The sequence below is a fragment of the Cydia pomonella genome, chromosome 4 (assembly GCF_033807575.1).
Source record: "Cydia pomonella isolate Wapato2018A chromosome 4, ilCydPomo1, whole genome shotgun sequence".
Lineage (NCBI taxonomy): Eukaryota > Metazoa > Arthropoda > Insecta > Lepidoptera > Tortricidae > Cydia > Cydia pomonella.
This window is the reverse complement of record NC_084706.1, coordinates 19,724,617-19,788,997: the sequence shown is the minus strand read 5'-3', so window position 1 is coordinate 19,788,997 and position 64,381 is coordinate 19,724,617. Positions and strand designations below refer to the sequence as shown.

The window sequence follows — 64,381 nt, the reverse complement described above, 5'->3', positions numbered from 1 at the left end:
ATATTGTATTATAACAAAATTTAACACAATATAAAAAAGCGGCCAAGTGTGAGTCGGACTCACCCATGAAGGGTTCCGTACCATTTATGACGTATTAAAAAAACTACTTACTAGATCTCGTTCAAACCATTTTTTGGTAGAAGTTTGCATGGTAATGTACCTTATATTTTTTTTTAGTTTTATCATTCTGTTATTTTAGAAGTTACGGGGGGGGGGGGGGGACACATTTTACCACTTTGAAAGTGTCTCTCGTGCAAACTATTCAGTTTAGAAAAAAATGATATTAGAAACCTCAATATAATTTTTGAAGACCTATCCATAGATAGACACGTATGGGTTTGATGAAAAATAAATGTTGAGTTTTAGTTCTAAGTATGGGTCTGTTTTTGTGTGAAAATCTTAATGCGGTTCACATAATACATCTACTTACCAAGTTTCAACAGCATAGTTCTCATAGTTTTGAGAATTTAGAGATAATACATAAAAAATTGGTTGCCCCCTGAGTCAGAAAATATTGTGTTACAACAAAATTTAACACAATATTTTTTTGAATAATACCTAGGCTTTATTAATAATTTGTTGCATTTTCGTGAACCGTTTTCCTTCCGCTACCCTACTACCCCTACCGGCTACCCCCTCCGAGGGGGGGGGGGGAATAAAGAAGTAAAGTCGTCGAACTCGTTAGGGGTAGCTAGGTAGGTAGGTAGAATTTATAACAGACTAAGGCGAGATAAATTTATGGTAAACTTAATATAAAATGTGTGTGTATGTATTAGAAGTATGTCTATTGAATAAACATTAATCATTTTAGTGTAGGCAACCATGCCTTAAGCAGTATGTGCGTTTCTCAATGCACCAGCAACATCAAGGTCCATTTATTTGTGTGTCAAGTACAACCAACTGTCAAATTATATTTAAAGTTGACAATGTGACACCAATATACCATTTGCTCTGCCGTAAATAATAAATTTATAATTTTTACACTTTTCAATTCTGGTTAATATTTTAATTTTATTTTTGACCTTGGCAACTCGAATAAGGGTACTTTGCTGATTAAAAACAGTGAGTAAAATTCGATTTTGTTATGAGACACCGCGACAAAATCATCATAGAAATAGAATGTCATTTTAACATGCGGAGCTAATAGAGAATTCGAAATACTTAAATTCCATTCGATCTGTTATTTTCTCGTAATAAGAGAGAGAGACGGAAAATTATTTCAAGTTCATTTATAACTCTCATAAAAGACTCCAAAAAAGCAGTACTAATTGTTTAGAAACTCGTACGAGTAGGTGAAGTCGTGCATATTATTTGTTTTAACATTTTAATTTGATTTTTGATAAGCATACAATTAATTACTCCAATATTTTACAGAATACACTACTAACAGCCGAACGTTTCCCTGACGGGAATCTGAAGATGTCTTTTAGTGTCTATTGTATGATTCCCAGTGTTTACTTTATTTTATTTATTTATTAAGATTTGCCAAGAGGTGTAAATACAAATACAAATCCACAAAGATCATACCGGAGTATTCATCCAATTATAGGCAAACACAACTTGCTAATACTACGCGCTTACATTTACACATTAATTATTATTTTTTGACATTTCAATGTAAACAATGACTTTTGTTTTAATAAGTTTTTTTTGTATCAAACTAATTAAAAATGAAAAAAAAGTTTCAAATAATAAGATCCTATGTAACTTACATTCCCTAGTAAAATGAACCATTTTACAATTAACAATGCAATCATAAAAGGCCTAAGCGCCATTATACATTTATGGAGTGATATGGGTGATACCCATTTGGTTATTACTACAGAATACAATGGAAATGACTAAAAAACAAAACTAAAATATAAGCAACTATGGGTATCTAATATTTTGGTTTAGCGCTGATAAATAATATGCTCGTTAGGGATATGTGAACACAATATCATTAGTATCAATGTAAATACGTATAACGAGTAGTGATTATTGTTGTGCCTTGTTATACCTTCTTACCAATTAACGAAATTAACGATGTGGAAGGTATATGATGTTTCCATGATATTATTATAAAAGTGAAAAAGAAATCAAATATAAGGAAAGAAATCACATAGTCAATCTTTCTATTGGGTGATGTACGAAATAGGTACTTATCATGTGTAGAATGGAGAATCACATTACAATGTGTATAGACTACCTTCGTCGGATATTAGCCATTCTGAGTCTGTATTTAATAAAAGATGCTAAGATACGAGTTTTTGTTAGCGGGATGACGATGATAGTTTGTGGGGACTGTTATGTATATATATATCGTCGGCTGAGAATACGTTTGTGGCACTTATCCATTTTTTAAGAAAAATTTTTTTTGATAATTTCTAAAATAACAAAAATTATGCTCTAATTGACAATAATCGGTTAAAAAAAATCTTTTTCCAAAATGTTATGCCATTTCCGCATCTTACAATGTCGAATAACGACACTCTTTCATAAGCACAAATATGCACATGCCTTAATGAAGTAAATTCAATATTTCAGAAATATAAAACTTTTTTTTGCTTCTTTTCGCTCTCCTGCAAACCAATGTAAGTGGCGTATGGCATAAACGTATTCTCACCCGTCGATATTAGATTCAACACATGGACACACTGTAAGGATTCTTAACCTTTATCAGTCTTATGACTTGTTACCGCTATTCAACAAGCCTACAAGGATTTACAGCCAGAACGGTGACTTGTTTGAATAATAGAAAAGATTAGAGAAAGTGTTATATCGAAGGTACCACTGATTAAAAGGAAGCAAGATACTGATATGCTAGACAGCTGGAGGCTACACGAGGAGCTGTCGAATGGGATACTTGGCGTACATAAGACTAGCTGTTGCCCGCGACTTCGTACGCTTGTATGTTGGTGGTTATAAACATGAGCATAGAACATTATGCAGCAAAAAGTAGCAGTAGGGACGGTTAATCACTTGTTACTAATTATACAACGCATGAGATTTGTCTGACACAACCTACGAAGTTTCAAGCCCCTAAGTGAAAAAAATGGTTCTCGATATAATCCCTCTCAATCCCTTAAGAAGATTTTCAAGTCCACTATTCCAGTCGAATGCAAACTTTAAACCCTTTTTTCACCAATTTAGGGGATTAATACAAACTTTCAATGAACGCCATTTTAACTCTCTTGGGGAATTAATTTCTAAAAACGCTAAAATTACTTTTCTTGTTTCCTATTATTGTCTTTTTACATTTCAAGATCACTATTTACAAAAAAATTCATTCCTTTATTTACTAATTTACAACCCTTTTTTCCCTAACTTAGGGCATGCATTTTCAAAAAGGTGATATGTATCAGTTTTCGTCTAGATAGAGATTAATGCCCGCTTACCAAGTTTTAAGTTCCTAGTTTAAAAGGAAACTCGTACCACTATAAACTTCTATCCCCTTTTTAACCCCCTTAGGGGTTGAATTATCAAGAACGTTAAAATAACTTTTTTTTAATCTTACATTATGTTTTTCTATGAAGTTTTAAAGTATTTGTAATGGATTCAAACTTTCAACCCCTATTTAATCCTTTTAGGAGAAGTTAGTTTAAAAACGCTGAAATAATTTTTATTTTATTCTAATAATATGCCCATATACAAAGTTTTAAGTCCCGCACACAAAAAAATGTTTGACCTCCATACAAACTTTCAACCCCGTTTTTCACTACCTTGGGGGATGAATTTTCAAAAATGCTTAAAATTGTTTTCCTCTCTTTGAATGAAGTACCAATTTACGAAGTTTGAAGTGCCTAGCTAAGTTTAATTTTAAACCTCATACAAATTATCAACCCCTTTTTAACCCATTTCGGGGATGAATGATTAAAAACGCTGAAATAACTTTTCTTGCATTCTAATAATATGCCATGATACAACGATTCAAGTCCCGCACTCACAAAAAGGTTTGATCTCCATACAAACTTTCAACCCCTTTTTCACCACCTTGAAGAACGAATTTTCAAAAACGCTGAAATTAGTTTTCTTCTTTTATAATCAAATACCTGTTTACGAAGTTTCAAGTTCCTAGGTTAAACTAAATTTTAAACCCCAAACAAACTGTCAACTTCTATTTAACCCTTTTAGGGGATGAATTTTTAAAAACGCTGAAATAACTTCTCTTGAAGTCTTGAATTATGACAATATGCCTTTATATAAAGTTTCAAATCCCGCAATCAAAAATTTTTTTTATCTCACAAACTTTCAAACCCTTTTTCACCACCTTGAGGGATGAGCTTGCAAAAACGCTGAAATTAGTTTTCTTCTATTTTAATCAAATACCTTTTTACAAAGTTTCAAGTTCTTAGCTCAAAATAAAACTTGAACCCAATCCAAACCTTCATACCTTTTTAATCTCCTTAGGGGTTGAATTTTCAAGAACGTTGAAATAACTTTTTATTTGTAATCGGCTATTATGCCTTTATAAGAAGTGTCATAGCATTGGTAATAGATTCAAACTTTCAACCCCTTTTTAACCCTTTTAGGGGATGAATTTTTAAAAACACTGAAATGACTTTTCTTGTGTTTTATTAATATGCCTACGTACAATGTTTCAAATCCCGCACTTAAAAAATATTTGATCTCCATACAATTTTACAACCCCTTTTTCACCGAAATTATTATTTTTTTCCTTTAAATAAAATACCTTTTTACAAAGTATCAAGTTCCTAGCTTAAAATAAAACTTGAATCCCATATAAACTTTCATCCTCTTTTTAACCCCCTCAGGGGTTGAATTTCACAAAATCACACTTTATAAATGCAACCTAGTGTCTAAATTTCAACCTTCTAGCATTTGTAGTTTCGGCTTTGTGTTGATGAGTCAGTCAGGACACGTGCATTTATACATATATATAGATTATTTTAAAACGAAGTCTCTAAAGCAAGGCCCACTAAAAACAAGTTTTAGTGACTGGGTGACAGTGGGCATCCATAAACGCAGAGATTGTATGATCTGTATGAAATGAGGAATTTTAACCATGTCTAAAAATTTGCAGAATCTGTGAGAAAATATTCAAAAGTATTAAAGAAAGTGCGCTGGGGCTTTTTTTTTATACTACGTCGGTGGCAAACAAGCATACGGCCCGCCTGATGGTAAGCAGTCTCCGTAGCCTATGTACGCCTGACACTCCAGTGGAGCTACATGCGCGTTGCCGACCCTAACCCCCCCACCCCCACGTTGAGCTCTGGCAACCTTACTCACCGGCAGGAACACAACACTATGAGTAGGGTCTAGTGTTATTTGGCTGCGGTTTTCTGTAAGGTGGAGGTACTGCCCCAGTTGGGTTCTGCTCTAGATTTGGAATAACATCCGCTGTGCTGTGCCCTACCACACAAAGCGAGATGACATTCACACTGCCCATACCTCTCTTATGGACGTAGTTTAAGGACGTACCCGGGTCCAAAAAAGTCTTAATTTGTCTTTGTTATTATTGTTGTTCTATTTGATACACTAGCAGCTCTTGGAGCTGACGCGTGTATATTTTGCACTTGTGTTTAGTTTGCACTTTTTAAAGTTCGAAAATGTATAGTCTAGTTTATTTTTGAAACAGCACCAAAAGCACTTTATAAGCCAGAAAAAATAATGTTGTATTTATAATTAATTTTATGTTTTTTTTTTGGAACAAAACAAATTAAACATTATAGCAACAGTTCTTGGTAAGTATAAACCTTTATAATCTCACAATAACATTATATTCTATGCAAAAATATGGGAAGTACTTAGTCTATTTATATTTAACATTGCGGAAACAACTAACTGCAAAATTTACTGTCATCAATTTTAAATAGCACTATTTACTACATCCGTCCAACCGACCATCAATTGTGGTAATTTTATTTTTATTTTTTATTCAAACATATTACACAGTATTACAGTGAGACACTAAGGCACTGTGGAATGCATACAATATAATTACTATCCAAAAACGTTAACGTAAAGTTGTGTTATACAATCTCTTTAAAAATATATAAATAATCCTTAGTGCCTCACTCAAGAACATAGTTGCCGCTTTACAAATAAAGTAACGCTCTCAATTTTAAATTATATGATAAATTAACATGAAATTCAACAAAATTTGAAATTTGAGAGCTCAACGAGGGGGGGCGGGGTTACGGTCGGCAACGCGCATGTAACTCCTCTGGAGTTGCAGGCGTACATAGGCTACGGAGACTGCTTACCAACAGGCGGGCCGTATGCTTGTTTGCCACCGACGTAGTATAAAAAAAAAATTGGCAAAAAGTATAGGTCGTGTCATTCACGAAGACGCACGTCATTTCATGTAATGTCATGTTATTAAAGGTTAGATTTGACAAATCTGTGCGTCATTGTGGGTGACACGATCTATACGTGTATTAGTTTTAGTTGCAAAATTTCTACTTCTACTCCTTCTATTATACATTGCAAAAAAAGTATATATTATATATACTTTTTTGCAATGAAAACTAACCCTTTCCGTACCCAAAGGGTAAAACGGGACCCTGTTACTAAAACTCCGTTGTCCGTCCGTCCGTCTGTCACCAGGGTGTATCTCATGAACCGTGATAATTAGACAGTTGAAATTTTCACAGATGATGTATTTCCTTTGCCGCTATAAGAAACAAATACGGAACCCTCAGTGGGCGAATCCGACTTGTCCAATTTTTTAAACTTCTCGAGGTCTTTGTTTCTGCTTTTGTGAAATATGGCTTATTATTGGGAGCGTGCACGACTGTCACGCAACCTAGTGTCCGCAAGTCTAGGGGAAAACGTCAATTCACTACATCTTATAAAACTACTCCAAAACTAAAAACTACTGAACGGATTTTCATACGACTTTCATCTATCAATAGAGTGATTCTTGAGGAAGGCTTAAGTATATAACTTGTTAAAGTTTTGTGTAAATTGTTTGAAATATAACGATGTTTTCGGAAAAAATCACGCTGGCTAGGAGCTTTAATCGAAAACGCTGCCTAATCCGTTTGAGCTATAACAACACAATGTATGGTGGGGTTGTTTCTCATTCATAGGTCTACAAAAAAGTCCACGATGTTAAATGTCTATCTTTTAAGGACTAACTTACTATATCCATTCTTAACTTCTAGAAAAAGATCACGTAATATGTGGCATTTGCAAAGCTATTTACATGGATACATTATAAACAATTATCAAAATAAATACGTTAGTTATATTAAGCATTTCATACAGATTACAATGGTCCCTTACACCATACAATTTAAATGAATATTTCAGGAGTAATCGTAAATCAAAGTTTCATTTCGTGCCATATAATTGTACGAAATGTCAAAGACGCTATCCGCAGTTAGTTTAAATTTTTACCACCTTACGCGCTGGGATCGCTTTACTTACCCCCACCATGCACTTCGCACGGTCCCAATTGATTGTTGCAATAATAAACTATGTCTGGATTGACATGGCAATCGACATAGGCCAGATCCATGCAGTCACTTTCGTAAAAACTAGTGCCTGTACCAAATCTTAGGGTTTTCGAGCGGACCCCAGGCTCCCTAAGTGAACCATTTTAAAAATTCCAGGATAACGCTAGAAAGGAGGAGGCTGGAAACATTTTCAATTAAAAAATAAACACTATATATATCCACATATAGTAAGTAAGTAAGTAAATATTCTTTATTGCACCAACAATTATACATTTTAAATACATGTAAAACTACAAATGAATTTTTAAGGAAAATAGAACCAGGTAACAACAGGCGGTCTTATTGCTAAAAAGCGATCTCTTCCAGACAACCTTTAGGTAGCAGGAAATTTAGAACTCATACAAAAGTCAACAGGTACTGCAAGGAGCTAAATATGGAGAGTATTAAATACAAACACACATACTACTTATATAAGTATTAAAACAATACCTAATATACTAATAAATATACAATATATATACTTACACATATACAATGGTGTTTCTTTTTTAAAGTGTTGTTTTTTAGTGTTTTTTTTAGTAGATATAGTGTTTATTTTTTAATTGAAAATGTTTCCAGCCTCCTCCTGTCAGTTAAATGGCTTTGAAATTAAATTCCGGCGATCTACTCAAACTGAAGCAATCAATCGAAATCAATTGAAAACGAACAGTCAAATTCCGCTTTGAATATTCATTATATTACATTATCTGCATGCGTTACATTATTTTTGCAGCCAACTTGATGCCATTGATGAATACTGAATAAAGCTGTAGTTTATTTATTTACAATGATAAATTGCAGTATAAATTATATTCAATTTAATCTAAATGATCGTCCATAATTTGGCAATTATTTCCAATATCTGTTTTGTATTTGGAAGTCTTTAGGTGTTCGAAACCAGGTTTGAGTTGTTTTTGCCTTATGTGCAGGAGCTGAGTCCTGTTGAAAGACCCATGGCTGGTTTTGAAATAGGGTGTGGCTTAAGCGCTTCACTATTGGTTCGAGAACGTTTTCCTGGTAAACTTTGGCCCCAGTTTTCACACCTTTTTCACAGAAATGAACCTGTGTTAGCCCTGAGTATGACACACCCAGCCCAATCATCACATAAGAGGGATGATGGCCTCGTTGCACTTTCGGAACAGCCGCAATCGCCTCTTGATTGTTTTTGCATGCACTCTGTCATTCTGGCGGTTACAATATTCTTTTTCTAATTTTTTTTTCATCTGTAAATAGTATTTTTCGGTAGCCATTTTGTGCGTACCACTTCAATGGCACGCGACTTCTCTCTAGCCTCATTGTCTTTAATCGTCCATTAAACAAATGACCTTTTTGTCTGCGGTAAGCGTATAGTCCAAGATCTTCATTAATTACTTTAGGGAGCTTCTCTTCACAGACATCTGTATTGCCAACAGCTTTTGCTTTCGGACGGGGTTTCTTGCAATTCTCGCCTTCACTGCCTTTATTAGAGCTGGGGTCCGAACGGTGCGTGGTCTTCCAGACCTCTTGCGGTCATCGAAGCTCTGAGTACTATTGTATCTATTAAATGTGCGATAAACAAATTGTATGTTGATTTTTAGGTTTTCAAGCAACTTCAAAATCATGTTTGGCGGGTGCCCACATTTGTGCTACGCAATTACTGCGATACGATTCTCTTTTAGGCCCCAATTCATTATAGATACGACGAGATAAGCGTTATGTGTGGTATTAATTATAGCTCAAAAATCCACCACATTATGTAATTTTTTTAATTTTTTGGTAGCATTTGTTTTAACGGAAATAAAGAGGTTGCAAATCGAGTAACAGAACTTAGTAACCAACTAGGTACATATCAAAATACACTAAACAATTAACCCCATTATTCATAACACTTTGAAAAGTGCAGATCAATTACCTAGTTGATTTATATTTTTTCCCTTTCTTACAAATACATAAGTCAAAATGACAGATAGAATAAGACAACCGATAGCTAATAGCTATTGACACTTATAGCGCGAATATAAATAATGCTATAAATTATTATATTTATTACGCAAGTCAACAGTGACTATAAATCAATAAACAGATCATCACTCCCCCAAAACGTAAACATAGCGCACATTTATTAAAAAAACTTTTTTCTGCACCATTGCACCGAAAGAGGCCGAACCGGCGGCGATAGCGCGACCTGGCACGTTGGAACGCCGCGATACCAAGCTCGACGGTGTTCAGTGCGACCACGACTTTTGACAAACATGGCTCGCCCTGTTGACAGATCGAAATGGCGGCGAAGAAAATTCATAAAACCACCACCAGACGACGACAATGATTGCGCCAGTCTTGCGTGGCTTCTTAATTTTAGATTAGACGAGTTTGTGAACGTAAAAGTGCCTGATGATGAGCCAGGTGTGGATCCTGAACCTACAGTGGTGAGGAAGCCTCCCTATACGTACCCGGAGCTGATAGAACGGGCGTTGAGAGAGAAAGGAGAGTTGACGGTGTCTGCTATATACCAATGGATCTCGTAAGTGTTTTATGTATTCGCACGTATACAAAAACTTTTTTCATATTAAACAATGTTTGCTTACTTGCAAACATTGTCTTGCGTTCCAAAAAGCTGCCCAAGTCTAATTACTAAGAAGTATTGGGAATAGGTGACTATTATTAGGAATCAAATAAAAAGAGCTGTTTGGTAGAAAACTACTGTTTTCTTATGCCAAGTCATGTGTGGCATAAAATGTGGTATGCAATTTTGAAGAAGTTAATAGTGTCACGGCATTCTAGCAATTTTGAGACCCAATGATAATATACCTCCTCATTTTATTAGTTGATAGCCAGCCTAGCCATAAGGTCGAGATTTAGTCGTATCTTTATACGAATACCTGACAAGGCGTCCTTATGGCAAGCGACAAAGTGGGACGTTTTGCCGGCCGCGGTCACATATAAGATAATCCTTCCTTATTTTCTTTCAGCTTTGTTTTTTCTGCCGTGTTTCTATTTATTGTTTAAAATGCACACGTACACAAACAGCTTATTATTCATATTATATTTTTAGAACTTCCATACATATCTTCCTAAAATTCTAAATGCGATGATTGTATTTTTTTAAATATTTCATGTTCAATCACGCCTAAACGGCTGAACGGATGAATGGAACATAGAACATAGTTAACGAAAAAATACGTATACCTACGATAACTTTTGTTTGCCGGGAAATGATTTCATCCCAAATATAAAGGGATAAAAAAGTGAGCACAAATTTGAAGAGAGACTAAGCTCTCTACAAATTTGTACCCACAACTTCAATGATGAATTGGACGAATTCCATGCAGGTGAACTAATTACCTAGGTATAAGTTAATGAACTTAGCTAAAAATAGGAACTACATCGACATTCACCACGATTTCTGCTTATAAAAATTTAAATTAAATAAAAAACCGGTCAAGTGCGAGTTCGAATTACTCGCGTTCCGAGGGTTCCGTACAAACTTTGAATTATCTTGTGTAAGGTCACAGGTATTTTATACTTACTAGAAGACTCCAACCTTTACAATTGAACCCTGTATCATTAACAAATAAAACATTTTTCATTTTTTTTTTTTTTCATCTTGTGTAACGTGTAACTACATATTAAGGCGAAAGACTTGATCAGAAGTACCTATGCTAAGTATAATTGTGTACAGCGCCATCTATTGGCAAATTGTCTAACCGATTTGCGCGATTTAATGCATGTGTGTTGGTATGGCACAATGGTATTATTTATTTTACATTTTCCATTGTAAACAATGTTTTGGAATGTACAATTTAAGCTCTTTCCAATGATAACCCACTTGACCTAGTCACTAGACTTTGAAGTTCATATTGGGCATTTTGCATAGTTAATAAATAATAATAATAATATTTTCAATGTGTCTGTGTTAGCGTTGCTCATAACTAAAATTTCAAATCGATAGCTTAAGTGGTTCTCGAGATATTTAGCGATGTGACAGACGCAAGGACGGACAGAGTCGCACCATAAGGGTTCCTTTTCTACCTTTTTGATACGGAACCCTAAAAATTAAACTTATCATTGGAAATAGAAATACACTGACAATCCTTCTGCCACTAATGACATTTCCACAAAAATTTAAATATATTGGTATTCCCAAGTAACGAAATAAATTATTGGAATGGTATTTGTCATGATCTGCCTCGAAATTAAATATTAGGTCTAGACTCTACGGGTGTGCTTCAAAATCAATTTCACCGTCTATTATATTAGATGGGAATAGAGCATGACCTACATGTTTAATAGTTTAACAACCTCCGCCAACTATATGGCCGTGGCTATCCAGATGGATTGAATAAATTAAAGTACTTGGGTAAAAGACAACGAAATTAATTTTGACCCACTACCTACCTTTTACGAGTCTGTGTTGATCCTGTGATTACGTTGTCAAAAGCAAATACGGACTCCTCTTGTATACAAGCGGATCTTTTTGGATACAACCGGGTCAAACACATATTAGTATCAGTTAACGTTATGAGTCTTTCTTTCACAGATCACTTTGATTAAATAATTGATTTGAAAGCTTAATTTTCTTGCTGCAAAATTAAAGGCATGTTCCACCATTTTAAATATTTTAATTCTTAAAAGCTGAATGGTTAAAGTCTTAGTAATATGTAACTAAATCGTTAAAATTTGTGTTCGGTGCTCAGGAAGAACGCCAGTTTTCCTGAACGTTGATCTACATAACCGAGTTAGTGGATCTTAGTGCTTTCACTAAGATGCACTAAGATAGTCGTGGGTAGGGTCCACGGATCAAGGTTTTTGTGAAATTAAGCTAATAGGTAATCTTAGCGAACAGGGGAGCTTCAGCGACCATCAAAACCAATTTTTCCTCCATCTTGACATCAAAAGATACCTACAAAATATACCAATTATAAGAATCTCGAATAAATACATCGAACAGGTCGACGGTTTCAATTAACACTGTCGGATCTGCAAATTGGCCATTTTTTTGGTTGCATCATCGAATTTCATAAAAATCCCATTACTTTTAAATTATAATTTTTTTCTTTATATGCGTATTCCAAGAAAACTAGGATAATAAACTTAGATCGTAGAATGTAACAGAACCGACACATTCGTGGGACACAAAGTATGTGCAAAGAAAGCGTCGTAATCAGCCACATCCACATCCTACAAACATACATAGGTACATACAAATGATTTTTCTTGTTTCTTATTGTATGTGTTTTTTATAGATTCCTTTTAGTATCAAGATTAATTTTATCTCTTCATTTTTTAAAAATAATAAGCACATTAAAATTCCTTTAAAAAAAATTGTATGAAAACTTTGATGGATTCTCCTGAAAAGTAGCCGTTTAACAGATCCGGCATTATTACATGGGACCGTCGAGGTATAATATCCAATCTCCTTCATACGTATTCGTCATCGGCACGGTGATTACGTGAAATTAGAATTGTAATCACGGTATAAGTTGATAAGCCTCATATCAGGCTGATTTAATACTCGGATTCAGAAGCTACCGAGCCGTGAAAAAAGGGGACTTTTATTAATATCGACGGGCGCAATATATCTCTATAACTATTATAATCACCTGCAGTAATATTTTACACAATGGAACGTATAGTCAAGGTTTTAAATATCGACACGGACAAAGCGCCAAAATATGTATACACATTCTTATCGTTTCGATATTTCGATAAATAGCTTGATTGTATTATAAAGCGAAATAATGTTGAAGTCTTGGGGATCGTTTTTAATTGATTGGTATACACTACAATTAGTAGCTTTCTCGAATACTGCTCTGAAAGTTTGCTATTGAATCTGTGGCCTTGAAGTTTTAAATCTAAGTCCAAAACTTGAGACTGACTCGGCCCTAGGCAAACGAAAGTTTAAGTTTGGTTAGAAATGGGGGCCAAGCCTGTGTCATTTACGAAAACGCGTGCCTTAACTCGTTTTGTCAGGGTACGGTCACGTCTGAAAATATCGATACGAAAAAAGTGCCAAAAATATGTATCCAAGGTAGTGTATATATATTTTTGGCGCATTTTTCGTACCGATATTTTCAGACCTGACTGTATTAAAGGTTAGATTTGACAATCTGCGCGACACTACATCGACAAACGTCATCGTAAAGTAAAAAATGTTTTTCACACCTATTAAATAAAAAAATAAAACAATTACACTTCTTCGATTATATCTTTTCAAGTGACGACCTTCCCAACGACTGTCCTTAAACTACAAATAAGGTTATTTATCTCTATCTCACTCAATTCCATAGCTTGAAATGACAGTTGTACGGGGCCGTATGCATGCGGCTTTAGTGGTTGGCTGTTTGCATTGATTTTTCATAGTCAAAACCAGTTAATATGAGGTAAAAAAAACAGCTGTGGATTTTCATCCAACTTCCCGTCTGTTAAACTGTACATTAATGATTTTGTTTTTTTGAGTTTGTTTAAAAGAAAATCTTTCCGTACTTGTTTTGCTACAATAAGGTTAACATTTCCAAGTATATTGCAAAATAATATTTTACTTAGATAAGTTTAAGAAGAGACTTTGCCTCCTTGTGTCTGTTCTACCGCTTGTACAATGGGCTGTGCCTTGAAGAGTTGTTTGTTATGATGCGAACGGCCACTTTCTGTCACCGCACCGCTCGCCTTCGGCAGTATGTTCATCCTCACACCCTAGAACCTAAATAGTCGCGTACTGTGCGGTTTAAGAGGAATGTCCTCCCGTGGACGCTCCGGCTGTGAAATGAGCTCCCTGCCGAGGTTTTCCCGAGGGTCTACTGTATCGGCACTACCCGTTCAATGTTGTAAGTTCATAGTTTCCTGCTACCCAAAGGTTATCTGGAAGAGATCGCTTCTTAGCGATAAGACCGCCTGTTGTTACCTAACTTTTAAGTGTTTTTTTCATTTCCTGTCTATTTTTAACTGTATGGTGCACAATAAAGAATATTTACTTACTTACTTCTCTGATTTTATTATACCAGATAGTGGGAAATAAGCATACGGCCCGCCTGATAATTGTATTATTACCAAAATTGATTTCGAGAATTAACTAAAGTCTAAACACCACAAAGTTTGGTACATTGTTTCAAAACGTGACAAACTCTTTGGCAAAGTTAAATGTGTTTTATTTTATTTCAACTTTGATTTGATAATGTCAGTCATTCAATACAGAAGTAATCGTAAGCTATAAAAATGCCTCGTTTAACAACTTTTACTACTCCCGAATTAATGGACATGATTTTAATTTACAGTGAAGCATTACAAAATGTCAATGTTTGAATGTCATTGAAACTTTGCATGTTAAGATTAATATTTGTATTAAATAAAGTGAAAATGAATGATTAATTGATTATGATGGAACCAAGCGAAGAAATCCCAGGGGGATCGTCAGGATCATGTTGCGTCTAGGGAAAATAATGTGCAGAAATTGAAACCCGTGGCGAAAAAGGACTATGGGGAATATATTGTACAGGTAATTTGAATGTATGTGAACGATACGGTTTGGTAAAACATTGCCTACAGCGAAAAATATGATAGGAAATAAAAAAGTGTGAGAAATTATATGCTGGTGATAATGACGTCTGGAAATTAAACAATATGTGGAAAAAGGCGAATAGGAATATAACGATTGGGAAAAAAAAAATAGGTATTGGGTAATTCAAGTCGCTGGTCGTCAGTAGAACAACCTCAGTATTTTTTTTTTCAAAAATCTCATTGAGAATGAACCCGTTTGTTTGTCCTATCTTGTATCTGGTGGCGTGGCACGCTCCGATACGTGCTGGCGAATCGATGCCGTACCTGGCACGAGGGGTATCGCACGTCATGTTGTCATTCCCGGTATTGTGACGTCGCTTTGAGTCTAATTTCTTTATTTCTTTGTTTATAACAGTTTATCTAGACCTTGATACTTCTAAGGAACCTTAATAAATATTGATAAATATTGTAATAGTTTAGTATTAATATAAGTAAGGATGTCTGTTTTAAGTTCCGATTACAACGCTGTCGTAAAATTATTGTCGAAACTCCTAGTGGGAATTGTGTTAGGATGTAGGCTAAATTTATTATTTGAGAATCTTATCCGTATATATTACTGGCCTGTATCTGTTTTTTTCCCCAATAAAGAAAAAAAAAAAATCTAAAACTTTAATTCGGAACTTTTAACCCTTTAACCATTTTTTAAGCAATAATTTATTATTTTTATTTTTTCCTTGTGTTGTAACTTGTAATTTCCAAAAACACAGAATTCGTATCGCTGAAGTCCCTAGAGAATGGCCTCAAGAGTGTTAATTTCCGTTCTCCGAGCCTACTGCACCTTAATTTTTCACTTTTCATAAGCTGGAACGTGGATCCACGTTTAGGTATTGAACTATCCACGATCGTACCCTTAGTGTAAATTTATTCGATAGCGTGACGTATCATACACGTTTGCGTTAAGTTTCATTTTGTATAGGATTTTGAGTTTCCAAAACGTCCCGCTTGGCGCGATGTTTCTAAATCCCGTACAAAATGAGACTTAACGCACGTCACGTCACATTTACACTAGGGGTTCTGGGATACGCGAGGTCAAGGCATCCCTGGAAGAAAACCCTATGTGCTTTTCTATTGCATCTGCTTTTGTTAAGGTTCTATATACATTTTATAAACTAACCAAAAATTTCCATAAATTATTTATTTGCGTGAATAGGGTCAGATTGTGAGGGACAGGTGTTATATGTACAAAAATGTTTCTCTTTAGTCATTTAAGTATATATAACACTTGTAATCTGACCCTATACACGGTCTTCTTTACTTCGGGGTATGGCCAAGTATATTTGTGACCGCGGCCGGCAAAACGTCCCACTTTGCCGCTTGCCATAAGGTCGCGATTTGCTTGTATCTTTATACGAATAACCTGTCAAGGCGTCCTTACAAGCGACAAAGTGGGACTTTTGCCAGCTGCAATCACATTTAAGGAAACTGAATGGCAGAGTTATTTTTAATATTATTCGTAAAAGGTAATTAAGAGCGTTGTTGTAACACGGACATTATATTTAAGGCGCGGTGTATAGTAAAATGCGCTATTTTTAAATCGATATTTACAGGCTTGTACAAGGATTTCATCGATTATTTTCTAGTATGTATAACTTCAGTCTTTGAACTAGCCGTATGCTTGTCAGAAACACGATGGCTCATCTTTTTCTCGATAGATTTTTGCTTTGAAAATATGCTTAAAACTGTATTTATTTCGATATTTTAGAAGTACTATGATGAATATCAATATGAAATTTACTTCATTCAATAGCTTTTAAGTAACTCTAACATTTTGCTTGTCAGTTTATCGATGCGTTAAATTTTTCATTCATAATTATGAATTCAACATTTTGTCTACTAAACGTTACCCTGCGCGGCAATACCGTCAGTACGCCAGTACGCCCGTGACCACTGTCAGCGTCGGACCTGTGCTAGTTTAGCGGACGTTACATAAAATGGATAATCACACTATAAATACACAAATATGTTATACACACAATGTTTTCATCACTCTTACGAAGAAAAAACTAATTTTTAAGCTAATTGATTCTTAAATACGGTGACATTTCAGACATCTATCCGTCATATTATCTTTTTTGACAAGTTTTACACACGCACCTGTCCGGCATACAGCCACGATTAACCAAATGATGAAATGGTGCCTTGCACCCGAGTTAAACACTCTACTTTTCATTTTTAATACGAGGAAGGTAAAATACATGTACATTTTAAAAAACACTGCTAAGTATAAAATTCAGTAGTACTTATTTCGTGAGGGGTACTTTTAATTATCAATTTAGGTAAAATAATATTTTAAATGGCTATTACAGTAATAATCAAATTGAATACCTATTTTTAAACGTAAACAAATAAAATTAATCCACTTGTTTAATTTATATAAGTCATTATATTGGAACAGCTTCATTTTTAACACATACAGGATGCAGGAGATATACTGGATTTAAATATGTGGCAGTTAAATAGTGCTTAGTGAAAGGTACCATTTCACGTTTTTGTGGAAGTGCTCAAATGGCTGTAATAGTTTATGTTATAAGTGTTGAATTTGTTTGGTATTTCTGGTTTATTAACTTTCATATGGTATACACTTAAGACTTTATTTACAACATTTATCAACTATTTTATTTTGTAAGGTGAGCAGGAGAGATATTTACCCTTCAAATTCCATTCAAAATTTTGCAAGTACTCGGTTCGGAAGTTCGTGTATATTTGTACCTCTCGCCAATATTTTTATTTCACTGGTTAATTATTCTGTAAATTCAAGAATGTCACTAAATTCCATTTTTGATAATGTTAAACATAAAGTCCTTTGTAAAAGTATGGTATAATACTTTTATACCATGCTATTTCTGTTTTGTATGAAATGAAAACTGGTGACATTTTATTTCTTTTTTCAAGTATAAATTTCGATGACACTCTGCCGTCAATTTCAGGTCTCAGCCAATTTTACCTTCTTCTTTAAAACCTTGGACCTTGTTATGTCTTTGTGATATGCTTTTACTATTTTTCTGCCAATACAAAATATAAGTGGAAAAATCGATTGAAAGTTTCGCAAAATATATTTTCTTCATTTTTGCATTAGGGTGCTTATGTGTAATATGTATATATTAAAATAGTTTATTTTGAAATGAATCACTAGTCAAGGCCTATAGTATATCCCTTCAAGTGGCAGAAGCCAAAACGTAAAAAGTAGTCACGTGGCGGGGCCCCGTCGGGTGTTCAGCGCGGATTTAGAGAATATTACAAATTCAACTATTTAAGCTTATCTATGTATAAAAGTATATATTGAAGCATATATCGTTATAATAAGCACTAAATACGCTATTCGAATAGAACAATTAAATTATTGTCTTCTTCTTTTTGGTCCCTCAATGCTGAGGATCGTGACATCATGTCCTTCTGTTGAAGTTGTCCTTGTTGTTGTTAAATTATTGTAATGTTTATGCATTTCGCCACATGCACCTAACTAATCAAACCTAGCAACAGTGACAGTTTTCCAGTTTCCTTATTAAAAATGACTAACACCACAAAACAAAGTTATGATTGGAGGTAATTGTTTATTAATTTTCTACGTAGGGCTAAAAATTCAAAGGTTAAGTCATAAAAAGTGCCCGTGAGGAAACGGATTTTTTTTAACCACGTATTCCTGAGGTCATAAGAAGAATTTCATGTACAAGTTTAATATAAATTGGTACATTTTTTTCGTAAAAATTAGTCTATTCAAATGGTACCTTGTGACTTTGATATCTGTCAAGAAGGTAGTCTAGACTAGGTCCCAAAGAGGCGACTGGCGACATAGCCATCAAAAAGGCGTTATGCACTAAAACACAACGAAAAATATTTTTTTTAATTGGTATTAACTCTGAAACTAGGCGAATTAAAAAAGTTTATATGACATTTTTGCCTCTAAATACGATCCGGAATATACTGTTAAAATCTTTCCGTTTCCTCGAGGGTACCGTGTATTTACAAAATAACCTCTTTAAAAATCAAGACAGAACTCGACTTAGGCGTTCGATCCCGGATGAACGGTCCTTAGCAACCAAGCGTTAACAAGCGTGTGTATGTATGTTTTCCTTGTCTAACTTGCTAGCTACTTTTGGGCGCTAGAAGAGCGTAAATATACTTCAAAGCCTTCAATTTTGCCACTAAATATGGCAACACCTCACTAACCACCCTCTGTTGGCCGACAGCTTTCTGGCTATCGCATCGACCCGTGAGTGGTGGGCCACCACTTGAAGGGATAAATAACATAGTTGACGATAAAATAATTTTGTTCATCGGAAAGTTTTGTATGTTAATTAACTTTACGGAACAGGTCTTAACTGTACTTCTTTCCAAAGGAAAATAATACTCATTGAGACAATTCTAACAACCTCAAACGCAATTTGGTTGCGATATTTTGACACAGAGTTCCTATGGCAACCTCCTCTCTCATGCATCAGATCAGCTCGATGGTACCATAATATTTCATTGTCACCCTACTTACATATGTATGCAGATTTTCAACTTCATCTGAAACCTCAGTGGGTCAAATATACTTGTAATATTTGATTACAGACAGAGTAGACAGACAACAGACTGATTCTTTATTAGACATTAATTAAAGTCAGTCAATTATACTCATTACTATATAACTTCGAAGTAGTAGTAGTAGTAGTATAAGTGCATTTTTGCCATTATAAACTTTAAATAATAAATAATAATAGCAGTTTTCTCGACTTTTGCATTTAAAATTTATAATCGTCTTCATTGTCGTCAATTCAAAAAATAATATAGAAATAGTCGTTACAGTTAGAGTCATGGTTCTTTTTTGAGAAGATATCATAATTTATCAACTTTTTGGAGCTACATATGCTTGTGCATACCTTATGCTTATGTTTTCAGTTATCTCAATACCAGCAAAAACATGCTACCTTTTTACGTTCACTTCCACAAATTACTTAGCTTTGCTAGTATTCTTCCTTTTTTCACTACTTGCCCGAAATTGACTTCTATTGCATTTTTAAGGTCAACTAAGTTTTGAATAGGTATCTATATATGATTTAAAGCAGACAGTTGTAACTTTTGTCTGAATTAGTAAGTAATATTATTTCGACACAAAACGATTTGGTATCATTTTACTAGGTTCTCAATTTGCCGCGGTATACTCTAGTATTATATATAATTATCAAATTTTTTATTTCATTAAGTTTAAATCATAATCAATATAAATTTCCGGAAAATATCCCAAAACTAACAAACCAGAATACGGATGGCGTCAGAATAAGGACGTAGGCTTGCTGCGAGCGCGGCGCGCGGGGCGCCCGCCTGCCTGCTTTACCATTTCGTCTGCTTCACCCCCTCAAAAACCTAAAATCTGTCTATAAGAGCGCCTTAAATACACCAAACAATTGAAAACTGTGATATATCAATTACATTTCGAATATCGATCGTCCGAGATAGTACTTGAATTTAGTAGCAAATGTAAAACTCATGCTATACACAGGAATGCTCCGTTGAAATTAAGTGACTTTAAAAAAAGCGGCCAAACCGAGTCGTTGCGGCGAGTCGGGCTCGCCCATAAGGGGTTCCGTACCATTTATGACGTATTAAAAAAACTACTTCCTAGATCTCGTCCAAACCAATTTTTGGTGGAAGTTTGTATGGTAATTTACATCATTTTTTTTTTTAGTTTTATCATTTCTTCATTAGAAGTTACAGAAGGGGGGGGGGGGGACACATTTTACCACTTTGGGAGTGTCTCTCGCGCAAACTATTCAGTTTAGACAAAATTATATAAGAAACCTCAATATCATTTTTGAAGACCTATCCATAGATAATAGATACCCCACACGTATGGGTTTGATGAAAAAAAATTTTTTTTTTAGTTTCTGTTCTATGTATGGGGAACCCCCAAAATTTACTGTTTTTTTTTTCTATTTTTGTGTGAAAATCTTAATGCGGTTCACAGAATACATCTACTTACCAAGTTTCAACAGTATACTTCTTCTTATAGTTTCGGAAAAAAGTGGCTGTGACATACGGACGGACAGACAGACAGGCATGACGAATCCACAAGGGTTCCGTTTTTTGCCATTTGGCTATGGAACCCTAAAAACACCGTATATACTCGTATGCATAAAATGGCTTCTGTACAAATTTCATGTTTTTAAATGAGCGGGATATATCTACTAGGTAAATACGAGTAAATGGGCATATCTTTTCATTTCCTTGGCTTTGATAATTTTTTTCCTAATTAAAACCTCAAAACCTTTACGCGTTATTGAGAAAAAGGGTCTTGACAAACAAACATCCGGTGAAGTGATCAAAAAAGGGCCCCTTTTTTCGTTTTGTGGTATTTAGGTACGTGTGTGGTATAATTCACACGCAGTGCGGGACCAATTTTATTAATGAACAAATACTATCGATCAATTTTACATAGGTACACCGATCTACTTGTATTGTGCGTAATCTTTCTTCTTCTTTGCCATGTGCCGTTATTTGGGGTCGGCCTCCTCGTTCGAAGGCGCCAGGTTTTTCTGTCCTGGGTTGTATAACATGTTGATCTGCGCACGCTTCATGTCTTTTTTAATACCACGTCGGTGGCAAACAAGCATACGGCCCGCCAGATGGTAAGCAGTCACCGTAGCCTATGGATGCCTGCCACTCCAAAGGTGTTACATGCGCGCCGACCGTTTAAAATCTCTACACTCTTTTTAAAAACCTGTACACGTCATCTAATAGATCAAAGGCCAAAGGTATGGCGGCATCGTTTCGAGCGATGGCGCCACAACCTTCGGGCTATGCCCGGTAAGATGGCGCCACTTTTCGATATTTAACAAATTTAACACATTTTAGTGAAATAATAAGGGTTAAAGTCAAATGGCGTTCTAAATGTTTTAATCATGTGTCTAAAGATAGAAGTAAATTTAATGTGGCTACAAAATTTCCACCTGTATTTCAAATTGCCTTTGATATTAATAGTCTGTGCGGAAAGAGAATAGTCGTGGATGTATGGAGTCCAATACATACCAAGACTCTTCCCTTTTTTTTAATACTACGTCGGTGGCAAACAAGCATACGGCCTGCCTGATGGTAAGCAGTCTCCGTAGCCTATGTACACCTGCAACTCCAGAGGAGTTACATGCGCGTTGCCGACCCTAACCCCACCCCCCTCGTTGAGCTCTGGCAACCTTACTCACCGGCAGGAACACAACACTATGAGTAGGGTCAAGTGTTATTTGGCTGCGGTTTTCTGTAAGGTGGAGGTACTTCCCCAGTTGGGCTCTGCTCTAGATCTGGAATTACATCTGCTGTGCTGTGCCCTACCACACAAGGCGAGATGACATTCACATTGCCCATACCTCTCTTTTGGACGTAGTTTAAGGACATACCCGGGTCCGGGTCTTTCCGAACATACTCTTATATATTTAAGTCAGTTTGTAATCCAAATAAATTAAATAAAAATATGTAGGTAGTAAGACCAGCTGGTCCGCCCGATCGGTGAGAGGGGACAAACGATGGTAAATTGAGACGATTAGTAAACTGGCGCAGGTGTAAGTGCCACCGACGCGCGACGCGCAAAGGGTCGTGATACGCATGGCTCAGTCTGCATCAAAAACAGCGTATGAGAGATTTGTGTGATAAACACATATTTGTTCCTGAGCCATAGATGCTTTCTATGTAGGTATATAATCTTTTTTTTTTTCGTTTTAAGCCAATCAAATGGTGCGGGGTATCGTTGGATAGGTCTTTCAAAACGAATAAGGTTCTCCAAAAACATTTTTTGATAAAGTTAATGTTTTTGGAAACAACCGCTCCGCAAGAAAAAAAATATGTGTTCCCCCTCATCTAACTTTTAAACCATGTGTCCAAAAATATGAAGGTAAAAATGTAAAATAAAAGCTTAATACACTTTCAACGAAAACTATAGCAAGCATGATCTATCCAGCCGTTTTTGAGTTATTACAAAAATAAGTCTTAGTAAAAAGACGTACAAAGCGCCGCGAAGGTACTCGATTATGCTTGTAATGTACAATGATACTTATTAATAGACCCCGTTTAACCTATTCCGAGTCAGAATGACAAATTGACAAAACGGTATTTACGAAACCCTACACTGACTTCATGGCCCGACATGCTCTTGGCTAAGCTTTTTATGTCTTTTGCCTAAATGGACTTCCTAATACTTATATAGCTTATTTAAAAAAAAATTGATTTTCCAAGTAGGCCTCAAGGGCTCTTTTGTAAGTCAATACAATATTTATAAATACAACAGCACACAATACCTGGGTAAACATTATAATAATCTCAAAATAAATATTTACTACAATACGATAGAGATGTATAGTCTCTATGGTTAAAAATACATTAAATCTGGAGATGTAAAAGGTCCCCAATGTCAGAGTACTACCTATAATAATAATAAGATTTGGAGGTGTATAGTCTCTCCAAGTGTTAAAATAAAATTTATACTAAATAAATAAATCGCGTCTGGACTGTTAAGCTAGCAGCCTCATAAACGAATGCTACAGAATACATAAATAGTATGTACCAAGTCAAGAATATTATACAATATTACAGAGGCGTATAGTCTCCACGGTTAATACATTAAGTTTAGAGATGTATATGTATTATAACTTCCACTAAAGCTCCATAACTATTTGTAAAATATTGACTCCCTTTTCCGCAGCGATCGCTTCCCCTACTACAAAGCCAACGACGAGCGCTGGAAGAACTCCGTGCGCCACAACCTGTCCATCAACCCCCACTTTAGGAAGGGGGCGCGAGCTCCCCACGGTGCGGGGCACCTCTGGTCCCTCGCCGCCAACGCCATTGACCTCCTACCTTTAAGAAACCAGCGGGTGGACGAGGAAGTCCATGAAGCGCACATAATTGAATGTCCCAAGGTTGGTATATTTATTATTAAACCCCAAACGGGGCGTCTCTGAGGGCCTACCGTGATCCACGTTCGACGGGTTTCCTCTCTGTCGCACTTGTAAATTCGTACGTAAGTGTGACAGGGAGGCCACTGGCTACTTTCCGTTCTACGATTGTAACTAACGGTCCGATTAGAACTTAAAGATACGTCAAATATTAGGTCTAGATACAGATAGTGACGTCTCTTCAAACAAAAACGTCACTTTTGACACTGACATATCCGATCCATATCGTATCTATATAGACCTAATATTTGACGTAAGTATGTTAAAGTTCGAATCGGGCCGTAAGGCGCTTAGCACACTGCATTCGATTCGCACATCATCGCTCCTACGTGCGAGCGGGTTGTCGTTATAATACGTTGTCTCACTCAAACATCGGAGCGGAGTGCGAATCGGATGCAGTTTGCCATGCGCCGTTTATAAAACGGCCATACTATACTGGGTCTAAATCGCATTAACGAAGTTTCTAATGTCAGTTGCATGAAATACAACTACCAATTTAGCTTTCATTGTGGTTCGGTCCCCGAGCACAAAACCACACAAAACTTATTTATTCTCTCGCAATCGGTCTTCTTTATTATAAATGACCAGCACACTTTGCCGCTACTCGAGTAAAGGGGACCACTGATTAACAGTCCGCTGGACGGTATGGGCATGTCAGCTAGAACAAAAAGTTGACAGTTCCGAACCACTGACAGGCCGATACCGTCCGGCGGACTGTTAATCAGTGGGCCCTTAAGAAGAACCGTCGCGTCCTCGCGACTTGATTCTTGAAGGTAGTGCGAGTCGCGCCAAGCTGTATACCTAGCCGTGATAAGTTTTTGACAAAATAATTTTGAATACAAACTTATATCTCTGAGTGACTAAAAGCCCCAAACACAATTAGTTTGCGCTGTTTTATCACAGAGTTCCTAGGCCACGTCCTGTCTCCATCATTAGATCAGCTCAATGGTACCATAATATTGCATTGTCACTCGACTTATATATGTATGCAAATTTTCAGCTTCATTGGAAGTCGGGAAGTGGGTCAAATTTAACTTGCAAGATTAATAAAACAACAAGTTAAATAAGAGCTTGTAAAATAACTGTGGCGGCCGCGGGGGGTTGTGAAAGAAAATAACCTTCGAGTGGCGCTCTACCCGTGAGTGGTAAACTGTCGGCTCACCACTCACGGGTCGATGCGAAAACCAGTAAAATGTCGGCTACCAGTGAGTGTTGCCGTATTTAAAGGTGAAATTGAACGCTTTTAGGTATAGATACGCTCTTCTAGTGCTAGAAATTAGGTAGCAAGTTAGACAAGGATAACATACCGTAAGAAGAACAAAAACATTTGATATAAATTTGTGAGGACCATTCATTCGGGAGCGACCCCCAACTCCGAGTACAGTCTTGATTTTTAAGTGATTATTTTGTAAAATAGACTATGTTAAGTTATTTTTACAGATTTGTTATCTTCAAATTAAATATCTTTCTTTGATAAGTAAATAGCGATTATCATTAAGCATCGATTGGTTTTATAGTCGTAGTCATTTTTAACAAGGAAACTGGCAAACTGGCACTCTTACAGAGTTTGATTAGGTCTGTCCTAATGTAGAACATTACAATCATTTAATTGTTACATTTAAATAGCCTACTCGTATTTAACGCTGATTCCAACGATATATGATTTAATATACTCCGTCTTTTTAGGGTTCCGTAGCCAAATGGCAAAAAACGGAACCCTTATAGATTCGTCATGTCCGTCTGTCTGTCCGATTCTGTCACAGCCACTTTTTTCCGAAACTATAAGAGCTGTACTGTTCAAACTTAGTAAGTGGATGTATTCTATGAACCGCATTAAGATTTTCACACAAAAATAGAAAAAAAACAATATATTTGGGGGTTCCCCATACTTAGAACTGAAACTCAAAAAATCTTTTTTCATCAAACCCATACGTGTGGGGTATCTATGGATAGGTGTTCAAAAATGATATTGAGGTTTCTAATATCATTTTTTTCTAAAATGAATAGTTTGCGCGAGAGACACTTCTAAAGTGGTAAAATGTGTCCCCCCCCCCCCCCCCCCCGTAATTTCTAAAATAACAGAATGAAAAATCTAAAAAAAATATATGATATACATTGCCATGTAAACTTCCACCGAAAATTGGTTTGAACGATATCTAGTAAGTAGTTTTTTTTTAATACGTCATGAAATTAAAAAAAAAAATATTTTTTCAACATACCCATACATGTGGGGTATCTATGGATAGGTCTTCAAAAATGATATTAAGGTTTCTAATATCATTTTTTTCTAAACTGAATAGTTTGCGCGAGAGAACCTCCCAAAGTAAAAAAAAGTGTGTATCCCCCCCTGTAACTTCTAAAATAACAGAATGAAAAATCTAAAAAAAATATATGATATACATTACGATGCAAACTTCTAACGAAAATTGGTTTGAACGAGATCTAGTGAGTAGTTTTTTTTAATACGTCATAAAATTAAAAAAAATTTTTTTTCGTCAAACCCATACGTGTGGGGTATCTATGGATAGGTCTTCAAAAATGATATTTAGGTTCCTAATATAATTTTTTTCTAAAGTGAATAGTTTGCGCGAGAGACACTACCAAAGTGGTAAAATGTGTGTCCAAAGTGGTAAAATGTTGAACGAGATCTAGTAGTTTAAGTAGTTTTTTCTAATACGTCATAAAGGAACCCTTCATGGGCGAGTCCGACTCGCACTTGGCCGCTTTTTATTGAATTCCGTTCGCTACGGGGTATGGGTAAGTACCTTTAAGGAAACTTAATGGCATAGTTATTTTCCAAAAAAAAAAAATTTTTTTTATTAAAAGTAATAAAATGTTACATATATGTAGTGTTATTATAATACGGGGCATTACATTTATTTCTACCAAACAATTGAAATTGTAACGTATCAATGTCATTTCGAACATCGATCGTCTGAGATTTAGCTTTAGTTGCAAATTTATATTATAAACTCGTACTAAACAGTAATTAATATGTAAACAGGCCCTAAGGCAAGTGTACATGCTCATAAGGGCCTTGAGAAAAAAAAAGATTATCTCCGAAATTGAATTAATTAGAATACCGGTGTCTTTGAGAAAGTTGCTTAATTTTAGCTCAGGAATGCACCCTTGAAATTAACGAAAAAAAAAACCCACGGTGTATCGACGATTATGTAAAATCATCGCGCTGACCACTCATCGGGGCCTCGCACTTGCGCAAATCCACGGCGCGACTTGACTACTTTTCGCGTTTTTGCTGGCGCCACATGGCGGGCTACTTGAATACTTGAATTATCATTATTATAAAACATATAATATATACATATAACTTTACATGTTTTAGTAAATTTAAGAAACATAAGCACACAAATTAATTTGAGCCTAATAGTACAACGACGGGGTCGACGAGGGTAAGTGAAATTTTGGCACTGGAATATTCTTACCCCCGGAGTTACACACAATGCTTTTTAACACATTTGTGAAGAAAAAACTAAATTTAAACGAAATAATTCTTAAATGATATATCATATTAAACATTCGTCCACCATATTGTAATTTCTTGGCAGATTAGACCTACTATTCGACATTCAGCCACGATTGAAAATTATGTAAAAAATATTAAATTATAAACGCCAGCATTTTAAAATAAAACTCATTCACGCTACTTGGTTTGTATGAATTAGTGACATAATAATTAAAAAAAATGTATAACTCCCTAGGGAAAGTGGAATATATCCGGCCTAGAGCACTAAGTTACTGCCCTTTTATGCTGTTTGCGAACCAAATAACCATTTTAGTTGCCTCTATTTATTTACCAAATACGTTCGGTTCAGAACCTTTTAAAGTTAAACGAATTTAAACCGGCCTCTGTAAACAGCGCCATGACATGACACTCGTAAATTTTTAAACGCCATTCGATGGAAGATTATACCGTTTCCCACTAGAAATTTTAATGTAAATTGTCCGGTCAATATTGAGCAGACAATGCAACTGAACTGAACGCTATGTTACCAAAGAGAATTTGAAATAGAGGTGTATTGTCAAAGATAACTTTGTAGTGACGGAAAGGGTCTAGCAGGCTAAGGAAGGAGAAGTGGCCCCTGTGACGAATATCGAATTTTTATAATGTCATTTGTTGGCTATCTTATAATATAGAAACACCTTAACTTTCAGCCCCCTATCTTGAATCGTCACCGAGATAATGTCAAAAACGTAATTTTATGGACACATTTTCCAAAGTCGTTTTGCACTCTCTTGACAATAATCATATATTTCTGGTCGGGCTTTAATTGGTGCAACATACTTTAAAAAAATTAAATGTCAACGAAAGCGTTTAGCTATTAAAGGCGTCTTTCATTCTGAAGGAGATTTTCTGATTAAATGAGGTTTGATTTCGTTGCCTAGCAACAGTGACTTTATTTTGAACTTGACGCATGGGTGTCAACAAAGGATGCAAGACTCATTTCTTAAACCTTAAATTTTGTCCGTTATAAAGGACATCTATGCCCATTAATGTTTTTATTTTGATATCTTGTCAATTTTGGACAATAAACTAAGCTTATGAGTTATGATATTCTTGACAATGTCCGTCTCATTATGGGACATTTGAAGGAGTCGACACCCTTAATTACGACCAGTACTTGTGTACATTAAAGATACATATTTACAAAAATTAAGCTTATAGGAGTCTACCGGGGCTATTATAGTTTTCAATGGGATAGAATACATCTCACAATCAGTTGAGTTGCTCGAATCGTAGCCATTTAGAAGTAAAACTGCACCATGTGTACCTACTAACCTCGTGCTCTTTGTCAACGCTTTATAATGCGGTGTTTGTGTAGTCTGTGAAATAAATAAATCAAATTTTAGTTATATGAAACCCAGTGGGGGTAAATTGATTGAAAGTTGTGTGTTTAATGAAATAATAATATATACCTATATTTTAATTTTCCAGGTTATCGTCCTGGACGAGGCGGCGATAGCAGCGGCCAGCATTATTGCTGATCAAGATTTATTCTCAGGCAGTACGAGTGAGTTATTTTTAAGGCTTATTTATTGGCTCCATCAATATTCAGTCTCATCGGGGCAGATGTACCTGGCCGGCATATTTAATTTAAAAATTGCTAGCGAAATTGGGTGGTTTCAAGATGGAGGAAATAGATGTTTATTTACATTTTCATCTTTTTCGTATTTATTTCGAGAGCGTAAAGTCGACAACCAAAAATTGCAACAGTCCCCGACAGCCAAGAAATCCTGTGGTCTGTCACTGACATTTCCATAAATCCTATAACCCAAAATTCACCTTGTCGTTCACTGCTGTCACCCATTTCCGGCGGCAAGGGAAACGTATTAAATTATAAATTTTACAAACTCCTAACGCTATATACCATAACAATTCATTGCCAAAAATGCGTTACATAATTTTGGAAAGGAGCTGATACTGAGTTGAAATATTGCTTAGAACCACCGCAAGGAAACTCGCTTTCACGAAAATAAACGGCATCGAAATCAGCTACGATGCGACAGACAAACACACAGACATAGGCCTCAAACACAACACGACTCTTTTTGCGTCTACTTATGTATACTTGTGTATACTTGAAATTTCGAATTAACTACGCCGCAAATAGACAAGTTAAAGGTTTTGAAATGCATTCTTTATATCTTCTCAGTTACCGAAAATTAGCTAATAAAAAAAAACTACAGCTGAGTTTTTTGCTGAATTAAAGACTATCTAAGAATCATCGCCATTAAAATCTGTTTGCACATAACAGATTGCAGGATAAGAAAGTACTCCGCCGCGTCTGTCTGTGTGTATGTATGTTCGCGATAAACTCAAAAACTTCTTAACGATTTTTATGCGGTTTTCATCAATCAATAGTGATTCTTGAGGAAGGTTTAGGTGTATAATTTTTTCGTGTAACCCGTACAAAGCCGGGACGGGTCGCTAGTACATTTAACGACTGTCGCAATATTAATTAATATGAAATATGTTGTACCTATCCAGTGCCCCCGCCAAGTCGAGCAAAAAAGCGGCACGGCCGTAACATCCCCTTCTCGAAGCAATTCAGACCATTTTCCAAGTGCGATTACCAAGTCAATCTGTTTAAAACATAAAAGATTTTTAATATTGATATTAGTCCCTATAAGATGTTGTTAGGTTAGGTAATTACGTAATAACTTAAAACAGAAGGTCCCTTAAGTAGAGACTGAATAAATAAACTGACTTGGTATTACATGGATCTCACTTCTTTTTACGGTAGAAGAACTGAGTTGCGAGACTGGTTTTTTTTTACAAGTTTATTTTTTGATGGCATACGTACTTTTATAATATGTATATCGAGATTTATCCTCTTCCAGTCATCCTAAGGAAGATTCTTTTGATAAAACAAACTGTAGAACTATACTAAACATACCTTAGTAGGTATATTTAAATATTAAAAGGGTGAGCGATTCCGTATAAATGTAATTTCATTTTTTTTCAGTGTTTCTGAATCCGGTGTCGACAGAACAAGTAGTTCGCGAATGTGGACTCATCACAGTAGACTAATGGATTCAATTCTGCGTAAACCACACTTGAACGCCACGGTCAAACACCAATTTGGTACATTCGTGATTAAAAATATCTGAACGTGACGTATTACTGCAATAATATCTTGCACAAAAACATATAACACGCTGTTATGGTTCTACAAATAAGAATTAGTCAACATATTTTCGGGTGGTCCCCCACGCACATACTTTTACAAACATAGCATTTGGACATCGCGGGCGGTTAGAGTCGCCTGTCGCGGGCGGCGTCTGGTTAAGCAGACCGCAGCCTACGAACCATGAAATCGTAGTCTAATATCATTGGGGACACTAATTTAAAGCTCACAAATTTCGTTGGCTTGTTGGTTATATTAAGAAAATGGAGGAAGATCGGAAAGTAAAAAGAGCATACCGGGGCTGCAGAGCTATCGTTGGAGCAATATGACGAAAACTAGCTCGGAACACAGAACAGTGGCGAAGTCTTGTGCCAGACGCCAAGTCTCGTATTGCGTCGCTAAGCCAACTGAGTATGTAAGTAAATAGGAATCAGATAATTTTAATAACAGGACATAAACAAAACTGTGTCTGTAGTTTTTACAACTGTGTCAATTTAGGATAATAAGTACGTATATAAAATAATTTTTTTTTTTTAATGAGGAGGCCTGTTGGAACCATAAAATGATCTTATTTTGCTCCAAATTTCGGTAAATATGAATATTTTTTAACTGTTATGTAATAAATAGATATAAAAAAGAACATCTTATCTAACACATTTTTATCGGTGTATCAAAATTATGATTTTTTTATTATATGAAGCAATGATTAAGGAGCCAAAATACCCATTAGTTTTACTCCAACTTATAGTTTATTTAGAGGCGCATATTAGTTACCCCATTATGCGCCAAATTACTTCATAGATGCACTTCAAAAAGAGAGATAAGATTAACCAACGTAGCAATTCAAAATAATAATTTAATTTAATTAATTTAATTTTCTTTAGGTAATTGTAGATTTTAATTATTTTTGTTAATTTTATTTTTTTACTGTTTCGATTTTAAGTTAATTTATCCTTGTGTTTTTATTTAATTCAAAATATATATTCATTTACGTTTACCTGCGAATATACATAATAATACAGAAACATATTGTTGAATATATTATAATAATTACCCACAAGGGAGCAAATTAGGACCATTTGCGTAACTTCGAAAAAAAAATGATCCTATATTATTGATTTGTATTCAGGATCGAGATGCACAGATATCAATAACAGATTATTATATCAATAACGGATTAAGTTGGATTTTAAAATGGCCTCTAGTAGTATTTGTTTAATATTCCGCCAATTCGTATAGAAAATATACAACGAGGAATTTGTATGTTACAGCGACAAATTTTGTAAAACATTATTTGATTCTAGTCTATTGAAACTAGTCCTATGGTTAAGAAAGCAGAGCTGAACTAAACAAGGGGTTATTATTTCTTTCCATTAATTATTAAATCTTTCCAGTTGGTGAACACTTTCTGCTGACAGGGACAGGAAAAAGTAGACGTTATTCCCTTCTCGCTCTTAGGCTACGTCAACACAGACAGGTGGCTTGCTCAGCGTCTAGAGCATAGTGGTTTGCATTCTGTGTAGCCGGCAAAATAGTTATTTACGATACAAGTGCAGAAAATAGGAAATACGCAACGAGTGGTGATAAATTAAAATACGACCGAAGGGAGTGATTTAAATCGACACGAGTTGCGAATTACCTATTCGCACGTGTATCGTACAACGTTTTACAGTACATATGGCTCTTTAAAGTTTCGACATATGCACGGAAAGTGCTCAAACAAACCTGTTTTATTTACTCCGATACTCGCTAAGCGACTAGCTAGGAGCCAAGCGCGCACTACGGTCTGTCGCAAAAATACTAGAATGTTCGTTGTACTAAGCTACTCGCTAGGTGAAGGTGACCCGCTAAGCTATAGACGCTAAGCAAGCATGTCTGTGCCTACGTAGCCTTAGCAGCAAGATAGCAGAAAGTGTAGGGTGACCGGACAGAACTATTAACCTCATAAGCACTAGATATTTAAATTATTGCAAACCTATTATTCAGACTCAATTTACTAACATAAAAACTTGTTAACGGCAGCAGTACCTAATTAATGATATTTTTTTGACATAGCAGGTTATAAGTTCGTGTCATCCACGATGACGCGCAAATTAGTCAAATCTACCCTTTCATAACATAACTTGTCCTGTGTGAATGACACGACGACGCCTGCCTTTATACTGAGCATTTACCCGTTTATACGGTTGCTAAGAAAGTGTTCTGTTTAGTGTCGTCCATTAACCTTTTGAACGCCAAGAACACCTAAAGTCGTCGTCACTAGTCGTGCCCACAGCGCCACAACACAGCGGACAAATATAGGTGTTATGGCGGACGCTGTCACCGTAACCTTAACACTTTCGAGTAAGGTTTGCAATGCTCCATTGCGCCCGGGATCTTTTGGCGTTTGAATGATGTTTCTGTTTATGACATAAAGCGTTCAAAGGGTTAAAGTAATTTTGCAATAAGTATCGAATAAATAGTGACGGCCAAGTGACCAAATATAACCGTACACATCCTTATTTTTATGGTAGAAAAGGTGTGTTACGATGCATGTATTTGGCCACATTCGCCGTCGCCTATTTAACTAATGGCTGTCCACAGAATTATCAAGCACTTCAATCACATGATTTGTGTTAACGCCAAATAAAAGACGAGTCGAAGTCTAGTCAAAGGTCTCACTTTGTCGTTTACCATAAGGACGAGATTTGCTTGTATATTTATACGAATAACAAGCGACAAAGTGAGACTTTTTGCTTGGAAACGACGCATATTTTGTCATCTCTTATATTACAACTATTAACTTACAATGAAGACTTGGCACTGGGGCCAAGTGCGCATACCTTAGACTGATTGATAGATATTTTAATTAAAAGAATAGCGCAATCGAAATAGGACAAAGATCGAAATCTGAAGTGACACTAGTCAACTCACCAATTTGCCTATATTATTCAGTAATACCACAGGTTTTAAGAATAAACATTACTTATTTGTTTTTTTTTTCATGCTTAAGTAAAAAATATTCATATTTAGTCACATTCAATACCTACCAGGGTTGTGTCAAATGCTGACCAATTCTGTTATATTTATTTACAATAAGTGTTTATAATTTTTCTGTTCAAATCATAGATGGGATTGCGACTGTATTAATATAAGATTTTTTACAATAAACTAACAACAAGTAGATTATTGTTTTATTAAAAGGTTATCAATAGATAGGATAGAGGAATGTTGGTTCATAAGTACATATAATAATAAAATCAGAAATAAACATTTTCTGGGACCTACCTACTACCTACCTACGGTTCCCACAAGGATATAAAGCTGACTATGATGATTAATTTAACCTTTTATATGTATGTGTAACGACTCCATAGGGCGGCTGGTCGTACCAGGAAGAGTGGAGACTTACTTGACCACCGCGTAGTACCAGACAGTCTACCAACAGGGAGGGATGGCGGGGGATCGTGCGAAGAGCTGTGTCCGCCTCTATTACCGATTCGGGCGCCTCAAGATGGCCACGACCGCTCTGCCAAGAGCGAAACGACAGCGAAGAAGATATATACGTTGTAACACGAGGAAACCGAACGATTTTAACAGTTTATTCCTGCTCACATTTAGAGACTAAAATGTCATATAATCTTTTCTGGATTTCGCCTAGTTTCAGAGTTAATACCAATTCAAAAAAAAAAATCATATTGTAACTTAGTGCAAAACGCATTTTTGATGGCGATGATGCCATTATGGGGCGTAGTTTAAATATCAAACAAGTAACCTTTGCAAAAACTAGGTCTTACAAAAAATAATCGTAAACATTCATTTTTAATGCCAGTTTTACCATAACATCAACTTTTTATGTAATTTATTTAAAGTATTTAAACTCATATAACATTTTTTCGTTCTTCTGACCTCAGAAGTGCGTGGTTAAAATCTTTCGGGTTCCTCGTGTTACACCGTGTATGTGGTGGCCAAAAATCGTTGGGGAGAACCTCGGTTGTTCTGTACCTATACAGCAGAAAAATTGTTCTCGGAAAAAATGCTAAAATATGACTAAAAACTCGGTCAAGATCCTTATCATACTCAAAAAAAAAAAGGTTAATGACATGATTACAGAATACTGCGGTTATCTAAAAAATATAAAACAGTTCCGTTACTTACATATCTTTTGGAATTTTAAAAACATTCCTTCATATATTTTATTGCTCAACTAAGAAAACATTTTTGAAATTTAACACCTAAGACCATTTTCACAATGTCCGATCCGATATCGGATGTCGGATACGAACAAAAATAAGTAAAATAAAAAAGTACCTTCTTAAATTTTTTCTTCCAATAATTCATTATTGTTCTAAATAAAGCGCCAATACAATTATAAAGATCTATGACTACACTATAGGGCACTCTCTAGCGGCTGATTTTTTGCACGAGTTATCAGACAACTGATATTGGGTCGGACGGTGAAACTGTGGTTTGAGGTTTATTACGTCTACGTGGACCAAAAATAAAAAAAACTTTGGATTTTTTTTTGTAAATTATCAGCGCTCGGCAAATGCCGTAAAACGGACGGACGGGACGTACCTACTTATTGTAGTCGGCCAGAGGTTAAGGTTAGATAGGTTTTCTGTCCTTTAGTTTTTTTTGGAAAGCCACTAGTAATAGAATGGGTCAGCTTATTACCCAAAGAAGTTTTCATTATGGACTTTTTCTTTAACGAAAGGGACTGATATCTTTCCAATGATACGAAGTTAAGTTCCGTAATACTGGTAAAGCTATTAGATGCGGGTCAAAGTGCTGACCATGTGGAAACCTGGGCGGAGGGCTTGATAGTTATATAGCGCACGCGCGTATATAGAATCAGATGTTTTTTTTTATACGTTAAAAAAAGCCTCTGTAAAAAAGTAGCTAATCAATTAGCAGGATCTTCCGTGACTTTTGGACAACTAACACCTCACCCTATTGGCATAGTCAACTTTTGAGTTTTCCCAATATTTTTCTGGATATTATCCTCTCAATATTGTCGTAATTCCTGACTCATAAACTCATAAGAGAATTCCAAATCTCACTAAAACCTTCCAAAAACATTTTCAAACTTGGAATCCCACGTGTTTTATGACCGTTAACGCCATTGTCTTGGGGGCGTGGCGCCATCTATTACGCGGGTCGGTAATTTACAGCATAAGTCGTAATGTACCACAGGCTTATGGGTCCCTAAGAGAATTCTATTGTAAGGTGTTATGTGAGGGCAAATTGGGAAGGTATTTGTTGTTAATGTTGAAGGTGTAATGGCTGAATTTCGGGGTAGGTTTTGCCTAAATAATATAATGGGAATGGCGACGTTATAAAAAAACTAAAGGCAAGCAATATCTAGGCTAAAATTATTCAAGAATCAGGATTACAACGAGAATCCATAAATTTCATCATACTTGCTGATAAAGGGTAAAGTATTTTACGTAGGTAGGTTAAGCAGAAGTCTTCTTCTTCTTCCTCGCGTTGTCCCGGCATTTTGCCACGGCTCATGGGAGTCTGGGGTCCGCTTGACAACTAATCCCAAGATTTGGAGTAGGCACTAGTTTTTACGAAAGCGACTGCCATCTGACCTTCCAACCCAGAGGGTAAACTAGGCCTTGTTAGGATTAGTCCGGTTTTTCCTCACGATGTTTTCCTTCACCGAAAAGCGACTGGTAAACATCAAATGATATTTCGTACATAATTAAGTTTCGAAAAACTCATTGTTACGAGCCAGGGTTTGAACCCGCGACCCCCGGATTGCAAGTCGCACGCTCTTACCGCTAGGCTACCAGCGCTATCAAGCTGAAGTAAAAGCTAATAAAAAATTAGTTTTTTTTTTAAATTATGACACCAATTTTTACAGGATGTTTATTTAGTCACCTGCTGCAATAATTTACGGACTGAATATATAGGTTATATTGAGCAACTTTTGCTATGGGACCACCCCCGAAATCGCGAAAAATAATTTACTCTTTACCCATAAAAAATGTCAAGGTCAAGCAGCCAAAATGTATAAAACAGCGAAGTTTTTTTTCTCGATTTCGGGGTTTGTCCTATAGTAAAAGATGACCTATATATCCACCCCGTAAATTATTGCAGGTGACTAAATAAACACCCTGTATGAACATATCCCAAATTTTTGGGTGGATGATGTTTTATACTACCTAAAAAGTGTAAAAAAGAAACTATTTGAACATTTCTAAGCTTGTTTGGAGCTTACTACCTGTACTTCGCCCAGCGGATAAGCATCGCTATCCAGAGGGACAATGCAGCCAGCCTTCTGGGCACCCTGCCAAGCGGTCTTGATCTGGGACAATTTTTTTATTTATAAGTTTTTAATTGTTTTTCCACCCATTTTTTTATTCGTAGTTTAGTAACTATTTTAAAATAAACTAAGTTATAAACACACGAAAGTATATATAGGTAATCATATATTGACAAAAGGTACTGCGTGTCAAAGTATAATTACGTGATTTTATATAATTAATTGTATCCGCTTAGTGTATCAAAGCGGATACAATTAATTATAAAAACTCAAAGTGAACTAAAACTAAAATATGACTAAAATTAAATCTAAGAATGGCCCCTGCGGCACAGTATCGAAGAGGCAGCAAAATAAACAATTAATTATTATATAAAGCTAGTGAAATAAATGATCACGCGCCATATTGCGGAATTTCATTGGAACTAAATTTTTCATACTTAACTGAACTATCACCCTGTCTAAGTAATTCCTGACTTATACACGAGAATTACAGCGCCCTCTTGATAATGATCATATATTTCTGGTCGGGATTTACACCAATAATAGGTTCAAGGCCTTGTGCCCATAGCGCCAAGAAGTAAGCGTAAGTAAAGGCGAAACACAAAGGACCGTGGGCAACTTTGTATGGAGCCTGGTCTAAAAACCAACAGAAATGAGAGTTAATAGGTCATTAGATAAGTATTTCTATGTTCTTCATTTCGTTCTATGGGCACTAAGCGGAATTCCATTGCAGAACTGAGATATTTTTTATTGCTGCAGTGCTGCAGGGTAGATGTTCGCGCACCGCTGCGAGCGCGGCAAAACATTCGCCGTACTCGCACAGCGGTTGGCTCATAAAATGAACCTCAGCTTGATATGCCCCTTCGTTTGACTTTTTCTGATTTTTTGGTTATTATAAGTTAGTGAGAGAGTGAAAAACAAATTACACACATTTTTTAAAAGCTTCTAAACAATAATTTAAAAAAATGTAACAATAATGTGGATAATGTACCTACATCTAATTGTTTAAAATTTTATGTAATATTAAATATCCGGAGAGGATATTGGTACGTTTGTACGGGATGGTGGTTTCCCGAGGTCGTCCACTTTCATCTTAAAAGTCAAACACACCAGCCAATATCAGGAAACAACTTAAAATTTGCATCTAATTTCTTTGTTATTTTGAACTTAATAATGCAGTGGTCGAAAACTAGCTCATAAGTGGACAAAGACTAGCTCATTGGCGGATGGAAACTAAAATATCACTACTTTTGCAAGATAATTTTTTTAAATACCCTAAATATTATTTATGGTCAGAAAATATATTAACCTAAAATAGACAATATAGAGCAATAATTTAAGTAAGTGTACTATCTCCTAATTAGACGAAATCTAACGCACCTATCCTATTTACCTGTTTGGCAAGTAATATATTGAAGTAATACGAATATACTTATAATAGGCAGGACTAATGTTCAGTCGAAATTGGTCTGCAGTGGCCCGAAATTACTGCCCGAGATATCTGACCGCTCCCTTGGTTACAAAAGGATTATTTCACGATCCACTTAACCTCCTAATAGGCTTTTCTCGTGCTGGCTTCAATAAAGACCGGCAATTAATAAGTACTGCTAAATGGTAGAGAACCGTGCCCATAATGAATCAAGTTTGCAACATATGTATCGCTATAATGCTAAATTCACTCATTTTTCGAAAGTTTATGCCAAAAATTCAATATTTGCAGACTTAACCTTTACGGCCCGATTCGAAGAATGATTAAGACACGTTTAAGATCTTTAAAAGATCGATAGCTAATCGACATGTCAACATTGTTTATTTCGATTCCGCTGTGATCCCAGTTAGATCTATCTACGATATTTCTAACTTCAAAGTGACATTGGTTGCCTGAATCGAGCTGCTTCTGTCAATTATACGACATACAAACGATATCTACGTTATCGTATCTCATTCTTCCAATCGGGCCGTTAGTATGCTAGCTAAAAGTATGTCGGGTCATGCTCAGTGTAGGGTTCTGTAGTTACCTTTCCATCACAATAGGCTAAACGGGAGCTATTCAAATGAATAAATATTTGGTGAAACTATAAGGGTTGACTACGACTGAACCAAAAAAATATATTTCCCAAGTAGCACAAAGGTTCTGTATAGCTGCATTTTTACAGTACACCATTTTAACATTGCAGTTGCCGTTGTATATTATATACTAAATCAATGAGCGAGTAAGTGACAAACTCATGTTCCCAAGGGTTAGAACATATTTGTCTACTTCAGATAAATAAAACACTGTTTTCTCAAATATTAATACTTTATTGAAAGATATACAGACATAGACAGAAAATAAATTAAAATAGGTATGTACATTCGCCATAAGTATATCGAAGCGGCCGAGGTACTTAAAAATAACTGAATATGCACTCTAACGCCTTGACTAGAGACCGGTTCAGATATTTATGAACACCTTGGCCGCTCTAATATATCTGATGGCGACTGTACAATACTGCAAAACAAATATGTTAGAGCTAATGTTTTGCCTGAAATACTGGACACAACATGCATAATTAAATGCTCGCGGATGATGTTCTCTTATTTGTATGTTTTACCCATCACGGAACGATGGTGTTCCGGACATTTGGGAGGCTGCGCGGAGGCGAAGCTAACACGTAGATGCCCTTTTGACACTTTTAAGGGTTACTACACAGAACGGATGCTGCCCTTGCCCGTGTCATTATAAAGTTGTACAAACAGTGAAAATAAGCTATTCCAAAAAATATTAAAAACAAGAAATGATTTAGGTATAATGATTACAATGTCGAAATTAATTAAAGGAAAACAATAATACTTAGATATAAACCTCAACAATAAAAAACCTCGCAAATAATACTATAAAGAAAAAAAAATTACTTAACTGTAGTTTAAATATCATACACAAAATTATCTAGAATTACATTATATTATTATGCTCTAAGGGGTCCTCAAAGAAAATACACAATTAGCTTTGCTTGTTTAGCAAATGCGTAGGTACGGGAACTCTATAAAAGATGATTCTTTGATGAATTACAATCAGAATTAGACATTTTTATTAATAATAATATAATATACACATGTTTTTTGGTATTTTCTTCAAACCAAAACGTCACTTTTGACACTGATATCCGATCCATATCGTATCTAGACCTAATATTTGATATATCTTAAAGTTCGAATTGGGCCGTACTTATAACCTTGAAAAACTCGAAAACCGGTGTAATACTGACATCGAGATTGATTTTTAAGGCAAATTTGTAGTGAATTTATATTGTTTACTGTTAAAACTTTTTAACAGACAAAACTTCTCGTGTTAAAAAAGTGATTGGCAAAATGAAATATCGACATATCTGTTATTGATGTTATCTTAAGGTAGATATTTTTAAGATGGTTAAAGAATATAGCTACCTACTGCGAAATACAGAACACGTCTGATAATTATCTTCTTTCAATCAAATCAAATCAAACCAAATCAATATATTAGATTTGCTATAGGTGAGCACAGTTGCAGTCATGCAAATACAGTTTAATTCACTTATAATAGATCACAAAAATAAAAATAGATCAAATAACACAAATAAAACAAACAAAAAATATAGCATACCATTTTAATGTAAATTGAAAAATGTCGAGTTAATTTAATACATTAGCAAAGTATTTCACTTAAATGTTATTTCACTTACATGTCAAATAGTTTCATATCATCACAAATCATAACCACTTAAATCTTTGTTCAACTTATTGCTACTAGATAAAATTTTTAACGCATAGCATGTGCTAGCCAATTTCCTATTAACTTTGTCAATTTGCATATTCCACCGATTACAGGTCAAGATTTGCGCCCAGAAAACATACACAGTTGGATTTAGATATACGAATATTGCACTGGAAGTCAGCGCAAATCCATTAAATTAGTTTTCTTATATTTTGGCACTAACCTACTACAGTTTCCGTTTTTATAATATTTAGGTTCCAAATAGGTGTACGTAAAAATTATGTGCCGATTTGTAATTGATTTGTGATTTGTAACAATTCAATCGTTGTTTTATTTTCTGAACACTTGTTTTTGCTGCGAAAAGTTCTGTCTGCTTGTGAATCATTTGAATAGCATTATATTCAGCATAAGTGTTTGTTGAATTTCTTGATATTTAATGACTTTTAGGACGAAATTTTAAAGGCCAATAAATGAAATTAAATCGCGTTTATTATGGTTAATCCCACCGAATCCCAGATCCTACTACGCATCCATGAGGAAATGATGAAATCTTCGCTAAGTAACCCCCAAATAAGTCTAAATCATGAACGCAACATTAAAAAAAATGTTTTGTCTGATGGCTACCTACGCTCTTGATCTTTCAAAGTTGACGGCAGCTCCTTGTTCTTTGTCTCAGGTAAACAAATAACCAAGAGGCTGCCCAAAAGAGCCAGTACCGCGAACACATAACCCGCAACAATCGGATTCAGAATATTGATCTGCGGAGCAATCATCATACCGGCCCTGGACAGTACAGACAAAACACCAAGCGCCGAATTACGAATCTGAGTCGGGAATAGCTCCACCCCGTAAAGGAACACCACTATAAATGACATGAAAAAGAAACAATTTGAAATGCATGCAAAGAGCACTCTTGGCCATGTTGGATCACAGTTACTAGGCACTATAACAGTAATTAACATAAATGCGCCAGCCAATAAATTAGTAGAAAAAAGAAAAGGTTTCCTTCCAATTTTGTTGAGCAGGTACACACTCAAAAGAGTACCTGGCATCACAAGGATAGCAGAAATTGCTATATTCACATGGATTTTACCACTCATCTTGGATATATACTGTGAAACACCGTAGTATCCCATGCCGCAAACGAGGTACATGTAAGCCATGATAAAAAGGTTGAGGGTATGTCTTCTATATTTGAATATGTGGTAGAGTTGAATTTTCTCTTGCTGAGCGCCTTGGGTACTGTAGTAGTATGCATCTATATCTCCGCTGATAGCTGTATCTGGCTTCTTATTACTGAAGAAAGAAATGGATAAGCAGTTTCGATTAATTACATACGTTTTTTTCAAATTTAGCTATTGAATGAATACGATAAATAATGTTAAAACATTTTTTTTTTGCATAGTGTCAAAAATGTTTACACCGTAAAACCACCGGACTATCCAGACCCATGGCCTCTAACTATGGTCCACACGTTCAATAGTTTCCATACGTAATTAAGAATAAATGCTAAGGTTCTTTTTTTTCCAGTTTTTACTGGCATCGATGCCATGAACTACGCCCGCCGCCTCGCCTACTATCGTGGTATTAAAGAGATTTTCAACTGACCCCAAAAAAATTAAGGATATCAAAGCTCCTTGACGACCAAGGATATTTTTTTATTAGAGTGTTTATTGAACTTTCAGGTCGTAATTTTATGGACTCATTTTATTTTATTATATTTGATAAATTAATTATTGAAACCAAAATACGCATGTTTCTATTACCGTGGTAATTGACAAATTGTGATCCTGTTACCGTGAACCTAGTGTGTAAAAAGGTGTACCCTTGTTTTGTCGACAACCTTTTCATCGAATATTATTTCATCGACAACGATTCATCGAAACTTTAGTACTAGTAATATTGTTTGGCGTTATTTTATTTCAACTACTATTTATTTAAATTTATCTTACTACGTAGAAATACTATTTAACGAATATTACTTAATCGCCGATTTATTCCAAATCATCTTAATTGACACAACTACAAAACATTGCAATTCATTTCTTCAACGTTGCCAGAAGTGGGTTAGGTTAGGTTAGAATTGCGACCCCCAAGAAAACGAACTGTTGCCAGAAGTGGGTTAGGTTAGGTTAGAACTGTGACCCCCAAGAAAACTAACTGTTGCCAGAAGTGGGTTCAGTTAGAACTGCGACCCCCAAGAAAACGAACGATGGCCAGAAAGGCCACACCAAGTAATGTGTATTACATGTAAAAAAATGAATTAAAAAAAAACCGAAATTAAAAGCCATGACATGAATTTTATTGAAATAAGTCAACTACCAATTAAAAGACCTCGATTCAAATTACCTAGTATCGAGTCGTAGACGCAATGACTTGTCGATGAAATGAAAGTACTTAAAACGTTGTCTTTTAAATAAAATTCAATTAAAAAGCAGCTGTGTAAAAAGCAGCCATTTTCTACCATCGGTAATAGGAATCTGACTCACCATTTTACACTTAATATCGAGGGTTAAGAAATAATAAAAATGAGTCATTGTCCCTATCAGCTGATGACTTATTGTACTTAGGTCTTTTGTAATAAATTATTACCTATATGTAACGTACTAATTTCACTCCTCATATAAACATAACAAACAAAGTCTAAATAATACGTTTCAGTATGTAAAACTCATGACAATGCAATGAATGCACAGAGAAGTTTTTAACCGATTAGTAAGTCTCCATTTTATCAAAAATGTCTGTACATACTTACTATATAATCACATACAGGGGTATGTGATTTATTTTAATAGGAAACTAAAATGTCACGTAATAGTGTAGTGTAGTGTAAATGTGTAATACATACTTTTTAAAGAACCTATCACCAACCCACACAAATATTGAATGCGTCGGTAATAGATTCCCATACCCTCTATTACTGAGAGTTATGTGATAGATAGTAAATATATCGAGGATCGGGTTGTTGTTTGAAGAATCGTATTTTGACCTAATATTAGACGTATCTTAAAGTTCGAATTGGGCTAGTATTATAAGAAGTGTCAATTTCGCTGGTGTGGTTGATTAACGATGATAATGAAATATCACATAAATGAATACTCACAACTTCGCAATCGACTGCATCGCCTTCACAGTTCGTGATTTGTACTTTCTAGTTAGAAGCCACAACGGAGATTCGTTTAAAAAGAAAACAGCAAATCCGAACAAGAACATGGGAACAGAAACCGCTAGCTGAAAGTCAAAAGCGTTTCTCAGTCCATACGATACTCCAGCTAGTAACAGATGACTTAAATTAACAGGCAAGTGGTACACCGCTGTGACAGTTTCTCGATATTTCATTCCAGTGTATTCGATTAACAGTACGAAGCTGGTGACGATGGTTCCACCGGCACCGAGGCCTTCGAAGAACCTGAAGGCGTAGAATGCTTTCATGTTTGGTGACTGGCTGACAGCAACTCCAGCGATTCCGGTGAGAACGAAGCTTATGCTGAACATAATTAGTCGACCAAATCTGAAAAAAAAATTACAGGGTTTCAAGGGAATTGTGCCATACAAAGTGTTTTTTTTAGTTATTTTGCTGGAATATTTGACTTCAGAGGATAGTAAACGACCGCTTCTCCATACAAACGTAATCACCATTTTTCTCACTATTAATACATCTTGACATAATGAAAAACATTTTTACATTGAATATGGTGCTACTTTACCGCCCTAATGTGGTGTGCTAGTGCACTATACGAGTACGTGCGTATGTCGAAAATTAAAAGGGCCATACATATGTACTGTAACTGTAACGTTATACAACACACCAAAAAGTAATTCGCAACTCGTGAAGATTTAAAACACTCCCTTTGGTCGTAGTAATTTATCGCCACTCGTTGCGAACTTCCTAGTTTTCGCACTTGTATTGTAATGTACTATTACACTTTTTGATGTATATTACTAACTATAGCTTTAAATCTTGCATTATACAGCATTAAAAGTATGCAGTTATATTGTACATTCACAGTTTCTCTGGGGAGTGGTACATTGGTTTATATTAAAGATACGATAGTTATGTAGAACTGTACAGAAGGTACAATACGTTTATAAATATTGCGTTAACATTTGCCTAGGTAGGTTCACCCGCCATCTTGATGCTCAGGGAGGGTCGATCCCAAAAAATACTAACAGAATAATCAAATCTTGCTAGTCAATTTAGCTATGTTCTAAAATCAGTAATCGATTTGAAATTTTACAAATAAATATACTATGAGAAGCGCTAGAAGGTTAAGTAAACTTAAGTTAGCCTGATGACCTTTTGGGAAAGTCCGAAAATTTAATCAACTTTAATTTGTATTCAGCGTTTTACCGTCACCTTCTTCTTCTTCTCAGCATATTTGCGTCCACTGCTGAACATATGCCTCATTCAGGGATTTCCATGTTCTTATTTATGCGGCGGTTCAGATCGACCTTGCCCTCTTTCTGATATCGTCCGACCATCTGGCTTGTGGTTTTCCGTCACTTCGACTTCCCAGTCTGTGTCGGAGGTCTCCAGGACAGTGCTCGCTGGCCCCATTGGCCATCATCCCTGCGACATATATGGCAGGCCCATTCCCACTTCAGTTGAAGAATTCTTTTGGCGATGTCGGTAACTTTTGTGCGTTGGCGGATGTCCATATTCCGAATTCTGTCTTCCAGGATATCCCGAGCATCGCGCGCTCCGTAGCTCTCTGTGCCACTTTTAGCTGACGGACCCTTCCGACAGTCAACGTCCATATCTCGCATGCGTAGGTCATTACTGGGACCGTCATCTAGATCTGCCAGACACTAGCTGGGTAATACTAGGCGTTGCATCATCATTTCTGACATCACCCAGACAATCTCGGTACACCTTGATGACGGGTAAATGCCGAATACAAATTGAAGTTGATTTAATTTTTGGACTTTTTCCGAAAGGCTTGGGTAATATTAAATACTAGGTAACTATACCCAGGTAAACTTCAGTATACTTAACATTCAAGCATTACCCGAGATTTTCACGTTTCACGCTATGCCTACGAATATTACGATCTGCCTGATCTTACGATCGGCCGCCGACAGATATACATCATATTGTGTCAAAATATTTTCAATAAGTTTAATATCCAGAGAAAACAATGGGGACTACGTTTGTATGTATGAAGGAGGTTTCGGGTGGTCGTCCACTTTCGTCTTAATGATATTCGAGAAATACATTTATCAGTTACCTGTCAGATAATAATCCAAATAAGAAAGCTCCGACTAACATTCCACCATATGCACATGTTTCCGATAAGCTGATTTCTTTTTTTCTATCACATATTAACCCAAATTTAGTCTGTACAGTCTCCGAGAACACGCTCCTGTCCCACGTAGGGCTGGTGCATGGACACTCTTCCTTGCTCACAAGTCGTAGTCGATCAGTACCACCGCCGCCTCCACCACATGTGTACGTTATAGGAGGATTTAAGATCATCAGGTTGAGTATATGCCATATTGCTGGGATTTTGCTTAAAAATACTACAAAGTAAATCAGGCAATGGTATCTGGTGATAACATTAAATCGTGCCTCGATCGGATTCGAAGCTGCAGTTCTGAAAATATATCTGAAGATCGACATCGCTGCTATTCAATTGAATGCTGAAGTTCTAACAATATACAATATAAAACATTTTTTACGAAATTATAACTAAAATTAATCGCCAAGAAAGCGATAAAGCGATGTGTATAAAAAATGACGTTCCAGTAATTGTCAATAAATTGTTATTTTTTGTGATGTCAATTTAATAAAAAGTTTGTACTAGAAAAAGCACGAAGAAGGCCTTATAATACTTTTTATACCTAATATAGTTCGTCTCATTCATCTATTATTATTGACATTATAAGTCAAGGCACGCGTCGTCGTGAATAACAAAATCCTTATTTAATAATAATAAGAATTAAGCTATTTATTTCCAAACAGATTATATTATTAACATTCCATGCATCGATATATTAATTACATTCAAATGATATCATAATAAACTAGTATTTAGATTGCAAGTTTACAATTTATAATTTTGATTATGTATATATATAGCAATAGAAATAGCAGTAGCATAAGACATTAATTTATATATGAAATGTGCTAAATTAGTTCATATTAATTAGTAGTATTATAGTATCTAAATCTATTGGGCAGTCCATTTTCGGACATAGGCCTCCTCCCCCCTGTTCCGCTGGTTCCTATCAGCGGCTACTCGGGTCCAGGTGATGCCAGTCTAGGCGACGATGTCGTCTCGTCAGCGTCGCCGCGAGCGGTACGAGTGCCGAATCCTTATTTATGTAAGTATAAAATTATATTTACAGTACATATGGTGCTACTTTACCGCACTAGTGGGAAAATTAGCATATTACGTTACTGTGTCGAACATTTAAAGGGCCATATATACTGTAAAACGTTGTACGATACATGTGCGAATAGGTAATTTGTAACTCGTGTCGATTTAAAACACTCCCTTCGGTCGTGTTTTAATTTATCGCCACTCGTTTCGAATTTCCTATTTTTCACACTTGTATCGTAATGTACTATTAATTATATATGTATGTATGTATGTATGTATATACTTTATTGTACATAGAAATAAAAACACGAAAAACACAGTTACAGAGTAAATTAAATACAACAAAGGCGAACTTATCCCTGTATGGGATCTCTTCCAGTTAACCTTTGAGGAAATGAGTAAAACAGAAGTAACGGTGAATGAATGACAAACACAAACAAAAGTGTACAATCACTGAAATTAATGAAATGCACGTTTTGAATACACATTGATACAAATATACATAGATAGAAAAATAACCATAAAATAATGCATACATATATATATAAATAAAAATAAATAAATATTCAATATATAGGTAATATAAATAAATATGAATTCGAACCAGAAAAGTAAAGGAAATTAAAAAAGTAGAAGTACTCCAAAGAACTAGGAAGTCGTAACCAAAGTATCGGAAAGCCACAATTTTTTAAGCTTCTCCTTGAGTGATGCTACAGATTGGGATTGCCTCACGGACACCGGAATCTCGTTCCATAACTTGACGGCATGGACAATAAAGGATTTCTTGTATGTGCGCGTCGTATTGGAAGGAATCGTGAGTAAAAGATTGGTGCTTGATCGAAGGCGATGACCACTACCAGCAGCTAAATAACTAAACCTTTCGGAAAGGTAAGGTGGCGAAGCAGGATTAAATAGAACATTGAAAAGCAATGATAGGACATGCACATCTCGTCGACGACGAATCGGAAGCCAGCCAAGCTGAGATCGAAACTGGGATACATGATCAAACTTACGTAGACCGAAAATGTATCGAATACAAATATTTTGCAATCGCTCGAGTTTGTCCAGTAACTCCTCACTAAGGTCCAAGAAAGCAGTATCAGCGTAATCTAACAACGGGAGTAAAAGTGAACATGCGAGAGTTATTTTGGTTTGAAGAGGAAGGAAATTTTGAAGACGCCTTAGTGAGTGGAGAGACGCAAAAAGTTTATTGCTAATGTCAGAAACATGAGCTGACCAGGACAAGGTTTGATCAATGATGATACCCAAGTTCTTAACTGTAGAAGAAAAAGGGATAATTGTTCCATCAAAACGCACTTTGGGTACCACCATCTCTGACAATTTGGACACAAAATAAGGACCACCAATGACAATTGCCTGCGATTTTTTTGTATTAACTTTCAAACCAAACTTATTCGCCCAGCAACGAATTGACTCAAGGTCGCCATTTATTCTATCAACTAAAGATGAAAAATCATCAATGCTAGCCGCTGCGTAAATCTGTAAATCATCCGCGTAAAGGTGGAAGTTACAATTTAAGGACTCAGTAATGCCATTAATGAAGATCGAGAAAAGGAGAGGAGAGAGTATCCCTCCTTGGGGGACACCAGCAGAAAGGTCACACCACTCCGAGACCTTGTCGTCAACCTTGACACGCTACTAATTATATATGTGGTTAAAGAAATTTATTTTCTCAAAAGAAATTTAACATTTCACTTAAATAGAGAAAATACAAGATAATACAAAATATGAGTGAGCATGCAGGTAATTAACAAATTAAAATAACTAATAACTAAAACTAGAACATGTCATTTACGAGTATTACATCCAAAAATAGGCACACGAACATGCTCAATAAAGTAAAGCTGTATAATATGTACTGAATATAAAATAAACATGTGGGTATGTCCAAATTAAATACAAGCTGCTTATTTTTCACTAAATAAAATATATCTTATACCTTTAAACGAGCAATTCTTGTATATATATATATATATATATATATATATTTCGGGGATCTCGGAAACGGCTCTAACTCTCTCTTTTCTATATGGAGGTTTTCGGGGGCGAAAAATCGATCTAGCTAGGTCTTATCTCAGAGAAAACGCGCATTTCTGAGTTTTTATATGTTTTCCGAGCAAAGCTCGGTTTCCCAGATATTCATTAATTATATGTTTATGTACCTATGCATATATTTATTTATAATATGTATCTTATATATAGGTGTATATAGATTTATGTATATGTTATAGTTTGTGTATTCATACTACGGGTTGTCTACTTTTTATTTTATTTTATTATTATTGATTGCTCTCATGCTACTTTTATGTGTATCCAAAATTCTCATATTGCTACTGTAAATATTGATTTCTCTTTCACCTGTTAGTGTTTGATCCTTTCTCATTTTCTCAAAGGTTAGCTGGAAGAGATCCCTTTTAGGGATAAGTTCGCCTTTGTACATAACATTTTTTTTTGTTTTGTATGTTTAATGTTAACCTGTTTATGTGCAATAAAGTGACATACATACATACATACATATATAGAAAGTATATATAGAAAGAGACGCTTAGCACGAGGAATTTCGTAAGTTAACCCACCGGTTCCTATCTCTATCGCACGCCCGTATATACATATATTGCTGTTCCGCTCGCTCAGGGTTATCAAAGAGAATTTGAAATAGAGGTGTATTGTCAAAGAAAACTTTGTAGTGACTCAAATTTCGTCGCTGATACACTTACTAACTGATGATTTTCTACCAAATTCTACCAGATTCTACCAAAATTCTGAAGATACGTCCGTCTTAGAAAGCTAGTATTAGACAAACAACAAATAAAAATCAATAATTTCTTTTTTTATTAATAAAACAAATTCAAAATGCATTATTTTTCATGTAAAATTGATGTGTGCAACACGACTACCACGAGTTGGGGTTTAATATTTACGTTAGCGTCTACGTGAACTCGATCGCATTCCCTCTCTAATGCACCGATGCATCAGTGCAAGCGAGATAGACTGCAATCGAGCTTACGCAGTCGCTAACGTAAATGTCAAGTATGAACTAGTGGTACATCGACGTCAAGGATGCCTCCGACCTTGGAAGATTTAACAACTGGAGTCGCCTTTATGAGCTCTGTCGAAAACAGCGGCCAGTGGTCATATATTGTAGGAACTGACGTTTATCTGACATGGCTATTTATAGGTTACGTACAAATAGCCATACATTTGACGTGCCCCTCCCTCGAAACAATCGTCAGACTGTTTTGTACAGAAAATTACAGACAAGGTTAATATTAAATCCTCCAAGCCTCCGATGGAAATATTAATTTGGGTAAAATACTTTGGGGTGTGATACCTTGGGAAAGGGTTATAAGATAATGCATGTTGTTTTACTACTATTTAGGTAGGTAAAATCCATAAAATTGTTGACAAGTTTTTGAATAATAAATACTCAACAAAGGACAGGACTTAAAAAACTCAGAAGAGTTTTAAGCGCTGAGCCTTGTAAAAACGAGTCGTGTTGTTCAAATTTAGACTCAAAAGATTCGAGTTCCTACCAAGACGTCATTAGACGTTACGTTTGTTTTAAAAACAATGTAAGATCAAATCATATGACGCAATGAATAAATTCGAATATCATGAGATAAACTGAGTTCATAAATGTTTTTGTACTTTAATTTGAACTGTTTTGCGAACGAATTTCGTGACTTACCGGCTATATCAAAAATACAGGGTTATGAGACAATATTTATTATAAGATCACCCTGACTACTGGTTAAAAGAATCCACTTAAAAATCCCTACCTGTATTTAAATATTAAATTTGTAAATACATCATTAATTCCCAGTTTTGATAACAATTACATTTACTGCATTAATTTCTGTTGACCTCTGTCTATTGAATGTTACTAGGTTTTGCCTGCGATGAGTTAGGTGGTTGCCTGTCGTCAATTGTCGAAATGGCGCTAACTCGATCGAGAAATCTAACATGATGACTTTCTTCTAAGGTAGAAGGTAGTGTGAGTCCTCTTGTCTCAGGTAACAAAAAAGTTATAAGAGCTCCAATAAGAGCCGAGATTGCAAACGTACACGCCGCTGCAGTATTTGATAGAGCATTTATTTGAGGACCTATAACCTGCCCAATTCTGGACATAAGTGACAAAACACCTAACGTAGAACTACGTATATTTGTAGGAAACAATTCAACACCGTAAAGAAAAACAACTATAAAAGACGTATAATAGCAAGAATTAGAAAAACAAGCAAACATTGTTCTTACCCAAGAAGGTTTGAAAGTTACTGGCACAAAAACTACGATTAACATGAACACACCAGCTAGAAACATAGTTGTTCTAAGGAATGGTCTTCTCCCGAACCTATTTACTACAAATATGCTAACAAAGGACCCTAACATTAATAAAGCTCCATTGATCACTGTATTTTTATGAACTTTTGGGGTCATTTTTCCTATGAACTGTGAAACTCCGTAGTAGCACATCCCACAAACGAAATAAAGATACGCCATAACAGAAAAATTCTTAGTGTGGCTTTTATATTTAAAAATGTGGTAAAATTTCATATTCTGTGTTTTTATGTCACTTTGCGATGAAAGGTATGTTTCAATCTCAGCTCTGACCGTATCGTAGGGTATTTTATTGCTGAAACAATGTACTTAATTTAAACACAAGTACATAAGTAAAAGCTGCTATATCACGCTAAATGTTCATGCCAAGTGCTACGTCAAGTATGCAGCTTGTAGGGATATGCGTATTATTCATTTTTACTGCTGCTGCTACGCAAAACGGAGGGTTCCGTATCTTCGCGGCAACTACGTCCTTTTAATAAAAAATAAGGGTTTTGGAAAAAACTCATTATGACTCAACCGATCATGTTCAAATTCGTGAATAGTGTGTATTTATCAAGCTATATTTTCTTGATATTAACGTCCAGTTTAAAAGTTTGAACGGGGAGGAAAAATCGGAAAACTATAAATTTGAACAAAATAAGTTAAATTTGTGTGGAACTCTCGAGTCCGACTCGCACTTGTCCGGATGCTCACCTACATCAAAAGCTTTAGTTGAATTTCGCATGTGACGTGACGTGTTATTGCATGCGCTTGAAATATTTAGCGAAATTAAGTCCTGTACATTATATTAAAATAATTATCATATTATCTACTCACAAGCGACAAATCTTCTCCATGACTTTAATCGCCTCCTCTTTCTTGTTCTTGTCCATTAACCATTTCGGCGACTCCAAGAGCAAGAATTTTATGATGACACAGAATATGACAGGCACAGAGACCGCTAGTTGGAATTGATCGCAATTTCTTAGTACGTAAGATATGCCGGCCAGAGCGACGAGTCCCAAGTTAGAGGCGATGTGAAGGAATGTAGACACGGTCGGGCGGTAGTCGGTACCACAGAATTCCACGCTCAGTACGTAGCCGGCGACGATTGCACCGCCAGAACCGGCGCCTTCGAAGAATCTCGTAAAGCAGAAGAGCAAAAACGTGGGAGTGATGGCCACGATACAACCAGATAAGCTGATGATTAACTGGCATACGGCATATATCATTAGGCGCCCGTATCTAAAAACAATAATATATTTCATTCCATTTTGTGCTAGATAGATGGGTTTAATTCATATGATTTCCTTTGAGTTGAAGGAGTATGGAGAATAGGTCGACAAAATTCCTTTTTTTTGGAATTAGAGGATCTTAAAACTCACAGTCTTTTTCTGGGGGTTAGAAACTTTACTATTTATAGAGGCAGGGTGTTGCGTTCAATTGCAAATGAATGCATTGCCTTTAAAGGAGAAGGATAGAGAACCTTAAAGGCTACCGGGCCTACCGGGGATATTTTGGGGAATTCAACGTGGCTCTTAATTAACATTAAAACAGTTTTCTAATCAAATCTGTTAATATGTTCAGTTATATGTTGTCAAGGCACGACTTGCAATTTCACATTTTTTAATAAACAAGTTCCTCACTAAAGTTACGTATATATGTCTGTATTATATATGTATATATGTATGCTGTATATGTAATTAATATGTATATATAAGTATTGTTATATTGTTGTAGATTTAGTATTTATAAGATTTTTCTTTAGAGTTATGTAGTTTCCAATCTAGTTTTTTGCACCTCCTAAATAGTAAAATTAATATTATCACTTCTCCACTACCTAAAGGTTGTCTGGTAGAGATCGCTCTTTAGCGATAAGACCGCCTGTTGTCACCTCTGTCTTCATTTATTATGTATGTCTCTCTGTAAATGTTATTTTGAGGTTGTGCAATAACGAGGATTAGTATTGTATTATGTATTCTATTGTAAAGTTAAGTTAGTGCATGCTGGTTCATTAAGAACACAAAAGCAATGATTTCTCAATAACCACGAAACCGGGCTCCCAGGGTTCCGTATCCATTAGCCTTAAGTCAAGTTATTGAAATACATTCGGAGAATGTAAGATAATGTGGAGTGTAAATAGGGATGAATATAATATCTTGTAAGTTCAATAAAACAAACACTTTACCTGTCAGACAAAACTCCAAATACTAAGGCTCCGACTAGCAAACCGAGAAAAGAAATGCTTTCACTCATGCTAATGAGCCACTTTTTCTCGCATATAATTCCAAACTTCGTCTGCACTGTTTTCGTAAATGTGCTGTGATCCCAGACTGGATAATCACAGGGACACGTGTTTTCTTTTGCTGTTTCATTGGCGCCACATGTATACTTCATCGGCGGCGACAAGAAGATTATATTAAGAGTATGCCAAACAGACATAAATTTGGTAGCGAAAAAAAGGCTTATAAAGTAAAAATGGTAACGCGTAAACTTCTTAAAATATATCTCAACTGGATTTACCACTACCATGATATGAAAAAATCAAATGATAAATGTTTTGTTTACTGATTTCCAATAAAATTTTGGTATCATTTTGGCAGCATGTATGACAGACATTCAAAGACTTTTTGTTTTGTATATAATATTTTTTAATTGTTGATTTTAAAAATAGGTTTTTGTCTATTGTAGTCTGGCAAAACAATTTTGTCAATAGAAACAGGCGGCTTTGAAAAATGTAGGCGCGATTCTATTCGATTGTCAATACAAAATTTAATTTAGCGTTAAAAGCAAGCACAGAGTTTTTACACGCGTTCGCCCGTAAAGGGCAGAACATACGAAACGAACCAACGAAATTAACACGTTTCAGGGCCACTAGCGTTTTTTGAGCGTCAGTAGACGCCAGCTGACTAGACAGTCAGCGCTATGAAAAATGGCGTCATTGAGCAGTTTCGCCAACGTTGCGTCGCGCAACAGCCATAGGGTTGACTAGACGCCGAGTTCAGGAGACGCTATACTTGCCTTAACACTAACTGGTGACTGTGATCATAATGCTATCTCCTTTTGACTTGTTAAGACCATCCAAGAGTGAAAGAAATGGCATGACATGATACGCTACTTAGTTTCACGGCAAGTATAGTGTAGGGTGGCCCTTAGCATTGCTGATGACATACCAAAAACAACCTTTTTTTGAAGTGAAACTTCTTATGCGACTTGCAACAAGGTTGCTTTAAACTTTTAACGCTATAATCGGTACCATAAAGTACTAAATAAAAACAGTCTTTATTTGTTCATAAAGTAAAATTTGGCAGATGTTAATGTTAACGTTAATGTTATCTTAATGTTAATGTTGATGTTAATGTGAAACTTCTTATGCGACTTGCAACAAGGTTGCGTTAAACGTTTAACGCTATAATCGGTAACATAAAGTACTCAATAAAACCGGCCAAGAGCATGTCGGGCCACGCTCAGTGTAGGGTGCCGTAGTTACTCTTCCGTCACAATAAGCTAAACAGGAGCTTAAAGTATAGTAAATTGTTAACCAAGGGATGAAACGGTACTTTTCCCGCTATAGGCAAATTTGCATAATCAGTACCTAATTAAAGTAAGTCTTTTTACTATGAAGGGAAAACTTTTTACGATAACTCAAAAACAGCTAAACTGATCATGTCCGCTATAGTTTTCATTTAATGTCTTTCTTAAGCTATACTTCCACAATTTTTTTCATATTTTTTGGACCTATGGTTCAAAAGTTAGAGGGGGGGGGGGACACATTTTTCTTTTCTTTCGGAGCGATTATCTCCGAATATATTCACTTTATCAAAAAATGTTTCTTGAAAACCCTTATTAGTTTTAAAAGCCCTTTCCAACGATACCCCACACTCTAGGGTTGAAGCGAAAAAAAAATTTCACCCCCACTTTACGCCCCTACACGTAAAGTGGGGGTGAAATTTTTTTTAGGTACCCTAAAAAAATTAAATTTTTAGATTTTATTGTACGACTTTGTCGGCTTTATTGATTTATATATCCATGCCAAATTTCAGCTTTCTAGCACTAACGACCACGGAGCAAAGCCTCGGACAGACAGACAGACAGACAGACAGACGGACATGGCGAAACTATAAGGGTTCCTAGTTGACTACGGAACCCTAAAAACAGTCTTTATTTATTCATAAAGTTAAATTTGGCAATGTTAACGTTAATGCTAATGTTAATGTTGATGTTAATGTTAATGTTGAAGTGAAGTTTCACTTCTTCCGCGCGAAGGGACTCCACGCACAATTTTACGTATCATACTTTTACAGGTGACTTAAAAAGATTAGATCATTATTGTGTCAAAAACTGTCTTGACCTCAATATCGAGAAGTGTTGCTCTATTTCATTCTCTCGTAAGCGTAACCCAATTACTTTTGATTACCAGATCAAAAACAAAGAACTGAATAGAGTCACCGAAGTAAGAGATCTTGGTGTTTACTTAGACAGCGAAATCCATCTTACTTCTCATATTGACAAAATTATGTCAAAAGCATATAAAATTAGGTTAGGTTTTATTTTCCGCCAAGGTAAAAAAATTTGTGATCCCCGAACTATTACTTTACTTTATAATGCCTTTGTCAGATCGCATTTAGAATTCGCATCCGTTGTTTGGAGTCCTCAACATCGGTGTATTAATGCCATCGAAAAGATAAAATAAATTTAAAAGATCCAAAATAAATTTATTAAATTGATGAAATATAGGTTTGAATTGTTGGATGGTGATAACATGGTAAGTCTCCAGCTGCGCAGGAGCAAAAAGATCAAATTTTTCTGTTTAAATTATTAAACCATCTAATCGAGTCGCAATATCTTATTAGCAATATTTCATATAGATGTTCTAATTCCCGAACTAGATCAAAAGCGTTATTTGCCATTCCATTCTGTCGTACAAAGTACAACAAAAACTCATATCTAGTTAGAGCATGCTCAACGTATAACTCTAAATATGCCAATTTTGATGTGTTCAATATGAAGCTGGGTAAATTTGTTACCTCAATGAAGAAAAAAAAACCTAACTTAACACTTAACAACAAGCTTCATAACACACTAACGTAACTTTTCTTCTCCCAAATTAACAAACATAAATGTCCGCTAAAATACCTGTTAAATAGCTTTCGATTTACTACTTGATTGCTTTGGATAATACTTCATGTATTTTACTAAGTTCCCTTTGAGCTTTTATGTTTTAAGTATCTAGTGGAAACTGTTTTGGCTTGTGTTCTATTAATATTAATTCATATTATGTAACATTGTTAGCTGTTTGTTTCCCAAATAAATAAAAACTGATCTTATGAAATCAGCTGTAGTGCCGCGAAGATGTTACACTCTTTTGCTTGTATGGTTTTTTACCCGACTACGGCAAAGCAAAAATAGGATTATGATGTACGAAAGGTATGGAGCCCTCCTTTATGCATGACCACACATGCGGACGCATTTGGCCGGTATTTATTAACAAAAGGTAAACCAATTTCGGAGACCAATAATAAATGTCACATTTCAATCGCACGAAGCCGCCAGACCGTCAAATTCATTACATTGCAGTTTTTAAATTTTCACATAATAATTTACAATGGCACTGAGGCGAATTTGAACTTACATTTTGATGTCAAAATGATCTCATTTTGTTATCATTTGCATGTGTGTCTCGTTCGCACAAATACATGTACGAACAAGTACGAGCGACATGCACGTGGTAATGATAACAAAATATCATCATTTTGATATTGAAATGTAACTTCCAGTTGGCCTCATTGGCATTGCGTGCAATGGGAGCGAATATGCCGAGAGGCGTAAATGGATTCGGTAGCATTCCGGGGCCGAAGATCTGTTGATGACGGAAGTGTCTACCTCGATGATTGTTGACAATCAACCGAGCGCCACGGAACAGTAAAGTCATTCGGAGTAAGATCACGCTGTGTGTAAGAGATCGCGGTATGCCGTTGTCTGCCAGATTTGGAGGGAGCGGAATGTGTATTAGCAGGATTTGCATTGACATTTCAGAGCATGTGATACACGAACGCAAATTGAGTGCAGTTACACATATGTTGCAATAAAAAAACGTTAACCATTTCTTCATGAAATTTGTTGGGAAAAAATGTGTTCAAATTGCACGGATGGACCAGTCCATTACGTTAATATTATTTAGTTATTGCAGTATTTCGATAAAAGTCAATGTTTCGGTATAAAGCCGGATTCACATTTTATCTATTGTGTTGTGTCGTGACGCATCAGAATGGCAATCTGTTTCATACATTTGATAATAATATGGTTCAGTTCACACTTGTGTGATGCACGCTGTGTCAGATAAATGTGCATGTAACCATATATTAAATGTATGTACCAGATTGCCGTTCTGTTGCGTCGCGATCCAAGACAAAAAAACAGACAAATGTGAATCCAGCATAAGGAATTGATGTAGGTATGAGTTAGGACCGATTGCATATTTTTTTAGAGTACGACGCGCCATGCTTTGCCACTCTAGAGTTCTAGACCTAGATACCCCCCAATACAAAATAATAAGTTCAATCTTGTTTAAATGTTTTTACTGCTTTACGTTTTTAGCGGTAAGAACGTGCGGTGTGACATACAAAACAGAGGCAGCGGGTTCAAACCCCGGCTCATATCATTGAGTATTTTGCAACTTATGTACGAAATATCATTTAATATTTGCCAGTCGCTTTTCGGTGAAGGAAAGCATCATGAGGACACCGTACTAATAGCAATAAGGCCGAGATCAGATGGCAGGTGCTTTCGTAAAAACTAGTATCTACGCCAATTCTTGGGATTAGTTGCCAAGCGGACCCCAGGCTCCCATGAGTAATGGTAAAAAGCCGGGACAACACAAGGAAGATTATGATTGCAGAATAGAATAAAAAGCGCAGAAATTACACATGTAAGGCGTATTACTATAATTACTGACGTATAATTTTAATACCTGCTGCAGAAATATTTGTACTCCAAATACATTAAGGGTCCCACAAAAATGCCGCTCCCATACTCATATCGAAGTTGTACTCTCTTAAAAAAAGCTTATTAAATACTTTCCACGAAAATTCTTTAGAAGACTGGTGACCCATTAATACGTTGTTTTTAACTACTCTTCTTATTAAAAGGATATTCGAGCTGAGAAATACGCCCTTTTGCTGGTATGGCTTTTTATGTATGAACGGAACCCTTCAATATAGTTACTGGTTAAATACAAGGTTTCTTTCCCCAAAAGTAGGCTTCTTACAAACTCCCATATTTGATATTTCGGACAAGTTCGATTCCGTAAGTTTCTTTGAGTTAGTTATAGTCTGCATAAAAGTGCGGTAAACTTTTGCCTACGTAGTTTACATCCAGCTAAATGGTGCTTACATCCAGTTTCTTTAATTCCTTGTTTGCATCGGGCTGTGCTAGATTTATTACCACTCATAATAGCTGTATTAAAAGGTAGAAGCCGTTAATTCCATATAATTTACAACGGGCTGAAGAACAATGGTTATATTGGTTATTGTAGGTGTTTTACGTGTTAGAGCTTTGTTATGTTTCGATTAAATTTATACTTATAATTACATGTATAAATGTATTTGCTCAGTATTATTTAGTTACAGTTACGATATTTCATGTTGGTGGTTATAGCATTTGTGGGTTTGTCTGGATCGTTAAATACTGGTGTTGGATAGATTTGTTAATAACGAGCTTATAAGTAATAGGCTGCGATATTACCAAAGAGAATATGAAATGGAGGTGGTTTGTCAAAACATTTTTTTATTAAAACCACAGTCAATTTACTGCCACCTTTCAACACATGGTTAAAACATTTAGAACGCCATTTGACTTTGAAATTTGTTAAATATCAAAAAGTGGCGCCGTCTTACCGGGCATCGGCTAAAGGTTGTGGCGCCATCGCTTGGAACGATGTCGCCATATCTTTGGCCTTTAATTTATGAGATGGCACCACTTTTTGATATTTAACACAATATCAGTGAAAAAATAAGGATCAAAGTAATGGCGTTCTGAAAGTTTTAATCATGTGTCAAAAGATGGCAGTTTTACTGTGGCTACAAAATTTTCTTTTACAATCCATCTCTCATAATAGTCATAATGTGAATTTCTTTATAAATACGTACCATTATTAGTCAACAAACCTATGTCCAGGTACATTTATTTATATGGCCAGCAAAGCCTTTTGTTTTGGTGCAGTGCACGAGTTTTAATAAAACCAAGACCCATCCATAAAACACTAAAAATACACAAGACTTTGTGAAAGTTGAACTTCGATTGCGCTCTGAAGTTTTGCGCGCAGTTTAAAGTGGAAACAAGTGGAGCCTCAGTGGGTTAAATGCGAACTAACATAAATATTGGTATTGCGGGCTTGGCTCTGCTTTGATAACTTGTGTTGAGTGCCGTCAACTGTGTTTACTTCGCGCTTTTATAGGAAGCGTACACGAACACTAGGGTGGAACGAAATCCAAAATTCTTTATAGAAATGGAACCCCACTAAAAGGATGTCTACTATTTTTATTATTTAAGGGAAAAATAATTAAAAAAAATATCTGTACTATAGTTTTAGCCCTCTACCATCGGTTATTTAAAGCAATATACTTAGATATATTTTTAATAATTTTAGTTTATGCTTATTTTGCACAAATTGGTGTTTACGACTTATTACAGAACTGTGAAAACTATTTTGTTGTAATACTACCTATAGTAAAAGTAAAAATAAGCCTAAAATACGTGTAAACGGAATTTCAGAAAGCAGTGTACCCAATTAGCGTGTGTTGTTAAAGGTTGGGTCTGTTTGACCCAGTGTTTGACTGGTAGAGAATGCATTTTAGCATTAAGTTCGCCATTTGCACATTTTCTTTATTTGTGCAATCAAGTTTAATTAAATAAATAAATAAGAGTTAATCACTGTCATTTTTATGACGATTGTTAAAAACTTGGTTTTTGTGTTCATTTCATAAACTATAAGCCATATTCCAATGTAAAAAAGGGAAAAATTGTATTCCCATAAAGGTTTCGTGCTTAATGTTCGGCACAAAATTAACAGCGATTAAAAACTTTTCTTAACTACTTACACTAATTGGGTACACTTTTTTCAGAAAACTCCCAAACGTGGCCTAAAAAGAGCGTATCCGACGACGCCAACGGGCGAAATTTGACGCTTATTTAAACATACATGTATAAAAAATTCAGTTAAAAAATTTCATAATTTTATTTCATTAGTACTGTTATTATTTTCATTTATATTTTATTTTGACGATCATGATAGAAATTCTTATATTTTTGACATCAATGCAAATTTATTATGTAATTGTCTTTCATGAAATAAATCATCTAATCTAATCTAATCTAAATATTATCTGTTTAATATGCTCTAGGTATAATAACCTGCACTGCACATAGTATAACCTAAATATTCATACCTCAGAGTATGGCCAGTCATCACAAAATAATTCTGTATAATCATAGAAAATAATACTCTGTTCACAGTTCGAGTTTCTAGCGTCGGTACCTTCACGGGGCTGTGGTTTAGCATAGTGAATCGTAATTTGTAATGTGCCCAAAATTAATTATCATATTCATTTTCGCAAATAAAAATATGCTACTAATAGCTGTTAGGAACACGAAGGCTTAACTTAAACAGTTGGTGTAAGCGCGCGTGTACGGCAGCAAAAGTGGTCGCCGCGGACGTTCGGAATGGTCCTACTTTTTTCATTACGCAACCTTTAGGGTGGGGGCATAAAGTTAGCAGGCAAAAATGTTGTTATTTTTAGCCCAAGGAAAGATATAATTATAGGAAAGCAGCCGGGGCCAGATGCATAGAAAGTAAGTTATGTTAACGCTAACGAAAATATAAGTATCAAACTGGTGTTAGACGTAGTGGAGGCTAATTCAAACATACATTACTTTTCTTAACACTCGCCCGTGCGAAAGCAGTGTGGCTACCACCAGTTCGGCACTGACATAAACGCTATCGAGAACGTAACTTACTTTCTATGCATCTTGCTCGTACTCGCATATAAGTTCGAGCGAGATGTATAGAAAGTAAATTGACTAGATATCCTTCGGTACCTCCCTGTCGGGAGGTTTGAGTGGCCGTGTCCGCCGTTAGGCTGTGACGGCTGTATCGGGTCGCTCCCCGCCGATGTGGGGAGGTCATTCCACGTCTTTGTGTGGACCTGTGTGCTGCTGGTGAAGGTCAGCTCTTCGCTACCGATCGTTACCCAACCCCACGACCCCTAGCCTGGTGAAAAGTAAATTACGTTCTCAATAGCATATATGTCAGTTTTGTCATCGTCAGTCATGTGACATAGTCGTTAGATTTGTAGCTGGCCCTCAACGGCTTATTCATTGACTTTTGTTAACTAAAATGGCGCGTGCCACTACCTGCAAAAAAAAGGGTCGTATAATCCTAATTGGCACCTGAGCGCGAGCTAGTCTAACGCTGAAAAAACCCGTGTAGGTGTGCTCACCGATAACGCGCCTTTGTTACGCATATCGACTATATCGAGGACACATTTTAGACTGGTTCGGTAGCGTTCGACTCGCCGGCACTCAGTAACCGTATAGGGTATACACAAGAACTCGCAAATTATTTTTCCATTTGTTCATTTTGAATCTTATTTCAATTACCATAGGAGTTGTAATTAAATAACCGGTTAAAGTGACCGGGCACTTTTTTGCATGTAGTGGCACGCGCCGTTTTAGTTAACAGTAGACAATGGATAAGCCGTTGAGGGCCAGCTACAAATCTAACGACTATACGAGTATAGATGAATTTTCTTCGAAATAGCTTTTCTTATGGCCCAGCGCTAAGTGCTAAACTGTGACGGCTGTTTTATTGTGGCACTGTGGCTTAACACTTGTTATTGCCACTGCTTAGCAGTTTTTGCCACGATTTGTGGACTTTGTTTCGAGTCGTTACCGTAATTTGGGGTCTTGCTTAATGGAACTTTTCTAATCTAAACTTGTATGGTTTACCGGCACGCCTGTTTTACTTTCAAATATGAAATGAAGTGAAGGCAACAGAAGCTATTTTGTAATCAGCGATAAAGAAATAAAAATTATGGGGATATGTTTAATCATGATCGTTATCCTTATCATCTTCTAAAATTCTGCTAGTCTGAATAGTGGAGCGGTGTATGAATTGAACTTTACATTAAATCTCAATTTAACTTTTTTAAATATATTATGCGTGTCACGCATCTTCCCTGTAGTTGTTATTTAGTAAAAAAAAACAGTAAATATCAACAATATGTTAAATGTTTCTGAAAAAGTTTTTTCATTCAGCGAAAATTTTTGAACATAATCGCTTCCAAAGTCGAAAAAAATATGTCCCCCTCCTGTTACTTTTGAACCAGGCATGAATAAATAAATGTACTTAAGTGTACATGTATTTCCGTTACGATCCGGGGTGGCACCTTAGCCTAGTCATAGAGAAATAAGTAAGCAGTACCTGGGCGACCGAGCTTTGCTCGGTTATAACTATTTATTGTAATATGGTGGTCTATAGGTGATAATCTTAACAACATTTTTTTACTAAATTAAACTTGTCTAAAACAATAAAAATTAAAAAATTATATATAAACTTGAACATATAAAAAAAATAAAGTTAGTCACCGGCCGAGATTCGAACCCGTAACTCTCGTTTAGCAGTCCGCGTCTTAACCTGCTGGTCCAGACGGATAGTGGCCGGCAACACGAAATTAGCGACCATATTCTGCGTCGAAAGAAAAACGCATGAAAACTCGAAAACACGCGTTTTCCCAAACATAAGACTAATCTAGATAGATTGTATACCCCCAAAAACCCCCATATACCAAATTTCAGCGAAATCGTTAGAGCCGTTTCCGAGATCACAGAAATATATATAAATATATATATATATATATACAAGAATTGCTCGTTTAAAGGTATAAGATAGAGTTCTCACTCCAAACATCAGTTTTCTTACAAAACGCATATTATTTTCGTAGTCGACATCTAGCGTCAAGTAGCAGATTTATCAGTAACTGTAGCGTCATATAGGTAATGATTAATACGAGTAAATACAAGTGTTGTGCCATATTTATACGTCATCCGGTTGTAGAGGAAGCATAGAAATTGAATACATTTTCCCGGTACAGGAGATGAAAGCTAGATAGGTAATACATATTGTTATGAACTCCTTGAAAGGCCTTCGGCTTCGGGCTTAATGTTAATATACAGAATATTTTTTTTGGTACGACATCGAAACGCGACAGGACTTTCAATGCAGCAGCTGATTTTGCTAGGTCCCTTGTAATTATTTTAATTTTAATGATATTTCATGTAATATTAAGCTGTTTAAGTGTGTATTAAATAGTTTTAACATTAAGTTTTATGTATACATAATAAGTGAAGTGCTTTAGTGACGTTTACGTGTCTTGTAATATCTCAAATTTGTAGCCGTTATAGGTTATACATTTGAAATCTGTGTTCGCCTTAAAATCCTTTCTGGTTGTTTTTATCACTAGTAATTACTAAGTGTGCGTATAATAAAGCGTAAATCATTGCACAGGGTTAGAACACAGTGTAGTCATAGTCAATCGTCACTATTTCATGTAAGTACGTACCTAAATATCACTTGGCTTGAGTAAGCGAATCCTTGTTTTTTTTGGGTTTAATATAATAAAAAAAAAACATCTACAATGCTAACCCGCAGAGCAGCCGCAGCGGCTCGCCAGCAGGAGACTGATAAACTCCAACTTACCTTGCTGGAATTGAAAAAATCCAAGGAATCTTGTGCTCAATTGCTTAGTGAAAGAGAAGACAGTGAGAAGGAACTATTATTAGTACTTAATAGCAATGATAAGCTGAAAAAGCAACTGTGTTCTTTAGAAACTGACTATAATAATGTAAATTCAGAGCGGGCCCAGCTTCAGGAGACGGTTGACAGGTTCACTGAGTGTAGTGCTGCCTATGAGCAGGCCCTGAAGGACATCAACTCTTTGGAGAGAGCACTGCACGACGCCCACGAACAAATCTACGAGCTACAGGAGGCCCAAAACAATGTAGCAGCAGCACACACTCAGACCTTATTCGAAGAACTGGTTCGGCCCGACTCTCAGTTGGTTACCGCACCAATTGAAAACCCTGTGGCCACTACAGATTTAGCCAATGATACCACCACACCACGGTTAGTAAGTT

At 35.8% G+C, this 64,381-nt stretch overlaps 3 protein-coding genes across 4 annotated transcripts; 1 reads left to right on the top strand and 2 right to left on the bottom strand.

Moving 5' to 3' along the window:
- The first annotated feature begins 8,850 nt into the window (after positions 1-8,850).
- LOC133517455 (hepatocyte nuclear factor 3-beta-like) lies at positions 8,851-33,703 on the top strand. Its single transcript, XM_061850787.1, has 4 exons — positions 8,851-9,942; positions 23,641-23,857; positions 28,848-28,923; positions 30,379-33,703. Exons 1-4 carry the CDS (start codon positions 9,674-9,676, stop codon positions 30,441-30,443), a joined length of 627 nt encoding a protein of 208 aa, XP_061706771.1. The 5' UTR covers positions 8,851-9,673; the 3' UTR covers positions 30,444-33,703.
- A 5,370-nt stretch (positions 33,704-39,073) lies between these two features.
- On the bottom strand, positions 39,074-46,432 carry LOC133517445 (solute carrier family 22 member 3-like). 2 transcript variants are annotated; one of them, XR_009799370.1, is made up of 4 exons: positions 45,755-46,432; positions 43,630-44,037; positions 40,234-41,822; positions 39,074-40,161 (listed from the first exon to the last, which is right to left on the bottom strand). XR_009799370.1 is itself a non-coding variant. In XM_061850772.1 (3 exons), the coding sequence occupies exons 1-3, from the start codon at positions 46,144-46,146 to the stop codon at positions 41,147-41,149; spliced, it is 1,476 nt and encodes a 491-aa protein (XP_061706756.1). In that variant the 5' UTR covers positions 46,147-46,432; the 3' UTR covers positions 39,074-41,146. The 2 variants fall into 2 exon arrangements, 1 of the variants encoding a protein (XP_061706756.1); XM_061850772.1 differs by having other exon boundaries at positions 39,074-41,822.
- A 3,793-nt stretch (positions 46,433-50,225) lies between these two features.
- On the bottom strand, positions 50,226-52,696 carry LOC133517520 (solute carrier family 22 member 1-like). Its single transcript, XM_061850850.1, has 2 exons — positions 52,028-52,696; positions 50,226-51,503 (listed from the first exon to the last, which is right to left on the bottom strand). Exons 1-2 carry the CDS (start codon positions 52,456-52,458, stop codon positions 50,741-50,743), a joined length of 1,194 nt encoding a protein of 397 aa, XP_061706834.1. The 5' UTR covers positions 52,459-52,696; the 3' UTR covers positions 50,226-50,740.
- Positions 52,697-64,381: the final 11,685 nt, after the last annotated feature.

Bases quoted from the DNA above. Each gene is read 5' to 3' on its own strand.
- LOC133517455 (XM_061850787.1), top strand. From the start codon at position 9,674: ATGGCTCGCCCTGTTGACAGATCGAAATGGCGGCGAAGAAAATTCATA. The intron at 9,943-23,640 runs GTAAGTGTTTTA...CCTTTTCCGCAG, and splicing joins GCTATATACCAATGGATCTC to CGATCGCTTCCCCTACTACA. The intron at 28,924-30,378 runs GTGAGTTATTTT...ATTTTTTTTCAG, and splicing joins TTTATTCTCAGGCAGTACGA to TGTTTCTGAATCCGGTGTCG.
- LOC133517445 (XM_061850772.1), bottom strand. From the start codon at position 46,146: ATGTCGATCTTCAGATATATTTTCAGAACTGCAGCTTCGAATCCGATC. The intron at 44,038-45,754 runs GTAACTGATAAA...TTTTTTTTTCAG, and splicing joins TTTGGATTATTATCTGACAG to ATTTGGTCGACTAATTATGT. The intron at 41,823-43,629 runs GTGAGTATTCAT...TTCTTTCTTCAG, and splicing joins ATGCAGTCGATTGCGAAGTT to TAATAAGAAGCCAGATACAG.
- LOC133517520 (XM_061850850.1), bottom strand. From the start codon at position 52,458: ATGAAATATATTATTGTTTTTAGATACGGGCGCCTAATGATATATGCC. The intron at 51,504-52,027 runs GTGAGTAGATAA...ACATTGTTTCAG, and splicing joins ATGGAGAAGATTTGTCGCTT to CAATAAAATACCCTACGATA.